Source organism: Diplotaxodon limnothrissa, linkage group LG17 (assembly GCF_057381915.1).
Source record: "Diplotaxodon limnothrissa isolate DT_005_m linkage group LG17, D_limnothrissa_male_GT1.1, whole genome shotgun sequence".
NCBI classification, from domain to species: domain Eukaryota; kingdom Metazoa; phylum Chordata; class Actinopteri; order Cichliformes; family Cichlidae; genus Diplotaxodon; species Diplotaxodon limnothrissa.
The window spans coordinates 27,694,640-27,765,140 of NC_140612.1; the positions used below are offsets into that span (position 1 = coordinate 27,694,640).

Here is a 70,501-nt window from a genome sequence, read left to right on the forward strand (position 1 = left end):
TATCCTATTTTGCCCGAGGTTAGGCCATGCCTCCACCTCCAGTTTAATCAAACCAAAGAGGAGCTCTGAGAGATTTAGACACCTGAATTCAGACAAACGCCAAACTTTTTATGCTCTATTTCTAGTCCATTTGAATTGAATCAAAGGTCTGAACCCAGCATACACGATTTTTTAACGCCATTGCATGAAATCAAAGGCTCATCAGGTACAAAAATAAATGTCTGCAATGTGTGCAAGTTATGCACATAAACACAACATGAAAAGTGGAAAAATAATCCGTAGTCACTGAGCTAAATAATAAAACATTTACTGCTACTACTAATATTAAGCTCAAGTGCTTCAGCCTTGCCACAGGCTACATATTGTGGCACCCCCAAACCTTTAAGATTTTTAACCTACTCAAACAAATGTGGCCTTGGGCTCTTTACCAAGGTGGGTGTGTCCTTTAGCAAGTCTCCTGAATCTGATAACAGGATTCCTCCTCTTTGGTTTTGGTTTTTGGCAGTGCGTTGAGGAATTCTGGAGCCCACCCTATCAGGAGAAATACCTTAGATACAGTTCTGTGAATACATGTAGTGTGAAATCATCACGTAAATGTTTTCACACTGTCGAGATCTATCCATGTCTGCTTTTTTCCCCACTATTTTAAATCGTTTTGTTGAATTATGAGAAGGGAGGAGGACCGTGTGGTGCTCCAGGTTTTGTTTCGGCTCTCCACCTCTTTAAGTCTGCACCACATCTGATACTTTGGGCCTTTGTCGTTTGCACCGCAGTGAGTGCTCTGCTCCACATTTTGCTTGGCTGTTCTCACCACACGGGCGCTCACCCGTGGCTGCGTAAAAAGCCGCTGCGCACCGCTTCGGAAATGTAGTTTTGCGCGTCCCCGGCGGTCTCCAAAAAATGGACCTAAAATCCGAACTCCTGAAGTCCATCTGGTACGCTTTCACGTCGCTGGACGTGGAGAAGTGCGGGAAAGTTTCCAAGTCGCAGTTAAAGGTAAGGAGAATTTTAGTGCGAGACGTTTTTAAGATCAGGAAACTGAGACCGAGGGGCGTCCGCTGGAGAGAGCACAGAGACAAACACAAACGCTTTATATTCTTGCAGTTTTACTTTGGTCATCACTTCGACTCTGTCTAAAGTCAGAACTCAAACGTAGTGGTGTGTACGTGTGGTGGCATACTGTGCGTGAATTCGTGTTGTAATCAGAGGAACATGAGACACGCAGACAGATTAAAAGCTCGCACTCAAATCCAGATCTTTTCAGACATTAACAGACGTTTAGCCTGTTCAGAGTGGAGGTGAAAGTCCAACCTTATCATGGCCTTGATACCACACAAAATTGTCAGGGTTTCTAAATAAAAGACGAATATTATGTTTTGCCTTCTTTTCCCCTCGGTAGGTTTTATTTTGCCTGTTAACTTGCTTTCCCTCCACTCCCTACATGCCTAACTGACCCCCCCTCTTGGTTAGAAGAATCCAGGGAAATAGCAGAAAGCTGCCCTGACATGCTTACTCACTGGTGACTAGCTGCCTGTGCTTGTGAGCGTTTGTTTGCTGATATGTGAAGAAACAAGGGAGTGTGCGGGAGTTGTGCTTAGTTTTATCCATCCACTTATGCTGTATGTCTGTTTGAATTCTCCAGGTGCTGTCCCACAACTTGTACACAGTGTTGAACATCCCACATGATCCCGTTGCTCTGGAGCAGCATTTCCAGGATGATGATGATGGACCAGTGTCTAATCATGGCTACATGCCCTACCTCAGCAAATACATACTGGATAAGGTAATGTAAAAAATACAATCTATGCAAAGGGTTTTCCTTCAGCTGCAGTTATACTTGTATTTATGTTGTTCAAAACTCTTACGAACACATCACTGAGCAGTACCTTTACCCTCGATCTCATGCTCCTTCATTACCACGATCATTAACTTAAGTTTATGTTTACATTGCGTGCCAGCTGGTCGTGCAGTACTGTGTGCCGATCTGCAGTTGAATGACATTCCCATTTCATGCAGTATTTACTCAGTTTCGAGTAACACTTGCAAAAACCTACAGTACCCGGCTAACTTAAAAAGAAATTCAGAACCGACTAGTTGTTGGTTTTGGACTTATTGAGATGAGGAAAATATAGCCCTTATATCTATTTTACATTTTCCCTTTAATTTAACCTAGCTGTGCCTGAATACTTCCAGCTAGTACTTTATTAACAGTTCAGTCAAACCCCCTGGGTTTTGTTTTGTCAGGTTTTTCTTTGTTTGTAACTATTGTTACATTGCTTACAACCAGAAATGAAGATTACAAAGCGAGATTAGTTAGCAGGCTATCGTGATCTTAAAGTCAGACATTCCAGCGACACAAAGGTCGACTCTCTTTTGACATTATGCTGAGACCGTAACGTGGTCGGGCAGTTTATGTTCAGAGTTTCAGTTTTGAAAGCCCAACATTCTCTGCTGAAGAAATACGTGTTAGCTAGCCTAATAGTCACACTGTGCTTCAGAGCTGCCTTAAACCTTCGGCACAGATTCAACAAGATGCTGGAAACATTCCCCAGAGATTATGGTGACATGATAGCATCACACAGTTGGTGCACATCTCCCATTCCACTACATCACAAAGGTACTTTATTGGATGGAAATCTGGTGGCTGTGGAGGCCATTTAATTCAAGTGAACTCTTTATCATGTTACAGAAACCAGTTTGAGATTATTTGAGCTTCGTGACATGGAGCATGGAAGCATCCATCAGAGGAAGTGTACACTGTGGTCATAAAGGGGTGGATATGGTCAGCAAAAACAAACAAACAAACAAAAAAAACTGTAATTTTTTTTTAAGCACACGTTGAATTTGACTATTTACACTTTATGAAAACCTCTCTCAAAAAACAGAAAATGTACTGGCAGAAAATCACTGGGACTTTTTCAATTTTTATAGCGCAGCTGGGTTCTTTTTACAGTGACTCTCAGGTAGGCTGCAATCTTTCAGTGATTCTTAGTTGGTACTCAGGGGTAAAAGTGTGTCAAAAAAGTATTCCCACCACTATTACATCAACAAAAAATACTTGTCACAGCAGAGATCAAAACTCCTCAGACCAGAAAACATTTTTCCCAATTATATTTTGTCCTGTGTGAATTACAGCCTCAGTTTCCTGTTTTAGCTGATAGAAGTGTGGCCTTCTGCTGCTGTAGCCCATCTATTTCAATGTTTGACTGTTTTGTACATCAGAGATGCTCTTCTCCATACCTTTGTTGTAATGAGTAGTTATTTCAATCACTGTTGAAGCAGTCAAGGGATTTTTTACCACTCAATGTTTTCTCTTTTTCTGACCATTCTCTGTAAACCCCAGAGAATGCTGTGTGGGGAAATCCCAGCAGATCAGCAGTTTTTTGACATAGACTATCTGGCACCAACAATCATGCCATTTAAAGTCACTAAAATCATCTTTCTTCCCCATTCTGATGCTCAGTTTGCACTTCAGTAGGTCGTCTTTACTTAATAATATCTACACGCCTAAATGCATTGATCTGCTGCCATGTGACTGGCTAATTAAATATTTGTGTTAATGAGAAGCCAAACAGGTGTATCTAACAAAATGAGTGCACCTCACTAGCAACATAGCAGTGGAAATGTGTGTCACATTGTCACAGGATTTTCCATGTACTCAGCTGGTGATATTTTTATGCTTGATGCCAATGCTGCTGAAGTCCTTTTTTTACACTGTTAAGAGTTGTAGCTGAGTTATTGTAACTTAATGATCTTCTGAAGCAGTCAGTCTTATTTGCAGCAGCAGTGTTGTGTTTTACTCTTATATTTATATAAACTTTAGAGATCTTTGTAACCCGTTTCTTCTGACTGCAGCACGCAGTGCTCAGTCGAGTCCCATTTTATATAAGTGTGCACAGAGATTGAAGCAGAAAGCGTGAGTTAATCGAGAAAGATGATAACCAGTGTCATGATAAGAAAGCCAGGCAGTGTTGAACTTCCTTCATAACACACCCCTCAGGAAACAAATAATCTTATGTAAAACTGTTTTAAAAAGTGCAATTTTAGTTTCAGTTCAGAGCATTTCCAGTTTTGCATTTCCAGGTCAAAAAGGGGATGTTTGATAAGGAGAAATTTGATGACCTGTGCTGGACAATGACCATGAAGAAGAACTTCAGAAGGGTGCCACAGGGGACACTGCTATCGGAAAGGGACTGCTTCAAGCTCTTCTGTTTATTCAACCTTCTGTCAGAGGACCGATACCCACTGGTGATGATACCAGAGGAGGTAATAGTTATGAAGAATAAGGAGAGTGAAATGTGTTCACTGAGAATTTGTAGAAACACTTAAAGTTGGAGAGGATTTTATTTTAGGCAACTGCTTGAGGCCTGATTCATTAGGGCTTTCTTGAAAAGGCTCAAATCCACAGTGATTATATTTTAAGTCATTTGTATGCTATAAATGGAAAAATGGACACACATTGTACAAAAAGTTAAACAATTCACTTTTGATTTAAAAGAAACAATTTAAGAGAGTTAGAGGAACAAACACCAGCAACGCTTGTAGTTTTTAGACACTGCTATACCCAAATACCCAAAAAGAAATATAATTTGTGTGTGATGACAGAGTTAGGACAGTTTAAAGATTTTCTCAGTAGGAAAATACAAGTGCAAGTAAGTTAGTTAATGAGGCTCTTCCTTCCTGCACTTCCTCCATAATGCTTTTGGTTTCCTGTCGACAGAGATAAAAATAAACGGCTTCTGTAGAAGTCACTCAGTGAGCTCCTCATGAAGAGTGATATCCCAAAACCACAGAATACAATCTGTGTTGAGTCAGTATTTGCATTGTCGGTGCCGTTAATATTTGGTTTTAGCGATGTGCAAAAAGTTTCGTATACAAATATTTGAATGCTTCTAGGTGGAGTATCTCCTCAAGAAAATCTCCACTGCGATGAGCGAGGAGTGGGATGGGAAGCCCATGGAGGACTTACTATCGCAGGATGCTACAGTGTGGGAAGAGGGAATGTCCGTGTGGACCTTCCTGGAGGATATGAGTGCAGGCCGGCTGCTGAGCGTCACCAGCGCTGAGGCCTTCAGCCTGGCTTTAGATGAGGTGTTCCTGGAGATCTATCACAGCGTTCTCAAGAGAGTGAGTTGTGCTGTGTCACTGGAGCCTATTTGACTGCTCCCTTGACATTTTTGTCTTTCTTTGTTCTTCAATTGATCCCTTGTTTTGTAGAGTTACATGTGGAAAAAGGGGCATGTGCGTAGGAATTGGACTGAGCGCTGGTTTGTGCTGAAGCCCTCCTCCATGGCCTACTATGTCAGCGAGGACTTAAAAGACAAGAGAGGGGAGATCCAGCTGGATCAGAACTGTGTCATAGAGGTTAGTGAGGGAAACTCAGCATGTTTAACTCTTCACCAACCAACGCTGTGACTTACATACATTTTTTTGTTTCAGTCTATTCCAGACAGGGAGGGGAAGCGCTGTCTGTTCTGTGTGAAAACCCATAGTAAAACCTACGAGATGAGCGCGCCTGACCAGAAACAGAAAGTGGAGTGGACTCAAGGTGTGTAACTTACAATGTGTGTGCTCATTGGTTTAGTGTGGTTGAAATGTACTGAAGCTTATCATAGTGTATATAAATAATTCCAGGATCTTTCAGATATATTGAGGCCACTTGTCAAACAATCTGTGTTTCATTGGTTGCTAATTATTTGTGTTTCTTTTGCCAATGATTAAGAAAACTTTCAGAAGTCAGCTGAAGCTTATAAAATGTTGACTAAGTCACAGTTACAGCCAGACTCGATAATGCTAAAATAGTTTTCCCTCGATGTTTTGGGTCAGTATCTCCACAATTCATCGTGCCACTTCTATAAGCAGTCACACCTTCAATAAACACTAGTGACTCAGTTCTTTGTCTCCACCATGTTTGACGGAGGACGTTGTCTACCTTTCCAAGTTAAACACAATTTCATCTTTACAATATTTTTCATAACTGTGCAGGCTCTTTTTTATTCTTAGTAATGTTTAACCTGACCTTCCAGTTCTTGAGCGTAACCAGTGCTTTGGACCTTGTTGTAAGCTCTCTGTATTTCCATTCATGAAGGCACCTCTTGATTACAGACTTTAACAGTGATATCTCTACCTATACTCTGATAGGTGTATTTTAGGTTTTCAGCCTAATGATGGCCTCCTTCATTTGCACTGATATCTCTTTGGGTCTCCTCTTTAAAATTACAGATATTATGTCTGCTTTATTTGTCATAAAATAACAAGGGGACTCACTGAAACTGCTTTTTAGCCAATTGGTGTTTTTGAGCATTTGAAAATGGAGGACTGTGTATAAAAATGGCTGTAATTCCTAAAGAGTTAATGCATTATTTTTTCAAAAACCTTTGAATTAAAGGTGAAAGTCTGCACTTCAGTCACGTCTTGATTGTTTAATTTAAAATTTACTGTGGTGTTGGACAGAGATAAAGCACAAAAATGGTCTCGTAACTATATAAAAACTGCTTTCAACCATGACTCAGTGCCATTAACTTCCACAAGAAGCATTATAGAATGCAGCTGTCTACGAATGGAGAAAATCAAGGACTTTCTCCTTTTATCAGAAGGAGTTTTAAGAGTTGAGAAAAAAGAAGCAATGACCAAAAACACTGCACAACACTATTAAGCATGGTGCAGGTAGCATCATGATTTTAGGTTATGCAAGTCTCTTAAACAGCTGCAAGAAAAGGTGTGATGGAGGTTGTTGATACTAAATGAGATTTAACTAGTTAGTTACTGCTTCCTGTAATAACAAATTGTGTTTGCCTGCGATTGTGACTGAGATAAGGAGCCACATTTCATGAATAATAGGTTCAGACAGCTTGGTAATTTGAAAAGAGGTCACTGACAGAGGGGCACAAAACACCTCTTCTACAAAAAAAGACAAAGAAGTACAAAGTTTGGGTTAAAGTGGACATAACTATTTTTTTTACAGCTCTGCCTTGTAACACTGAGACGCATCTTCTTTTTTTTTTCATGAAAGAATGCTGCCATGGCTTTCTCATGTAAAAACAAAGTGTACATGTAGTTCGTATCTTTGCTTTGTTCGTAGGCTGTTCATTCTATTTATAGCAGCAAATGTGGTGTCTGCAAAGATTGATCCAGCTGATCCAGGTGATAATGAAGGTGATGATGAGGGTTTGCTAAGATGCAACTCATAGCAAGAAGTCTTTTCTGAGGGAAGCTATAAAAGGAATATATTGTTTTTTTTAATTGTTTTAATATATTATTTTCTATAGCAAGGCAACAAAATTGCATTACTATTTTTATGTATTCTTTCACTATTCAGCCATTCAAACTGCCCTCCGTCTTCAGAGTGAGGGAAAGTCTTCCCTTCACCATGAACTCAAACTGAAGAGACGGATCCAGCGGGAAAACAGTCAGCGGGAACGCAGCCGGAGCGCCCGCAGCAGCTGCAGCAGCAGGGGCAGCCAATCTGATGACTCGACTATCCATGAGACAGAGAAGACAGAAAAAGAGAAAGACAAACAGGACTTAGAGATTGAAAACATTATCAAGGTAAGTGAGGGCTATAAGAATCTTTTTTTGTAATATTTATTTAATTACATCATGCACCAAACTATCCATGGTAGTGATTATTTAACTAAGTCATAGTGGCACTGGGCAGCTGCCAGTGCAGTTCATTTTGTCCATTTAAAAAGTACCATGTACACTCACTGGCCATATTTTTGTTAGATACACCTGTTGAGCTGCTCATTAGGTCAAATACCTAATCAGCCTATCACATGGCAGCAGCTCAGTGCATTTAGGCATGTATACATTAATAAGATGACCTGCTGAAGGTCAAATGGGATTTAAATGACTTTGAACATGCATTGTTGTTTGTGTCGGACAGGCTTGTCTGAGTATTTCAGAAACTGTACAACCATCTAACCGGTTTATAGAAAATGGTCTGAAATAGAGGAAATCTCCTGTGAGCAGCACTTCTCTGGGAAAAAAATCACTTGTTGGTGCCAAAGATCAAAAGCGGAATGAGCAGATTACTTACAGCTGTAAGGAAAGCAACATGAACTCAAATACCCACTTACTTCAACCAAGTTATCAAGAAGAGCACCGCTGAAAGCACAATACGTTGAACCTCGAAGCTGATGGCCTAGTGTCACCTGCTGGATAGAGGTGAAAACACAAACCAAACAATGGCTCTTTCATCTGTTTCACAGCATGCTCGGGAACTGGAAACTCGCCGAAGGGAGGCAGAGGAGAGAGAGCGGAGGAAGCAGAGGGAGGTGCAGATGGAACTGGAAAGACAGCTGAAAGAGGCTGAGATGGTAAAAAAAAAAGTTTTCCACTTGACACCAATTATGTACAGAGTCTTTTCTCCTTGACTTTGATCTTTGAGAACTGCAGCAAAATGTTGACTGTCATTATAAAATTCACACCTAGTCTTTAATGATTTGGAAAAATGGTTATGACAGTCCAGGAAAAGGTGATTCAGGAATAGGTCAGTTTATACCGCTCTGTTGGTGCATCTGTTTATGTAGCTGTGTGTGTGTGCATAGATAAAAGACAGCATGCAGGCTGAGATGCAGGTGAAGGAAAAGGAGGCTGAACAACAGAAGAAGAGGATCAGGGAGCTGGAGCTGACACAGCAGCAGCTGGAAGTTGCCCTTAATATGGAGATCCAGGCTCGGCTGGAGGAGGAGAGGGCCAGACTGGAGCTTGAGCGGTAACAATGGATTTCTAACTCTTATTATGGCCCTTTATTATTTTATTTGTGATGGAGATCTGAGATATCCATGAGAAGTATTAACATTTTCAGTTGCTTCTTCCCTTTTTCCCCTCCTTCAGGTTGCTGCAGGCTGAAGATGAAAAGAGGAAACATTTCCAGCTCCTCCAGGAGCAGCAACGTACAATGCAAAACCTCAGCCCCATACAGGAGCTGTCAGATGGCAGTCCCGATGAGGACACCCCCTCAGCCCTCAACTCTGCCTCTCAGGAGCTCCAGGATCTGCAGGCATCTCGCCAAAGAAGTCACCAGCGTCTGGAGGTGAGCAAGTTTGTTTTGACTGGCTTTGTGAGCAGCATCTTATTTAGTGCTCTTCTAAAACAACACTGATGAGGATGCCTGCATGATTTTTGTTTCCAGGAGGTCCAGGAGAGGCTGAGGAATGCCAGTCAACATGTACGGCACTGGAACATCCAGCTGAACCGACTGATGACCCCCATTACTCCTGCAGGTGCGGTATTCTCTTTGCGGTACAGACTTCAGGAACAGAGTGTTAGTATAGTTAATAACAGTGTAGACCATATAATCTGTCAGATAATTGCATTAAAATGCTACAAAAGGCACCTACCCCCAAACATGTCAAGAGATTAATTCAGTGACTTGAATGAAAGAATCTGACTCACCTCAAGTTAATTAAAACTAGTAAACAAGTAAAATTAAAACTAATTAAGGCTGCTTCACACCCTGGAGGACGGGGCTGTGGCCCCCCCACACTCCCTAGCAGATCGTTACATGGAGAAACCTTTGGAATACAAGCGCGCTGATCCACACAGGTATGCACACGGGTGTTCACTGCTCGTAGACCCAAATTACACCTTTCTTGGCTGCTACTTCGAAGCACATCTGTCCTGCGTGCTGCACAACAACATTGAATATTTAGTATTTACTGCTGTTTACACTTAGCTAGATTAATGCGATGGTGTTGTGTTTAGTATGTTGCTTTGTTTTTTTTTTTTGTCTTTTTTTGCTTGTTTTCTATTCTTCTCTCAACAGGTGATCCAGGAGATTTTTATTTTTTTTCTCCCCCCCTTTCTCACTGTCCCTCTCCCCTTCTGTTTTTCCTTTCCTTCCTCTTTCTTTCTCCCTTTCCTATCTCTCACTCATGTCTGTCCCGTCTGTAACATCTGAAAATAAAATATAATAAATAATAAAAACAAAGATCGACCAAATGGACCAATACGGCAATGCCACGATGATCCATTTGGCAAAGTAAATCCATTGGGTATCCTTGTTGGTCTTCAGACAACAATTCTGATGGCTAAAGAACCAAATGGGACAGGCGAGAAGAAAAAAATAAAAAAAAATGAAAACTAAATCTTATTATGATTTAAACACGGAAATCTTAAAACGAAAAATAACCGCATGCACAGTACAAACAGTGCAGGGGATAGTGCTATATACAAAGCGGTGACAGGGAAAAGGCTCCGGGGAAATCCAGGTAGGGAAAAGACACTTGCTCTTCTTCTGACTCTCTCTCCAAACACTCACACAAAAAGGGAATCCGCTCGGGGAATGCAGAGTCGGGTCCAGGGGATCTATGTACAGAAGGAAACACACGTTAGAGGTTTTGCACAGGGAAGCAAATGAGAACTTGCTCAGAGCCGGGCTGCACTGACGCGAGTCACACACAACGATCCAGCGATGAGTAGAAGCCACTCCCTGGCTTAAATGTTGGCTGCACTGATGAGGCCCAGGTGTTTCCTCTTAAGAGGGGCGTGGGCCGAGGGCGTGAACCCACCATGAGTTCCGCCCTGGCGAGAGAGCAAGAGAGAGAACACTACTAGTCAGCGGCCTGCTGATCCCCTGGCCGTGACAGTGGGGTTCAAATCCCTTATTCAGATTAAGATTTTATGTGACATTACATTGGCAAAAATTACATTTACTTGAATAATGTGAGTATTGGAGTAAGTACTTGAGTAATTTTTGAATAACTTTAATTTTGTAATGTGCATATTTTATGAATAATGATGTTTCAATACTTTAATCTACTGAATAAGTAAGAATTAGACTTAATAATCTTTTTACTTTAAAAAGGGAAATTGTGTACAATCTTTTATTCTCCAAAATGCACATAATAAAAATGTTTTGGGGAATGTATATGCTTTTTAAAAACCAATTGCTTCTTACCTGATGCATGCTATAACTTTCAGCAAAACTGAACTAAAATTTGTTAACAAGCTTACCAAATAAGAAATGTTTTGTGAATTTTCTTTGCAGAGCGACTGGAAAGCCGGCTGTTATCAAAGCCCACATGCCCTAAAAAGGAGGACGCGCTGGCCAGTAATGAGTTCATCACTAAGTTTAAGATAAGAGTTGATCAGAATAGAGGCGATGATGAAAGTCTGGAGCATCAGTTGGAGGCTGCCAACCTGTCTGATGAATCGTTCGAGGCCCAGACAGAAGTCAACGGACAAATATGATCACAGACATTTTAAAAACGCGAGTTGAGAGTTAAGGGGGAAAAATATTGTAATAAGTATATATTTGAATTGCACACTAAGATATAAAGTGATGGCAGCGTGGCAGCGAGCACAGTGTTGCAGGATTTAATTAAAAACACATCTGACTAAGACCAACTGAAATTTAGAGTTGTGTATAATAAAGTTTATTCATGATTAATAAAACAAATCTGTAATATTTTTCTTTCTCTTTTGTCCATTTGAATCTCGCTACAGCTTAAATAAAAGAAAAGAATGTGTTTTGAATAAATTAAACTCTATTCTCTCTTTTTTTCTTTCTTTATTTCTTGGTGGGTTTTCTTTTGCAATCAAACGCAACATTATACAATTATATAGTATAGTAAGAAATATCCTTTAACTTAATTTAGTATTTGTTTTTTAATTTTTGTTTTTATTGTTTCCCCTTCAGTTTTGTGCTTATAACATGTTCTAATCTGACATATTATGCAATAAATTATTTTTGCAATAACTTAACAGGCCATTGTGGGAGCCAACATTCACTTATCAAAGACATATTTGTATATTCTGTGGGCTGCTTTATGGTTGTGTCATTTAGAAACATAAGCCACAACAGACTTCCACTGGAGAGTACTTAAAAATGTATTTTTATGTAAAGATATTTTAATAACTACTATATTAAGAGAGAACCTATTGTTACATGGATTAATTGTACAAACTGTAGAGAAATAAGTTTAAGCGTGCAACTTTTTATTCATTTTTAACTGTATTAATGTTTTTATGTTGATACAGCCGCCTCATATCTGTTTCCTCAGTGTTTTTTAAACCATGTACTCCATCCATGAGTAAGAACATGAATAAATTCCTTTCCAAATTTGTAGTTCTTTTTTCCAACTGTTTTGGGTATATATGTAACATTTCTTTACACACAAATGCAGGTATTCTTTTGCACCAAGACGTTAAAGAAATGCTAAGAAAAAATGAAAATACTACGTTGCAACCTGTGTGTGTGTGTATATATATCTGTATCTATATAGATATATATGTGTATTCGTACCCTTTTTTCATCATCTAGTTTCCTGTACCAGATCTTCTACTGATCCACTGAGGCAGACATGTAAAAAAACAGGAACTAAAGCATATTTCTGTATATAAACACGACTTTAAATCTTTATCAACAGCTACTTTAGAGGAAATTCTTCAATAAACTGCAACCAAAGGCTCAACTCAGAGGACAAAACCCAACCTGTTATAAATAGTGTGACAGCAAACTTTCTCTTGTGTAAAGTTACAAATAGGAGTAATTATCCACAGGAGCTTTTATACATAATGAAGTTATAATTCGTCCTGTAGAAATTGTACATTTAAGCTATATAGTTCCCTCTGTGATAACTCTGCTATGAATGCCTCTTATTAACTTTTATGCTTTTACAACCCACTATGAGCAAACACTCAGCAACAGTGGGAAGGAAAAACTCCCTTCTTGAAGGAAAAAACCTCTGGTAGAACCAGGAAATCTGTCTAAACTAGTTGGGGGTTAGAGCAACAGATGCAAGTCTTCAGATCATTTGCAGTGTGACTGTCTTTGTGCACACTTTAACCTGATTCAGTTTTCTTATTTGTCAAAATGCACCATGGGTAAAAAAAACAAAACAAAATAGTAATGAAGGAGAATCTTCAGCAAAGATGAATTAAACAAGTTTTATTTTGATCAAATTTTACTTTAAGTAAAACACATCTTTATTTGATGACTTTAATGTCATCAAATAAAGACAGTTTTGATGGAGCTCCTGACCCAGCCCAAGCTCTCTATGAAGACGAGGAAAAACTCCCCAGGGGGCCAGATCGATGGGAAGAAACCTCGGGAAAGCCCATTCAAAGAGAGATCCCCTTTCCTGGGATGGCTGGGGGGGTTACAGGAACTCCGAAAAAGCTAAATTTTTATTTATTTATTTTTTAAGATTGACCCACTCTATCTATTCCTGTCCAACAGAAAAAAGAAAGGAAGTTACTACAATGTATCACACTTACATGATAAGGTGTGAATTGTGTGTTTGTGTGTGTTATCTTAGCCAGGGGTGAAGCTGGAGCTCCTCCAGTGTTGGGCGCTTCTCCGGGACTATAGCTAAACATGCGTCCAAGAAATTCCGGCATTCTTGAAAGAAAGAAAAGATCAAAAAGATGAAGATGATAGTTCTAGTGATCATCAGTGAATCTGGAAGTGTGAAGTTTTCTTACCTGTGGACAGACGCTTTTTGATGCTCAGTTGCTTTGTGAGGAACCTCGCGGTACTAAAGTATCGTGCATGAAGCGCTTCATACAACACCACTCCCATTTGCCACACCGTGGTGGGTCCACACCTGTAGCAGCTCCTAATGTACCACTCGGGAGGGATGTGAAGAGGAGTGCCTAACAAACAGACACAATTGCAATTTCTTCTAAAACAAAAGACACAAATTGTTACATCTGTGAAAAGCAGGAGCAGAATATGTTACCATAGAAGATGCGATACAGAGATCGCTGTTTAACAAAGCAGCTCAGTCCAAAGTCAATGATGCGAACTCGAGGCACATCTGAGCCGGTCTCAATCAGAATGTTTTGTCCCTTGATGTCCCGATGAAAGATGTGTTTCTCCTCAAGTTCCTTTACAGCATCAACTAGTTGCTTCAGAATGACCTGGAAAAGATGAAAAACACAATAATGAGTTAATGCTTTTCTGCCTTGATTGAATGCTGTACAGTCTAAGGCTCTCCCAGTCAACCTACCTTGGCCTTGTCCTCTGGTAAAGCTCTTCCATTTTCTGCTTTGTATTTTTGCAGGTCCACAGCAGGGACAGGTCTCTCCAGCACCAGGATCAGCTCTTTGCCAAAGTCGAACCACTCCAGCAAGGACACAGGTGCTGATATTCCCACTGACCCTTCTGCTTCACCTGCAAGTTTAAGCATAATGGCCACTTCCACCGAGAGCATCTTCCCATTTTCATCCTGAAATATTACAACAAAGTGGATGATGAGGAACGCCGCATTCAATCCAGTAATGTAAAACTAATTCAAGTGTTGGACGCTTACCGCCACTTTGCAGTAGACTTTATTTTTGGGAATGTGTTTGATGGCAACCTAGAAGACACAGAGCATTGGTGAGCATTTCCTCAGTATGACATAATGAAAGGTGGAAACACAGCAGACGTCTCAGTTTACGATATTATCCATTATCTGCGTTACTGCCTGTCTTACTACCATCATCTGAACACTTACTGGAAAACGATCTTCTATCCGGTAGCCAGAAAACACTGCTCCGCAGCCTCCTTCTCCGAGCTGGTGCTCCTCCACATATCTGGCTTGGAATTCACCTGAACAGACAAAACAGCAAATCTTGTTTTATTACAGCTGTGACACAAATTACTCTCCTCTGTAGCCTAAATGTTCCTTCTGCCCTTCCCCTGAATATAAAACCCAAGCTGCTTGCTACTTACGTTTTTGGTCTGCTACTGATTTTTTGCCCTGGTCCACATTCCTTTTTTTTTTCTTGGGTGACTCTCTGTTGTCTCCCGTGGCCTTTCTTTTGCCATTTTTTGTGCACTCCTGTTTGTTGTTCAAGTCTGGAGATGTGGAAAACACCAAAAGCACATCAGCTCACTGGATGATAGACACAAACACTAAACACCAATATCTTAAACCTAGCAACCACACTTAATCTACCCCCTTATTCAACTAATTAGCCTACCTTTACCAGAGTCCAACGAGGAGGATGCTTGCTCCTTGTCACCGCTCGTATGGTCGAGAAGTTTAGCCTTCTTTGCTTTCTTTGTTGTGCCCTCTTCATCTTGCACAACCTTGCGCTTCACTCCTTTGACCACATCTGAGCTGGTGGAAGGACCAGCCTGCTCAGCGACCCTCCTCCTTTTTATTGGGGTCTTCTTTTCAGGACTGGCCTTTCTTTTAGCAGTCCTGCTCTTACAATCTATAAACGACGACAACAACACAGTGGTGAAAAAGAGTCCCCGACATCAGGACTGGAAGCAGTTTGATGGCAAAGAATTTGAAATTGCTTTTGCTTAAATGATCACAAGTTTATTCTTGGGATTAAAAAAACTGACCAGTGCGAATTGATACTAGGTTTACTAAGTCTTAGATCTTGATGACACTTGTTGGTCTGTTTTTACTGTTGAGTCCAAGAATAAACTTATTACATTATTTTACCAAAAGACCGGTAACCTTCCTTTGATTAGACATCTTGTATTAAAGCTATTTTCAATCAAACATATGATTCAATTGCTTCAAAAATGATTCACACAGTGTCAACATTTCTAGGATTTGGATTTTACCAGGTTCTTATTTTATTATTTTACTTACCTTGATCTCCTGAATCTTTCTTATCGGCCGGAGTGGTAATTTTTCTTGTTTCCTTTTTCATTGTAATTTCGGAGACCCTTTAAAATCGAAAATGTAAACCGTAATGAGCTAAGATTGAGTTAATACTTCTTCAAATGTGCACCTTTCAAATGCTTGACTTTTCTAACTGAATTCTGTAAGTGAGCTTTATAAGTAAACTCTGGAAACTACGGCAACACAACATAGAATCTTGCCTTTCAGTGACTTCACTGACTGCCAGTAGTTCAAAGTAGTTTACAGAAAAACACTCTGGCAGACAAAGCCATAATATTTCATATAATTCAATCATTTCATATCAATTAAACAGTTTCTTTCATTATCTTTCATCATTTGTATAAAGACCTCATCTATGGATGACAGTATGAAGATTTGTGGTTGACCACACACTAATAAACACAGTGTCAGCTACATTGTCATCTGATTTAAAGTATTTATTATGTACATTTAACTGTCATGGTACTGAGTCTGTGACCCAGTGTTTTGTGTTTGTTCATTTATATTCATTGATTATTCTTATGTATGTTTTTGGTTCTCTTTATTGTTTTCTTCTTGTGTTATATTCTTAGGCTTTAGGTTTCTGTTACTTTGCCTTGCCCCTGTGTCCCACGTGGCCCATTGTTTTCCTCTGTTTGCTGTTGGGTTGTCTGTGTATCATCCATGACAATTAAATTAAATAGCAAATGCAACTACAATTTCAATGAGATTCATTCCTGGCATTCTACTGCGGTGGCTGAAAGTAGACACCAAGCATTATCACTGTAACTGATGTAAATATTGGACTTGGAGGGGATTCATCTGATAGACTGATGCAAACATTACTGTAGCGACTTCCACAGTCGCTAGAGGCCAGGGATGGAGCCTGCCTATTTGCCTGACACGCTGTCAACTTTACGCAATAATGCAAGAGGTGGAATTGTTTGCTTGTTTATTAAAGTGCTTTGAGAGTTTACAGAGTAATGTCATCAGCTCCTGATTCAGACTCTTAAAACATCACAGGCTCTAATGTAACAAAGCGAAACATGTTGTGCAGCGCAGCGGTCAACAAAAACTACGGCTACCCAGCCCTCCTCTCTGTCAAAATATACGGAGTGGAAACTACAGATATTTGTTTAAAAATGTAGGGAGTAAAAATTAAGTACAGCAAGGAAGTTTTTTTTTACTTTTTTACTTCCTACCTGTGGAGCCAATTAAGCTAAATTTAAGAAGCGCATGTCTGTGTATACTTAAAAGCTCTTATGGTTATTTTCACTTTGTAGACAAATTAAAGCACAGAAAAGAAAAACACGATACATTAGAGCATGACATAATTTGACCTGAGGTGGCGCTGCACCGTGAGAGAGCCTGAACGTCAACCGGAAGAAGACGAGAATAAACTCCGTATAAACAACATGGCGTCTCCCTGTGAGGTTTTTTGTTTTGTTTTGTTTTTTAAATGAACTTTATTTAGAACAATAACAATGACAATCTCAAAGAGACAAGCGACATATTAAATCAATCAGAACAGAATCACATCTCCTGTACACCACAATGAAATCGACAATAACTGAAAGTAAACATACATACACACACACACACACACACACACACACACACATATATACACATACACATACATATATATACATATATATACATATATATGCATATACACATGCATACATACACATCCATATTCACACATCTACATAATAATAATATAAAAAGATGAATAACCAATACAAAAATAAATAACAATAAAAAAAAGAATGAAAAACAAGGAACAGAAATAAAGAAGACAAGGGGGATCATAAAATCTCTAAAAGTGAGGTTCCATAAACAAGACACATAACTTAAATAAGGGGCTAAGAAAAATCAAACTCTTCTAAAAATCTATGCAATTTGATTGCTTGGGGCTTATTTATTAGCTTAAGAGATTTATGGAACAGGGAGAATTTTGTCCTACCTGGATATAAGGTGTTAACCAAATACCTCCTCAAAAATGGATTATTGCATTTTCCATTAACCAAGTCAAGACCATCTAGTTTAACTTTATGTAAATTTGTAGTCTGTATATTTGAAAAATTGTTCTTTATTGTATTTACAAGGACTGTTGGGATATTCTGTGAAACCTTTTTATAGAGCTCGAACGAGCAACTCATGTCATATTTCTCATTAAGCCTGTTTAATTCAAGTATATCTCCATTTTCATCCATTATATGTGTCACAGACCAAATTTGTTTTGTCATCCATTCGTCCACAAACATAGATTTCCCCCGATTCAATATCACCCTATTATTCCACAATGGAACATTGTGGGGACTAAAGTTATGTTTAAACATTAATTTACAATTTAACAAAACTTGTTGATGAAATTTGGAAAGTTTTATGGGTAGTTTAGAAATGTCAAAATCACATACTAAAAGGATCCCCCCAACTTTGTTGAAAATAAGAGATGGCATCAAGAACCACATCTCATTATCATTTTTCAAGAAAGATCGTAGCCAATTAATCTTTAAAATGCCATTCATTATTTCAAAATCGATTGCTTTTAAACCCCCCTCTTCATAATCTTTTATCAAGTCCCTGTTACTAATATAATGATGTTTATTTTTCCATATGAAATTAAAATTCGCCTTATTTATGTCTTTTATAATTCTTGGTGGGATGGCTAGGGAATAAGCTGGATAGATTAAACTGGACAAAGATTCAACCTTGGTCAACATTATCCTGCCGAACAACGTTAAATCTCTCTGTAGTCAATGGTTTAGAGGGTTTTTTTGCATTTGTCAATTGTATTCTGAATATTCTTTTCGTCTCCCTGTGAGGTGTCATGCCGAGCAGATGTCAGAGTTGAGTTCAAGCAAAGTTGACTCTTTCGGTGATTACAGTTTGTCCGGGCGGGCTGTGCGTCTTATTTCATCCGCAGACACGTCGTTGGATGAGGAACAGCTCATGTTGGCATCAGTGGCAGTCAGGATGGCAGCATCTTCCAGAGGGAAGGTCAGGTCGCTGGTCTCTCTGAGCAGGACGCTGTCCACCAACAAGCCCGGTTCCACGGCTGGAGATTACCCTTCTCCTGCTGAAGTTCCCGCTTCTCCCCCGAACAGCGAGCCAGCCGCGGCGCCTCAGCGGAGACCCAAAAAAGACCCCAGCGGCTGCTCCGTGCTCCTCTTCCCCGGTCAGGGCAGCCAGTTTGTGGGCATGGGCAGAGGACTTTTAAAATACCCCAACGTTAAAGAAATGTTCACCGTAGCCCAGAAGATCCTGGGTTACGACCTGCTGTCTCTGTGTCTGGAGGGCCCCGAGGACGAGCTGCAGAAAACGGTTCACTGTCAGCCGGCGGTGTTTGTCACCTCCCTGGCTGCTGTGGAGAGACTCAACCAAGAAAACCCCAAAGTAAGTGCCAGATAAATGTCTGGAAAAAGGACAATAACTGCAGGTCCTGCCTTCTTAAATGTGGCCATTTTATCTTTTTTTTTTAAATACTGCTACAGTAATATTAATTTATATTTAAAATGTGCGCACATTATGTATGAAGGTGTGGATGAATGATGCTTATTGTAAGAAAGCATTTTGAGTGCCCAGTAGAAGAGCATCTTTCAAATGCAAAGTTTCTCATTTCAACTTTAATTACTGCACCTGATTAAGGCGGTAGAGTAAATAAGGCTTCCAACAGTGGTTATTTCTTATTATCACATCTTCTTTTTATTGTTTTTATCAGTAGATTGTTGTTTCACTCCCACCAAAAACATCACCGTAAATAATCTTCTGATTCTGAATGACCATTTAAAAAAATAAACAAATTGTTCTGAGTTAATTTCAGTTACGGATGTATCAGTGACATAAATGATATATCGGTCATAATCGGGAGGCTGTTACATTTTTATTTTTTTATTTTTTTTTGACTTGTTTCCTGCTGTACACAGGCCATTGAGATGTGTGTCGCTGCTGCAGGTTTCAGTGTCGGAGAATTTGCTGCTCTTGTCTTTTCTGGGGCGATGAACTTTGCAGAAGGTAGAAAGATTTCTTTTTTGGGTTTTTTTGTGCACTTGTAAAAGGTGTTTTAATCACAACTTTGGTTAATATTCTGTATTTACTCCTTATGCATCTTCTAGCTTTGTATGCAGTGAAGGTGCGAGCGGAGACTATGCAGAAGGCCTCAGAACTGGTTCCCAGTGGGATGCTGTCAGTCACTGGTAGACCTCAGGCTCAGTATAATTATGCCTGTCTGCAGTAGGGCTGCCACGATTAGTCGACTAGTCACGATTACGTCGACTATCAAAATCGTCGACGACTGATTTAATAGTCGAGGCGGCGTTTGAAGCTTTGTAAGATCACAAAAGACGCAGGAATAAGTAGTAGGATTTAAGAGTGTAATAACGGACTGAAACAGAAGATGGCAGCACTGCATATACAAGGATGCCAGCCGTTAAACCCCGAAGAAGAAGAAGAAGAAGAAGAAGAAGCGGTGTCCCAGAATTCATAGCGCGGCCTAGCTCAGTTTCCAACAATGGCGGCAGCTAGTTAGTTTTAATATTACTCTTATTATTCTTTCTGGGTCACAAAATAAACGTTTAACATATTTTCAGGCGAGAATGTAGCTGTGTAAACCTCAAATATCTGCTCAGTTTATCAAGACACCACATATTTTCAAAAGCGCTCCGATGTTTTCGGAGACGTCTGTTACCCACTAGCTCGATAGCTAGCCGGGGCAAGGCTCACTAGAGCCGTGAGAACACCGGACTCCCGGCAGATCGTTTTCAAACACACCACTGTCTTTCGCTGCTCAGGTTAAACATGATATATAAGTCACTTAGATAACTTAAAAATGTTATTGTTTGGCTTATTTTAGTATTTTATTTGTTCCTGAGTAAATCTGTTTTGCTGAGATTAAAGTTATAGTTTTTACACAGCTGAATAAACGTCAAGCAGACAGCTGATTATCAGAAGTGTGAGATGCTCGAGAATATTCTCCGGTGTCCTGTTATATTTTAGATAGCAAGAAGTTTATTAAACTTCACCGAAACAATCTGCAAATTTCATTAAAATTTAATAAACTATCATCTTGTCTTTATTTTTAGTTAGCACATACCTTAAACACTTAAAGCTGTAAGCTAATGATAGTTATATAAGAGCAGATGCTGCTGGTGCAATAAGCTGAACGTTTTACATCCAATGGATGATGAATCAGAATCAGAATCAGAATCAGAATACTTTATTGATCCCTGGGGGAAATTATTTTTTGTTACAGTGCTCCATTTTAAACCAACATTAAGACAAGACAGACAATACGCTAACTAAGAATAGTACAATATATACATATATATACATACATACATACATAAGTCACTTATAAATAAATAGTTGGAAAAGAAACATGTGTAGCTGTAGCAGCAAACAGTGTGTTAAGTGGATGCGTTGTACAGGGAGATGGCCACAGGCAGGAATGATTTCCTGTGTCGTTCAGTGGTGCTTTTCGGTAATCTCAGTCTCTCACTGAACGAGCTCCTGTGACTGACCAACATGTCATGGAGTGGGTGGGAGGTGTTATCCAACATTGTCTTTATCTTGGACAGCATCCGCCTCTCCGACACCACCTTGAGGGAGTCCAGCTCCATCCCCACAACATTGCTGGCCTTACGGATCAGTTTATTAAGTCTGTTGGCATCTGCGACCCTCAGCCTGCTCCCCCAGCATGCAACAGCATAGAGGATCGCACTGGCCACAACAGACTCATAGAAAATCCTCAGCATTTTCTGGCAGATGTTGAAGGACCTCAGTCGCCTCAAAAAATAGAGACGACTCTGGCCCTTCCTGTAAAGTGCTGTGGTGTTTTTAGCCCAGTCCAGTTTATTGTCAATGTGTACTCCAAGGTATTTATAGTCCTCCACAATGTCAACACTGACCCCCTGGATTGAAACAGGGGTCAAGTGTTTCCTGGTCTTCCTGAAGTCCACGATCAGTTCCTTGGTCTTTGCCACGTTGAGCTGCAGATGATTCTGCTCACACCACGTGACAAAGGAGTCGACCACAGCCCGGTACTCTGTCTCATCATCCCTGCTGATGCATCCAACCACCGCAGAGTCATCAGAAAACTTCTGAAGATGGCAGGTCTCTGTGCAGTGGCTGAAGTCTGTGGTGTAGAGGGTGAAGAGGAAGGGGGAGAGGACAGTCCCCTGTGGTGCCCCTGTGTTGCTAATCACCTTGTCAGACACACACTGTGGGAGACGTACATATTGTGGTCTTCCTGTCAGGTAATCAACAATCCAGGACACCAGAGAAGCATCCACCTGCATCGCTGCTAACTTATCACCCAGGAGGGTCGGCCTGATGGTGTTGAAAGCACTGGAAAAGTCAAAAAACATGACCCTCACAGTGCTCGCCGGCTGGTCCAGATGGGTGTAGACACGATTGAGCAGGTAGATGATGGCGTCCTCTGTTCCGAGACGAGGCTGATAAGCGAACTGAAGGGGATCCAGATGTGGTCTTACTATGGGTCGCAGCTGGTCCAGGATGAGCCTTTCCAGGGTCTTCATGATGTGGGAGGTCAGTGCCACGGGCCTGTAATCCTGGGGGCCACTGGGACGAGGCGTCTTTGGTACAGGGACGAGGCATGATGTCTTCCACATCACCGGGACCCTCTGCAGACTCAGACTCAGCATAAACAGTTTATGAAAGACTCCACACAGCTGGGGGGCACAGGTCTTGAGGACAAGGGGACTCACTCCGTCTGGTCCAGCAGACTTGCCTGAGTGAAGTCTCCTCATTTGCATCTCAACCTGGTATTGAGTGAAGGTGATGGGTGGGGGAGGGGTGTCAGGAATCTCACAGGAGGCAACATGTGAAGAGAGAGGCTGGCACAGTGGTGTGGTTCTGGATTCCAGGCTGACTGCAGGTGAGGTTGTGGGGGTAGGAGCAGACACTGTGGTGTCGAATCTATTGAAAAACAGATTCAACTCGTCGGCTCTATTCTCACCTCCCTCAGCTCCCCTGCTGTTGGTTGGCCTGAATCCAGTGATGGTCTTCATGCCCCTCCACACCTCTCTCATGCTGTTCTGCTGGAGTTTCCACTCCAGCTTCCTCCTGTAATTGTCCTTAGCCTCTCTGATCTTGTCCTTTAGTAACACCTGGATCTTCCTCACCTCCTCTTTGTTGCCCCCTCTGAAAGCCCTCTTCTTGTTGTTGAGGAGGGCTTTGATGTCCTTAGTCACCCACGGCTTGTTATTTGGGTAACAATGAACAGTCTGAGCTGGAACAATGGAGTCGGTGCAGAAAGTTATGTAGCCTGTGATACACTCAGTAAGCCCATTGATGTCCTCGGCGTGAGGCTCACAGAGTGTTTCCCAGTCGGTCACCTCGAAACAGCCCTGTAGTTCCGCTATTGCCTCCTCTGACCACCTCCTAACAGTCCTGGTGGTCACAGGTTCCCTCCTCACAATTGGCACATAGCGGGGGGTGAGGTGAATCAGGTTATGATCTGACCTACCAAGTGGGGGGAGGGAGGAGGAGCTGTATGCATCCTTGACGTTAGCATACAATAAGTCTAAAGTTTTCTCTCCCCTGGTGGGACAGTCCACATATTGTTTGAATGTTGGTAGTGTATTATCCAGTGATACATGGTTGAAGTCACCCGAGATCACAATAAAGGCACTCGGGTGCTGAGTCTGTAGCCGAGCTATGGCAGAGTGGATAGTCTGATTAGTCGACTAATCGCAAAAATAATCGGTGACTAGTCGACTATCAAAATAATCGTTTGTGGCAGCCCTAGTCTGCAGGCAAAAGAGCACTGCAAGAGTCTGGGGATGGAGAATCCTGTGTGCTCTGTGGCCAACTAGCTTTTTCCAGATGGCAGGGTTATTGCAGGGCACCAGCAGGTAATGCATTCATATATTCTTGCTGCTTTAATATACCGTGAATCTATTGTGTTCTCTTTTCTGTCTTCTCTCAACCATCAAAAAAGTTGTTAGAGCTGCTCTTGTCATTTCTGCTGTCTTCTTTGACTTCTCAGGCTCTGGATTTCCTCCAGGAAAACTCTCGGCGCCTAAAGTTCATGCGGACCAAAACTCTCCCAGTCAGTGGTGCGTTCCATACTGAGCTGATGGCATCGGCTACTGAACCTGTCAGAGAGGTGCTCCGGCAGGTGGAGGTCAGTCAGCCACTTTATCCAAAAGGGATTAACATATTTTCCGAAACATGTATTCAATTACTCTGTAAAGCTACACCAGTCCTCATTTTTAAAAGATAACCCATCCTATTCAGTCTGACTCGGAAAGTTAAATGGAAAGTATACCCAAGATTTTACATCTGGTATTCAGCCATTCAAACTGCCCTCCGTCTTCAGAGTGAGGGAAAGTCTTCCCTTCACCATGAACTCAAACTGAAGAGACGGATCCAGCGGGAAAACAGTCAGCGGGAACGCAGCCGGAGCGCCCGCAGCAGCTGCAGCAGCAGGGGCAGCCAATCTGATGACTCGACTATCCATGAGACAGAGAAGACAGAAAAAGAGAAAGACAAACAGGACTTAGAGATTGAAAACATTATCAAGGTAAGTGAGGGCTATAAGAATCTTTTTTTGTAATATTTATTTAATTACATCATGCACCAAACTATCCATGGTAGTGATTATTTAACTAAGTCATAGTGGCACTGGGCAGCTGCCAGTGCAGTTCATTTTGTCCATTTAAAAAGTACCATGTACACTCACTGGCCACATTTTTGTTAGATACACCTGTTGAGCTGCTCATTAGGTCAAATACCTAATCAGCCTATCACATGGCAGCAGCTCAGTGCATTTAGGCATGTATACATTAATAAGATGACCTGCTGAAGGTCAAATGGGATTTAAATGACTTTGAACATGCATTGTTGTTTGTGTCGGACAGGCTTGTCTGAGTATTTCAGAAACTGTACAACCATCTAACCGGTTTATAGAAAATGGTCTGAAATAGAGGAAATCTCCTGTGAGCAGCACTTCTCTGGGAAAAAAATCACTTGTTGGTGCCAAAGATCAAAAGCGGAATGAGCAGATTACTTACAGCTGTAAGGAAAGCAACATGAACTCAAATACCCACTTACTTCAACCAAGTTATCAAGAAGAGCACCGCTGAAAGCACAATACGTTGAACCTCGAAGCTGATGGCCTAGTGTCACCTGCTGGATAGAGGTGAAAACACAAACCAAACAATGGCTCTTTCATCTGTTTCACAGCATGCTCGGGAACTGGAAACTCGCCGAAGGGAGGCAGAGGAGAGAGAGCGGAGGAAGCAGAGGGAGGTGCAGATGGAACTGGAAAGACAGCTGAAAGAGGCTGAGATGGTAAAAAAAAAAAGTTTTCCACTTGACACCAATTATGTACAGAGTCTTTTCTCCTTGACTTTGATCTTTGAGAACTGCAGCAAAATGTTGACTGTCATTATAAAATTCACAATGATTTGGAAAAATGGTTATGACAGTCCAGGAAAAGGTGATTCAGGAATAGGTCAGTTTATACCGCTCTGTTGGTGCATCTGTTTATGTAGCTGTGTGTGTGTGCATAGATAAAAGACAGCATGCAGGCTGAGATGCAGGTGAAGGAAAAGGAGGCTGAACAACAGAAGAGGAGGATCAGGGAGCTGGAGCTGACACAGCAGCAGCTGGAAGTTGCCCTTAATATGGAGATCCAGGCTCGGCTGGAGGAGGAGAGGGCCAGACTGGAGCTTGAGCGGTAACAATGGATTTCTAACTCTTATTATGGCCCTTTATTATTTTATTTGTGATGGAGATCTGAGATATCCATGAGAAGTATTAACTGTCATGCGGCGGCTGTGTGAAGGCAAGAGAGGACCCAATTGCACGGCTCTAGACACACGGGAATGAACTCAAAGGCAGGTCTTTATTAACAGGAACATAAGAAGTCATACAAAACTATACTGGGAGAAACTAAAGCTGAGGCGCTGGGAAGACACGGGAAATGCACACAACCTAGAAGGATGACGCAACACAGAACAAAGGGACACTCTGACATAAATACACAGAAGGTAATGAGGGAAGTGGGAACACACGGGGAACACAGCTGAAGACAATTACTCATGACCGAGCAGGGAGGACACGAAACTGAAAATACTGACACCAAGATGTGGACCTTAAACACAACACAGTACACAGAGATGAGCACAGAGAGAGAGGCAGAGAACAAGGATGAATACGAGGGGATGAGGAGAACACAGAACACAACGGACGGGAACACGGTACCAGAACAAACACCACAATAAAAGCATGGACACAGGGGGAATCCAACTACCAAACCAAACAATCCAATGGACATAAGGAACAAAATACAAAACCACAGGAAAACTGAGAACACTGGGTCAAAATGACCCAGGACCATGACAATACCCCCCCTCAAGGGCTGACTCCAGACAGCCCTTGCGGACGGCAACGGCGGCAGAACAGATCCGGAGGCCGGCCGTGTGGAAGGCGGCGGCTACAGAGCGGGACCGGAGGCCGGGCCCCTCGAACCCTCCAGCGGAGACGAGGAAGGGCTGGCTGGGCTCTCCAGAACCCCCAGCGGACAAGGCAGGTGGCAGCGTGGAAGCCGCGGAGTGCTGGATGGGCTCATCCGAGCTTCCAGCCGGAGCTGATGTAGCGCCAGAGGGTATCGGGACCCCTGGCTGAATGTTAAGCTGACCAGAAGACCAAACTGCTACAGGGGACCAAACTGATGGCTGTAGTAATGGTTGTGGTGACAGTGGAGTGGGCGGTGGAGTGGATGACTGAGTTAACGGTGACTGTGCTAATGGTTCAGCTAAGGAGTGCATTAATGACAGGACTACAGGTTGAATGACTGACTGAGCAGCAGCCTGAATGGCTGAGTGTCGTGATGGTTGTGGTGGAAGAGAAGCGGGTGATGGTGTGGATGATGGAGCTACGGGCGACTGAGTGGCAGACTGAACTGATGACTGAAGTGATGGTAGAGGTGAAAATTGAGCTTGTGGTGGGGTAGCTGACTGAGGTGCGGGGGACACAGGAGACAGAGCCAGCGGGGACACAGGAGGCAGAGCTACAGATTGAACTGAGGGAGACTGGGTAGCAAACTGAACTAGTGGTAGTAATGGCGGTTGGGGAGAAGGCTGGACTGTACACTGAGGAGAAGGCTGACTGACTGACTGAGGAGCATCCTGTGCAGCTGAGTGTAATGATGGTTGTGGGAGCGAATGTAGGACAGGTGGTGGTGTCGGGTCCCCTGAGCCTACAATGCGGATGAAAGGTGCAGGCACCTGCTGGACACCAGTCGCTCCCACCTGAGGAGCAGGTACAGGTGCAGAGATCGGCTGGGTCCTGGCGGGCCTCACCTCAGTGGTTGGCACAGATTTCGGCAGGGACTGGGCGGCTGCTGTCCCCACCCGAGGAGCTGATACGGGTGCAGGGACCAGCAGAGCCTCAGTCGACCCGGAAACCGGAACAGGGACCAGCTGGGCGCCAGCCCCCCTCACCTGGGGAACTGAGATAGGTGCAGGGGAGTGCTGGGCCGCAGCTATCCCTAGAACGCAAGGGGCCTGGGAGGCGGGCCTAGAAAGAACAGTCTGCAAGAGATCAATTCCCTGCCCTGAGTGAGCGGATGAGGAACAGCGCTCTGACTTCATAGCGTTAAGTGTGCTAAAGCTGTAGCTTACAGGCACTAATGCACCACCTTCAGTGTTTACAGACTCTAGAGAAATGTGATCAGCTGATGCACCAACAGTCTTAGAGCTTCTTTCTTCGGAGCTAACCATGCTTATACTGACAGAGGAGGGGTTAATAGCCGATGTAAACATAGGTCTGTGCACCGGAGAGGCAGATGAAACAAAGTCTTTTACCTCCGGCTCGCTGGAAGCAGTAAACCTAGGGAAAACAGTGGTGGGTGTAGAGCCCCCTGACTCAAGAACATTCGAATCAGTAAATACGTCAGAATGGACTTTCCCCTGGGGTGATGGCTCAGAAGTAACGAGCTGGGGTCGAGCTATCACAGGAACATTTACAGTCTTGGATTTTACTGCTTTAACATCTAAGGAGGCAGGTTTTAAAGCCCCAGTGGTGAGCTTAACTGCAAAACAATCATTCTCAGCAGACACACAGGTAAAGGGCACAGAAGCAGGTGTCTCTAACTCAGGAAATGCTGACTTCAAGTTTTCAGACCTAGGAAACACTAGCGAAGGATAATCTTTCTCAAATATGAGTCCAAACGTAGGAGAAACGGTCTCTGAGTTGACCCTCCGGGCAGTACAACGGTTCATAAGAAGTTCGGGTTCGGATTCAACATTTACAGATCGTGAGCCTTTAGAGCCTACGGCAAGAGTCACAGAGTTTGCATTCCTGCATTCAGAGTAGTGAGAACTAGCCTCAGAGTGAACAGAAAGAGTGTCTTTGTCACTCACCCCAGCCGGCTGCTCAGTAGTCCCGGAATCCGGCTGAGGAGAGGACCGGCGACGGCGTCTCCTCCTTGATGAGGGAACGGAGGTGACGGGGGAAACCGGTGATGATGCGGGGGTGACGGTCTCCTCTTCATCATCCGACCTCATCGCTGCTAGGAAAGCAGCGGGAGAGCGACGGTCAGAGCTGAGAGGGGATGGAGAAGGGCTCCGCGGCAGCAGCGCCAAAAAACCCTCTCGTTTTAGCAGCCGCTGTTGCGATACCGAGAGCCCCGTCTGCTGCTGCGATGCCGTCGCGGCGAGCTTAGTTCGCTGCTGCTGCGGCGGCTGACTGGCGGAGATCTCCGTCTGCAGTCGCTGTGGTGTGGAATCCCGGGAACAGACACTGTCTGCCAGCTCACGAGCTTGTAATGCCTCCTTGGCTCGGCTCAGTTCGTCAATAAAGCCCTCATAGCAGGTGAGCTGGTGAAGGAAAGGGTTTCCCTCGATTATTGCCTTTATGGCGTTAAGTCCGATGGAAATTGTCCGTGAGTCCGAGGCGCGGGTTATTCGTTGCACCAGACTCTGTACACGGAGAATATCTCCCTCACGGGCGGAGCCTGCTGGGTCCATTTCGTGGTTGCGTCGTTCTGTCGTGCGGCGGCTGTGTGAAGGCAAGAGAGGACCCAAATGCACGGCTCTAGACACACGGGAATGAACTCAAAGGCAGGTCTTTATTAACAGGAACATAAGAAGTCATACAAAACTATAAATACACAGAAGGTAATGAGGGAAGTGGGAGTTGTTACAGGATGCAAACATGTTTTATACTGCTTTGAAGTCTGGGACAGCATCATAAGAGGCATAACTGATCTCACCGTAGTCCCATGAAGACTCAAGATGAGTGTTTTCACGACTGCCATCTTGGTGTTTTGAAATCAGGCATGATGAATGAAGGGAAGAACTGTCTGTTAAGGTTCTCAGTCGTTCAGGTCATCGTAGTCTAAGGAGCTTGGAAAGAAAAGCATCTGGACTTCTTTAAGCTTCTTGAAGAGCGTTTCACCTCTCATTCAAGAAGCTTCTTCAGTTCTCTGAAGAAATTCTGAACTGAAGAAGCTTCTCAGATGAGAGGTGAAACATCTTCAAGAAACTTAAAGAAGTCCAGATGCTTTTCTTTCCACGCTCCTTAGACTGTAGTTAAACTTCACACACTGGACTTGTCAGTCACACATCCTTCGCCAGTAGGCATTCCCAGAATGATCTTTCCCCTTCTGACGCTTAGAATGACCAAATATGTGCAAAATGGACAATTCAACATGCCACCATGTCAGTCTTTTATTAAATATGACATGAAACAAATGACTGAGCCATTAAATTTGTCACAAAGGTGTTCACCTAATTCCAGGCAAATGGAATAGACTTCTATGGGACCATAAGTCTTTTTGCACTTTGACATTTGTTTTACTTTTCAGATCTGTAACCTATAACTTTTATACTGTATGTGTTTTGATCATAGGAGTCTACAGGGACTTACTTACTTTTAGCACGTTTAGCAGTTGATGTTGGCTTCTTTTTTCAGTACTGGAGCTTCCTGCTCATTGAAGACTTTTCTAAAAGGAAATGCTTAATCCAAAATGGCGTTTTAAGGGCTTGGATTAATGTCAATTTCAGCAAATATTCTTTCTTATGTTAAAAGAACATGGATCTCTGTCAGTGATAACTTCTGACTTTATAACTCAACTTTTAAGAGAGAGCTTCACTGCTAAGCTCTCATCTGTGTGGGTGTCACGGTTCGCTTGAGGACTCACATGCAGGACTCAGAGGCACAGTCAGTATTTATTACAGTTCCACCAGGTGTATATACAAACAGTGCAGGGGATAGTGCTATATACAAAGCGGTGACAGGGAAAAGGCTCCGGGGAAATCCAGGTAGGGAAAAGACACTTGCTCCTCTTCTGACTCTCTCTCCAAACACTCACACAAAAAGGGAATCCGCTCGGGGAATGCAGAGTCGGGTCCAGGGGATCTATGTACAGAAGGAAACACACGTTAGAGGTTTTGCACAGGGAAGCAAATGAGAACTTGCTGAGAGCCGGGCTGCACTGACGCGAGTCACACACAACGATCCAGCGATGAGTAGAAGCCACTCCCTGGCTTAAATGCTGGCTGCACTGATGAGGCCCAGGTGTTTCCTCCTCAGAGGGGCGTGGGCCGAGGGCGTGAACCCACCATGAGTATATCTGTATCTATATAGATATATATGTGTATTCGTAACCTTTTTTCATCATCTAGTTTCCTGTGCCAGATCTTCTACTGATCCACTGAGGCAGACATGTAAAAAAACATGAACTAAAGCATATTTCTGTATATAAACAGGACCTTAAATCTTTATCAACAGCTACTTTAGAGGAAATTCTTCAATAAACTGCAACCAAAGGCTCAACTCAGAGGACAAAACCCAACCTGTTATAAATAGTGTGACAGCAAACTTTCTCTTGTGTAAAGTTACAAATAGGAGTAATTATCCACAGGAGCTTTTATACATAATGAAGTTATAATTCGTCCTGTAGAAATTGTACATTTAAGCTATATAGTTCCCTCTGTGATAACTCTGCTATGAATGCCTCTTATTAACTTTTATGCTTTTACAACCCACTATGAGCAAACACTCAGCAACAGTGGGAAGGAAAAACTCCCTTCTTGAAGGAAAAAACCTCTGGTAGAACCAGGAAATCTGTCTAAACTAGTTGGGGGTTAGAGCAACACATGCAAGTCTTCAGATCATTTGCAGTGTGACTGTCTTTGTGCACACTTTAACCTGATTCAGTTTTCTTATTTGTCAAAATGCACCATGGGTAAAAAAAACAAAACAAAATAGTAATGAAGGAGAATCTTCAGCAAAGATGAATTAAACAAGTTTTATTTTGATCAAATTTTACTTTAAGTAAAACACATCTTTATTTGATGACTTTAATGTCATCAAATAAAGACAGTTTTGATGGAGCTCCTGACCCAGCCCAAGCTCTCTATGAAGACGAGGAAAAACTCCCCAGGGGGCCAGATCGATGGGAAGAAACCTCGGGAAAGCCCATTCAAAGAGAGATCCCCTTTCCTGGGATGGCTGGGGGGGTTACAGGAACTCCAAAAAAGCTCAATTTTTATTTATTTATTTTTTAAGATTGACCCACTCTATCTATTCCTGTCCAACAGAAAAAAGAAAGGAAGTTACTACAATGTATCACACTTACATGATAAGGTGTGAATTGTGTGTTTGTGTGTGTTATCTTAGCCAGGGGTGAAGCTGGAGCTCCTCCAGTGTTGGGCGCTTCTCCGGGACTATAGCTAAACATGCGTCCAAGAAATTCCGGCATTCTTGAAAGAAAGAAAAGATCAAAAAGATGAAGATGATAGTTCTAGTGATCCAAGGCATCAGTGAATGTGGAAGTGTGAAGTTTTCTTACCTGTGGACAGACGCTTTTTGATGCTCAGTTGCTTTGTGAGGAACCTCGCGGTACTAAAGTATCGTGCATGAAGCGCTTCATACAACACCACTCCCATTTGCCACACCGTGGTGGGTCCACACCTGTAGCAGCTCCTAATGTACCACTCGGGAGGGATGTGAAGAGGAGTGCCTAACAAACAGACACAATTGCAATTTCTTCTAAAACAAAAGACACAAATTGTTACATCTGTGAAAAGCAGGAGCAGAATATGTTACCATAGAAGATGCGATACAGAGATCGCTGTTTAACAAAGCAGCTCAGTCCAAAGTCAATGATGCGAACTCGAGGCACATCTGAGCCGGTCTCAATCAGAATGTTTTGTCCCTTGATGTCCCGATGAAAGATGTGTTTCTCCTCAAGTTCCTTTACAGCATCAACTAGTTGCTTCAGAATGACCTGGAAAAGATGAAAAACACAATAATGAGTTAATGCTTTTCTGCCTTGATTGAATGCTGTACAGTCTAAGGCTCTCCCAGTCAACCTACCTTGGCCTTGTCCTCTGGTAAAGCTCTTCCATTTTCTGCTTTGTATTTTTGCAGGTCCACAGCAGGGACAGGTCTCTCCAGCACCAGGATCAGCTCTTTGCCAAAGTCGAACCACTCCAGCAAGGACACAGGTGCTGATATTCCCACTGACCCTTCTGCTTCACCTGCAAGTTTAAGCATAATGGCCACTTCCACCGAGAGCATCTTCCCATTTTCATCCTGAAATATTACAACAAAGTGGATGATGAGGAACGCCGCATTCAATCCAGTAATGTGAAACTAATTCAAGTGTTGGACGCTTACCGCCACTTTGCAGTAGACTTTATTTTTGGGAATGTGTTTGATGGCAACCTAGAAGACACAGAGCATTGGTGAGCATTTCCTCAGTATGACATAATGAAAGGTGGAAACACAGCAGACGTCTCAGTTTACGATATTATCCATTATCTGCGTTACTGCCTGTCTTACTACCATCATCTGAACACTTACTGGAAAACGATCTTCTATCCGGTAGCCAGAAAACACTGCTCCGCAGCCTCCTTCTCCGAGCTGGTGCTCCTCCACATATCTGGCTTGGAATTCACCTGAACAGACAAAACAGCAAATCTTGTTTTATTACAGCTGTGACACAAATTACTCTCCTCTGTAGCCTAAATGTTCCTTCTGCCCTTCCCCTGAATATAAAACCCAAGCTGCTTGCTACTTACGTTTTTGGTCTGCTACTGATTTTTTGCCCTGGTCCACATTCCTTTTTTTTTTCTTGGGTGACTCTCTGTTGTCTCCCGTGGCCTTTCTTTTGCCATTTTTTGTGCACTCCTGTTTGTTGTTCAAGTCTGGAGATGTGGAAAACACCAAAAGCACATCAGCTCACTGGATGATAGACACAAACACTAAACACCAATATCTTAAACCTAGCAACCACACTTAATCTACCCCCTTATTCAACTAATTAGCCTACCTTTACCAGAGTCCAACGAGGAGGATGCTTGCTCCTTGTCACCGCTCGTATGGTCGAGAAGTTTAGCCTTCTTTGCTTTCTTTGTTGTGCCCTCTTCATCTTGCACAACCTTGCGCTTCACTCCTTTGACCACATCTGAGCTGGTGGAAGGACCAGCCTGCTCAGCGACCCTCCTCCTTTTTATTGGGGTCTTCTTTTCAGGACTGGCCTTTCTTTTAGCAGTCCTGCTCTTACAATCTATAAACGACGACAACAACACAGTGGTGAAAAAGAGTCCCCGACATCAAGACTGGAAGCAGTTTGATGGCAAAGAATTTGAAATTGCTTTTGCTTAAATGATCACAAGTTTATTCTTGGGATTAAAAAAACTGACCAGTGCGAATTGATACTAGGTTTACTAAGTCTTAGATCTTGATGACACTTGTTGGTCTGTTTTTACTGTTGAGTCCAAGAATAAACTTATTACATTATTTTACCAAAAGACCGGTAACCTTCCTTTGATTAGACATCTTGTATTAAAGCTATTTTCAATCAAACATATGATTCAATTGCTTCAAAAATGATTCACACAGTGTCAACATTTCTAGGATTTGGATTTTACCAGGTTCTTATTTTATTATTTTACTTACCTTGATCTCCTGAATCTTTCTTATCGGCCGGAGTGGTAATTTTTCTTGTTTCCTTTTTCATTGTAATTTCGGAGACCCTTTAAAATCGAAAATGTAAACCGTAATGAGTTAATATTGAGTTAATACTTCTTCAAATGTGCACCTTTCAAATGCTTGACTTTTCTAACTGAATTCTGTAAGTGAGCTTTATAAGTAAACTCTGGAAACTACGGCAACACAACATAGAATCTTGCCTTTCAGTGACTTCACTGACTGCCAGTAGTTCAAAGTAGTTTACAGAAAAACACTGGCAGACAAAGCCATAATATTTCATATAATTCAATCATTTCATATCAATTAAACAGTTTCTTTCATTATCTTTCATCATTTGTATAAAGACCTCATCTATGGATGACAGTATGAAGATTTGTGGTTGACCACACACTAATAAACACAGTGTCAGCTACATTGTCATCTGATTTAAAGTATTTATTATGTACATTTAACTGTCATGGTACTGAGTCTGTGACCCAGTGTTTTGTGTTTGTTCATTTATATTCATTGATTATTCTTATGTATGTTTTTGGTTCTCTTTATTGTTTTCTTCTTGTGTTATATTCTTAGGCTTTAGGTTTCTGTTACTTTGCCTTGCCCCTGTGTCCCACGTGGCCCATTGTTTTCCTCTGTTTGCTGTTGGGTTGTCTGTGTATCATCCATGACAATTAAATTAAATAGCAAATGCAACTACAATTTCAATGAGATTCATTCCTGGCATTCTACTGCGGTGGCTGAAAGTAGACACCAAGCATTATCACTGTAACTGATGTAAATATTGGACTTGGAGGGGATTCATCTGATAGACTGATGCAAACATTACTGTAGCGACTTCCACAGTCGCTAGAGGCCAGGGATGGAGCCTGCCTATTTGCCTGACACGCTGTCAACTTTACGCAATAATGCAAGAGGTGGAATTGTTTGCTTGTTTATTAAAGTGCTTTGAGAGTTTACAGAGTAATGTCATCAGCTCCTGATTCAGACTCTTAAAACATCACAGGCTCTAATGTAACAAAGCGAAACATGTTGTGCAGCGCAGCGGTCAACAAAAACTACGGCTACCCAGCCCTCCTCTCTGTCAAAAATACGGAGTGGAAACTACAGATATTTGTTTAAAAATGTAGGGAGTAAAAATTAAGTACAGCAAGGAAGTTTTTTTTTACTTTTTTACTTCCTACCTGTGGAGCCAATTAAGCTAAATTTAAGAAGCGCATGTCTGTGTATACTTAAAAGCTCTTATGGTTATTTTCACTTTGTAGACAAATTAAAGCACAGAAAAGAAAAACACGATACATTAGAGCATGACATAATTTGACCTGAGGTGGCGCTGCACCGTGAGAGAGCCTGAACGTCAACCGGAAGAAGACGAGAATAAACTCCGTATAAACAACATGGCGTCTCCCTGTGAGGTTTTTTGTTTTGTTTTGTTTTTAAATGAACTTTATTTAGAACAATAACAATGACAATCTCAAAGAGACAAGCGACATATTAAATCAATCAGAACAGAATCACATCTCCTGTACACCACAATGAAATCGACAATAACTGAAAGTAAACATACATACACACACACACACACACACATACACATACACATACATATATATACATATATATGCATATACACATGCATACATACACATCCATATTCACACATCTACATAATAATAATATAAAAAGATGAATAACCAATACAAAAATAAATAACAATAAAAAAAAGAATGAAAAACAAGGAACAGAAATAAAGAAGACAAGGGGGATCATAAAATCTCTAAAAGTGAGGTTCCATAAACAAGACACATAACTTAAATAAGGGGCTAAGAAAAATCAAACTCTTCTAAAAATCTATGCAATTTGATTGCTTGGGGCTTATTTATTAGCTTAAGAGATTTATGGAACAGGGAGAATTTTGTCCTACCTGGATATAAGGTGTTAACCAAATACCTCCTCAAAAATGGATTATTGCATTTTCCATTAACCAAGTCAAGACCATCTAGTTTAACTTTATGTAAATTTGTAGTCTGTATATTTGAAAAATTGTTCTTTATTGTATTTACAAGGACTGTTGGGATATTCTGTGAAACCTTTTTATAGAGCTCGAACGAGCAACTCATGTCATATTTCTCATTAAGCCTGTTTAATTCAAGTATATCTCCATTTTCATCCATTATATGTGTCACAGACCAAATTTGTTTTGTCATCCATTCGTCCACAAACATAGATTTCCCCCGATTCAATATCACCCTATTATTCCACAATGGAACATTGTGGGGACTAAAGTTATGTTTAAACATTAATTTACAATTTAACAAAACTTGTTGATGAAATTTGGAAAGTTTTATGGGTAGTTTAGAAATGTCAAAATCACATACTAAAAGGATCCCCCCAACTTTGTTGAAAATAAGAGATGGCATCAAGAACCACATCTCATTATCATTTTTCAAGAAAGATCGTAGCCAATTAATCTTTAAAATGCCATTCATTATTTCAAAATCGATTGCTTTTAAACCCCCCTCTTCATAATCTTTTATCAAGTCCCTGTTACTAATATAATGATGTTTATTTTTCCATATGAAATTAAAATTCGCCTTATTTATGTCTTTTATAATTCTTGGTGGGATGGCTAGGGAATAAGCTGGATAGATTAAACTGGACAAAGATTCAACCTTGGTCAACATTATCCTGCCGAACAACGTTAAATCTCTCTGTAGTCAATGGTTTAGAGGGTTTTTTTGCATTTGTCAATTGTATTCTGAATATTCTTTTCGTCTCCCTGTGAGGTGTCATGCCGAGCAGATGTCAGAGTTGAGTTCAAGCAAAGTTGACTCTTTCGGTGATTACAGTTTGTCCGGGCGGGCTGTGCGTCTTATTTCATCCGCAGACACGTCGTTGGATGAGGAACAGCTCATGTTGGCATCAGTGGCAGTCAGGATGGCAGCATCTTCCAGAGGGAAGGTCAGGTCGCTGGTCTCTCTGAGCAGGACGCTGTCCACCAACAAGCCCGGTTCCACGGCTGGAGATTACCCTTCTCCGGCTGAAGTTCCCGCTTCTCCCCCGAACAGCGAGCCAGCCGCGGCGCCTCAGCGGAGACCCAAAAAAGACCCCAGCGGCTGCTCCGTGCTCCTCTTCCCCGGTCAGGGCAGCCAGTTTGTGGGCATGGGCAGAGGACTTTTAAAATACCCCAACGTTAAAGAAATGTTCACCGTAGCCCAGAAGATCCTGGGTTACGACCTGCTGTCTCTGTGTCTGGAGGGCCCCGAGGACGAGCTGCAGAAAACGGTTCACTGTCAGCCGGCGGTGTTTGTCACCTCCCTGGCTGCTGTGGAGAGACTCAACCAAGAAAACCCCAAAGTAAGTGCCAGATAAATGTCTGGAAAAAGGACAATAACTGCAGGTCCTGCCTTCTTAAATGTGGCCATTTTATCTTTTTTTTTTTTTTTTTTTTTAAATACTGCTACAGTAATATTAATTTATATTTAAAATGTGCGCACATTATGTATGAAGGTGTGGATGAATGATGCTTGTTGTAAGAAAGCATTTTGAGTGCCCAGTAGAAGAGCATCTTTCAAATGCAAAGTTTCTCATTTCAACTTTAATTACTGCACCTGATTAAGGCGGTAGAGTAAATAAGGCTTCCAACAGTGGTTATTTCTTATTATCACATCTTCTTTTTATTGTTTTTATCAGTAGATTGTTGTTTCACTCCCACCAAAAACATCACCGTAAATAATCTTCTGATTCTGAATGACCATTTAAAAAAATAAACAAATTGTTCTGAGTTAATTTCAGTTACGGATGTATCAGTGACATAAATGATATATCGGTCATAATCGGGAGGCTGTTACATTTTTATTTTTTTATTTTTTTTTTGACTTGTTTCCTGCTGTACACAGGCCATTGAGATGTGTGTCGCTGCTGCAGGTTTCAGTGTCGGAGAATTTGCTGCTCTTGTCTTTTCTGGGGCGATGAACTTTGCAGAAGGTAGAAAGATTTCTTTTTTGGGTTTTTTTGTGCACTTGTAAAAGGTGTTTTAATCACAACTTTGGTTAATATTCTGTATTTACTCCTTATGCATCTTCTAGCTTTGTATGCAGTGAAGGTGCGAGCGGAGACTATGCAGAAGGCCTCAGAACTGGTTCCCAGTGGGATGCTGTCAGTCACTGGTAGACCTCAGGCTCAGTATAATTATGCCTGTCTGCAGTAGGGCTGCCATGATTAGTCGACTAGTCACGATTACGTCGACTATCAAAATCGTCGACGACTGATTTAATAGTCGACGCGTCATTTGAAGCTTTGTAAGATCACAAAAGACGCAGGAATAAGTAGTAGGATTTAAGAGTGTAATAACGGACTGAAACAGAAGATGGCAGCACTGCATATACAAGGATGCCAGCCGTTAAACCCCGAAGAAGAAGAAGAAGAAGAAGCGGTGTCCCAGAATTCATAGCGCGGCCTAGCTCAGTTTCCAACAATGGCGGCAGCTAGTTAGTTTTAATATTACTCTTATTATTCTTTCTGGGTCACAAAATAAACGTTTAACATATTTTCAGGCGAGAATGTAGCTGTGTAAACCTCAAATATCTGCTCAGTTTATCAAGACACCACATATTTTCAAAAGCGCTCCGATGTTTTCGGAGACGTCTGTTACCCACTAGCTCGATAGCTAGCCGGGGCAAGGCTCACTAGAGCCGTGAGAACACCGGACTCCCGGCAGATCGTTTTCAAACACACCGCTGTCTTTCGCTGCTCAGGTTAAACATGATATATAAGTCACTTAGATAACTTAAAAATGTTATTGTTTGGCTTATTTTAGTATTTTATTTGTTCCTGAGTAAATCTGTTTTGCTGAGATTAAAGTTATAGTTTTTACACAGCTGAATAAACGTCAAGCAGACAGCTGATTATCAGAAGTGTGAGATGCTCGAGAATATTCTCCGGTGTCCTGTTATATTTTAGATAGCAAGGAGTTTATTAAACTTCACCGAAACAATCTGCAAATTTCATTAAAATTTAATAAACTATCATCTTGTCTTTATTTTTAGTTAGCACATACCTTAAACACTTAAAGCTGTAAGCTAATGATAGTTATATAAGAGCAGATGCTGCTGGTGCAATAAGCTGAACGTTTTACATCCAATGGATGATGAATCAGAATCAGAATCAGAATACTTTATTGATCCCTGGGGGAAATTATTTTTTGTTACAGTGCTCCATTTTAAACCAACATTAAGACAAGACAGACAATACACTAACTAAGAATAGTACAATATATACATATATATACATACATACATACATAAGTCACTTATAAATAAATAGTTGGAAAAGAAACATGTGTAGCTGTAGCAGCAAACAGTGTGTTAAGTGGATGCGTTGTACAGGGAGATGGCCACAGGCAGGAATGATTTCCTGTGTCGTTCAGTGGTGCTTTTCGGTAATCTCAGTCTCTCACTGAACGAGCTCCTGTGACTGACCAACATGTCATGGAGTGGGTGGGAGGTGTTATCCAACATTGTCTTTATCTTGGACAGCATCCGCCTCTCCGACACCACCTTGAGGGAGTCCAGCTCCATCCCCACAACATTGCTGGCCTTACGGATCAGTTTATTAAGTCTGTTGGCATCTGCGACCCTCAGCCTGCTCCCCCAGCATGCAACAGCATAGAGGATCGCACTGGCCACAACAGACTCATAGAAAATCCTCAGCATTTTCTGGCAGATGTTGAAGGACCTCAGTCGCCTCAAAAAATAGAGACGACTCTGGCCCTTCCTGTAAAGTGCTGTGGTGTTTTTAGCCCAGTCCAGTTTATTGTCAATGTGTACTCCAAGGTATTTATAGTCCTTCACAATGTCAACACTGACCCCCTGGATTGAAACAGGGGTCAAGTGTTTCCTGGTCTTCCTGAAGTCCACGATCAGTTCCTTGGTCTTTGCCACGTTGAGCTGCAGATGATTCTGCTCACACCACGTGACAAAGGAGTCGACCACAGCCCGGTACTCTGTCTCATCATCCCTGCTGATGCATCCAACCACCGCAGAGTCATCAGAAAACTTCTGAAGATGGCAGGTCTCTGTGCAGTGGCTGAAGTCTGTGGTGTAGAGGGTGAAGAGGAAGGGGGAGAGGACAGTCCCCTGTGGTGCCCCTGTGTTGCTAATCACCTTGTCAGACACACACTGTGGGAGACGTACATATTGTGGTCTTCCTGTCAGGTAATCAACAATCCAGGACACCAGAGAAGCATCCACCTGCATCGCTGCTAACTTATCACCCAGGAGGGTCGGCCTGATGGTGTTGAAAGCACTGGAAAAGTCAAAAAACATGACCCTCGCAGTGCTCGCCGGCTGGTCCAGATGGGTGTAGACACGATTGAGCAGGTAGATGATGGCGTCCTCTGTTCCGAGACGAGGCTGATAAGCGAACTGAAGGGGATCCAGATGTGGTCTTACTATGGGTCGCAGCTGGTCCAGGATGAGCCTTTCCAGGGTCTTCATGATGTGGGAGGTCAGTGCCACGGGCCTGTAATCCTGGGGGCCACTGGGACGAGGCGTCTTTGGTACAGGGACGAGGCATGATGTCTTCCACATCACCGGGACCCTCTGCAGACTCAGACTCAGCATAAACAGTTTATGAAAGACTCCACACAGCTGGGGGGCACAGGTCTTGAGGACAAGGGGACTCACTCCGTCTGGTCCAGCAGACTTGCCTGAGTGAAGTCTCCTCATTTGCATCTCAACCTGGTATTGAGTGAAGGTGATGGGTGGGGGAGGGGTGTCAGGAATCTCACAGGAGGCAACATGTGAAGAGAGAGGCTGGCACAGTGGTGTGGCTCTGGATTCCAGGCTGACTGCAGGTGAGGTTGTGGGGGTAGGAGCAGACACTGTGGTGTCGAATCTATTGAAAAACAGATTCAACTCGTCGGCTCTATTCTCACCTCCCTCAGCTCCCCTGCTGTTGGTTGGCCTGAATCCAGTGATGGTCTTCATGCCCCTCCACACCTCTCTCATGCTGTTCTGCTGGAGTTTCCACTCCAGCTTCCTCCTGTAATTGTCCTTAGCCTCTCTGATCTTGTCCTTTAGTAACACCTGGATCTTCCTCACCTCCTCTTTGTTGCCCCCTCTGAAAGCCCTCTTCTTGTTGTTGAGGAGGGCTTTGATGTCCTTAGTCACCCACGGCTTGTTATTTGGGTAACAATGAACAGTCTGAGCTGGAACAATGGAGTCGGTGCAGAAAGTTATGTAGCCTGTGATACACTCAGTAAGCCCATTGATGTCCTCGGCGTGAGGCTCACAGAGTGTTTCCCAGTCGGTCACCTCGAAACAGCCCTGTAGTTCCGCTATTGCCTCCTCTGACCACCTCCTAACAGTCCTGGTGGTCACAGGTTCCCTCCTCACAATTGGCACATAGCGGGGGGTGAGGTGAATCAGGTTATGATCTGACCTACCAAGTGGGGGGAGGGAGGAGGAGCTGTATGCATCCTTGACGTTAGCATACAGTAAGTCTAAAGTTTTCTCTCCCCTGGTGGGACAGTCCACATATTGTTTGAATGTTGGTAGTGTATTGTCCAGTGATACATGGTTGAAGTCACCCGAGATCACAATAAAGGCACTCGGGTGCTGAGTCTGTAGCCGAGCTATGGCAGAGTGGATAGTCTGATTAGTCGACTAATCGCAAAAATAATCGGTGACTAGTCGACTATCAAAATAATCGTTTGTGGCAGCCCTAGTCTGCAGGCAAAAGAGCACTGCAAGAGTCTGGGGATGGAGAATCCTGTGTGCTCTGTGGCCAACTAGCTTTTTCCAGATGGCAGGGTTATTGCAGGGCACCAGCAGGTAATGCATTCATATATTCTTGCTGCTTTAATATACCGTGAATCTATTGTGTTCTCTTTTCTGTCTTCTCTCAACCATCAAAAAAGTTGTTAGAGCTGCTCTTGTCATTTCTGCTGTCTTCTTTGACTTCTCAGGCTCTGGATTTCCTCCAGGAAAACTCTCGGCGCCTAAAGTTCATGCGGACCAAAACTCTCCCAGTCAGTGGTGCGTTCCATACTGAGCTGATGGCATCGGCTACTGAACCTGTCAGAGAGGTGCTCCGGCAGGTGGAGGTCAGTCAGCCACTTTATCCAAAAGGGATTAACATATTTTCCGAAACATGTATTCAATTACTCTGTAAAGCTACACCAGTCCTCATTTTTAAAAGATAACCCATCCTATTCAGTCTGACTCGGAAAGTTAAATGGAAAGTATACCCAAGATTTTACATCTGGTATTCAGCCATTCAAACTGCCCTCCGTCTTCAGAGTGAGGGAAAGTCTTCCCTTCACCATGAACTCAAACTGAAGAGACGGATCCAGCGGGAAAACAGTCAGCGGGAACGCAGCCGGAGCGCCCGCAGCAGCTGCAGCAGCAGGGGCAGCCAATCTGATGACTCGACTATCCATGAGACAGAGAAGACAGAAAAAGAGAAAGACAAACAGGACTTAGAGATTGAAAACATTATCAAGGTAAGTGAGGGCTATAAGAATCTTTTTTTGTAATATTTATTTAATTACATCATGCACCAAACTATCCATGGTAGTGATTATTTAACTAAGTCATAGTGGCACTGGGCAGCTGCCAGTGCAGTTCATTTTGTCCATTTAAAAAGTACCATGTACACTCACTGGCCACATTTTTGTTAGATACACCTGTTGAGCTGCTCATTAGGTCAAATACCTAATCAGCCTATCACATGGCAGCAGCTCAGTGCATTTAGGCATGTATACATTAATAAGATGACCTGCTGAAGGTCAAATGGGATTTAAATGACTTTGAACATGCATTGTTGTTTGTGTCGGACAGGCTTGTCTGAGTATTTCAGAAACTGTACAACCATCTAACCGGTTTATAGAAAATGGTCTGAAATAGAGGAAATCTCCTGTGAGCAGCACTTCTCTGGGAAAAAAATCACTTGTTGGTGCCAAAGATCAAAAGCGGAATGAGCAGATTACTTACAGCTGTAAGGAAAGCAACATGAACTCAAATACCCACTTACTTCAACCAAGTTATCAAGAAGAGCACCGCTGAAAGCACAATACGTTGAACCTCGAAGCTGATGGCCTAGTGTCACCTGCTGGATAGAGGTGAAAACACAAACCAAACAATGGCTCTTTCATCTGTTTCACAGCATGCTCGGGAACTGGAAACTCGCCGAAGGGAGGCAGAGGAGAGAGAGCGGAGGAAGCAGAGGGAGGTGCAGATGGAACTGGAAAGACAGCTGAAAGAGGCTGAGATGGTAAAAAAAAAAAGTTTTCCACTTGACACCAATTATGTACAGAGTCTTTTCTCCTTGACTTTGATCTTTGAGAACTGCAGCAAAATGTTGACTGTCATTATAAGATTCACACCTAGTCTTTAATGATTTGGAAAAATGGTTATGACAGTCCAGGAAAAGGTGATTCAGGAATAGGTCAGTTTATACCACTCTGTTGGTGCATCTGTTTATGTAGCTGTGTGTGTGTGCATAGATAAAAGACAGCATGCAGGCTGAGATGCAGGTGAAGGAAAAGGAGGCTGAACAACAGAAGAAGAGGATCAGGGAGCTGGAGCTGACACGGCAGCAGCTGGAAGTTGCCCTTAATATGGAGATCCAGGCTCGGCTGGAGGAGGAGAGGGTCAGACTGGAGCTTGAGCGGTAACAATGGATTTCTAACTCTTATTATGGCCCTTTATTATTTTATTTGTGATGGAGATCTGAGATATCCATGAGAAGTATTAACTGTCATGCGGCGGCTGTGTGAAGGCAAGAGAGGACCCAATTGCACGGCTCTAGACACACGGGAATGAACTCAAAGGCAGGTCTTTATTAACAGGAACATAAGAAGTCATACAAAACTATACTGGGAGAAACTAAAGCTGAGGCGCTGGGAAGACACGGGAAATGCACACAACCTAGAAGGATGACGCAACACAGAACAAAGGGACACTCTGACATAAATACACAGAAGGTAATGAGGGAAGTGGGAACACACGGGGAACACAGCTGAAGACAATTACTCATGACCGAGCAGGGAGGACACGAAACTGAAAATACTGACACCAAGATGTGGACCTTAAACACAACACAGTACACAGAGATGAGCACAGAGAGAGAGGCAGAGAACAAGGATGAATACGAGGGGATGAGGAGAACACAGAACACAACGGACGGGAACACGGTACCAGAACAAACACCACAATAAAAGCATGGACACAGGGGGAATCCAACTACCAAACCAAACAATCCAATGGACATAAGGAACAAAATACAAAACCACAGGAAAACTGAGAACACTGGGTCAAAATGACCCAGGACCATGACAATACCCCCCCTCAAGGGCTGACTCCAGACAGCCCTTGCGGACGGCAACGGCAGCAGAACAGATCCGGAGGCCGGCCGTGTGGAAGGCGGCGGCTACAGAGCGGGACCGGAGGCCGGGCCCCTCGAACCCTCCAGCGGAGACGAGGAAGGGCTGGCTGGGCTCTCCAGAACCCCCAGCGGACAAGGCAGGTGGCAGCGTGGAAGCCGCGGAGTGCTGGATGGGCTCATCCGAGCTTCCAGCCGGAGCTGATGTAGCGCCAGAGGGTATCGGGACCCCTGGCTGAATGTTAAGCTGACCAGAAGACCAAACTGCTACAGTGGACCAAACTGATGGCTGTAGTAATGGTTGTGGTGACAGTGGAGTGGGCGGTGGAGTGGATGACTGAGTTAACGGTGACTGTGCTAATGGTTCAGCTAAGGAGTGCATTAATGACAGGACTACAGGTTGAATGACTGACTGAGCAGCAGCCTGAATGGCTGAGTGTCGTGATGGTTGTGGTGGAAGAGAAGCGGGTGATGGTGTGGATGATGGAGCTACGGGCGACTGAGTGGCAGACTGAACTGATGACTGAAGTGATGGTAGAGGTGAAAATTGAGCTTGTGGTGGGGTAGCTGACTGAGGTGCGGGGGACACAGGAGACAGAGCCAGCGGGGACACAGGAGGCAGAGCTACAGATTGAACTGAGGGAGACTGGGTAGCAAACTGAACTAGTGGTAGTAATGGCGGTTGGGGAGAAGGCTGGACTGTACACTGAGGAGAAGGCTGACTGACTGACTGAGGAGCATCCTGTGCAGCTGAGTGTAATGATGGTTGTGGGAGCGAATGTAGGACAGGTGGTGGTGTCGGGTCCCCTGAGCCTACAATGCGGATGAAAGGTGCAGGCACCTGCTGGACACCAGTCGCTCCCACCTGAGGAGCAGGTACAGGTGCAGAGATCGGCTGGGTCCTGGCGGGCCTCACCTCAGTGGTTGGCACAGATTTCGGCAGGGACTGGGCGGCTGCTGTCCCCACCCGAGGAGCTGATACGGGTGCAGGGACCAGCAGAGCCTCAGTCGACCCGGAAACCGGAACAGGGACCAGCTGGGCGCCAGCCCCCCTCACCTGGGGAACTGAGATAGGTGCAGGGGAGTGCTGGGCCGCAGCTATCCCTAGAACGCAAGGGGCCTGGGAGGCGGGCCTAGAAAGAACAGTCTGCAAGAGATCAATTCCCTGCCCTGAGTGAGCGGATGAGGAACAGCGCTCTGACTTCATAGCGTTAAGTGTGCTAAAGCTGTAGCTTACAGGCACTAATGCACCACCTTCAGTGTTTACAGACTCTAGAGAAATGTGATCAGCTGATGCACCAACAGTCTTAGAGCTTCTTTCTTCGGAGCTAACCATGCTTATACTGACAGAGGAGGGGTTAATAGCCGATGTAAACATAGGTCTGTGCACCGGAGAGGCAGATGAAACAAAGTCTTTTACCTCCGGATCGCTGGAAGCAGTAAACCTAGGGAAAACAGTGGTGGGTGTAGAGCCCCCTGACTCAAGAACATTCGAATCAGTAAATACGTCAGAATGGACTTTCCCCTGGGGTGATGGCTCAGAAGTAACGAGCTGGGGTCGAGCTATCACAGGAACATTTACAGTCTTGGATTTTACTGCTTTAACATCTAAGGAGGCAGGTTTTAAAGCCCCAGTGGTGAGCTTAACTGCATTCTCAGCAGACACACAGGTAAAGGGCACAGAAGCAGGTGTCTCTAACTCAGGAAATGCTGACTTCAAGTTTTCAGACCTAGGAAACACTAGCGAAGGATAATCTTTCTCAAATATGAGTCCAAACGTAGGAGAAACGGTCTCTGAGTTGACCCTCCGGGCAGTACAACGGTTCATAAGAAGTTCGGGTTCGGATTCAACATTTACAGATCGTGAGCCTTTAGAGCCTACGGCAAGAGTCACAGAGTTTGCATTCCTGCATTCAGAGTAGTGAGAACTAGCCTCAGAGTGAACAGAAAGAGTGTCTTTGTCACTCACCCCAGCCGGCTGCTCAGTAGTCCCGGAATCCGGCTGAGGAGAGGACCGGCGACGGCGTCTCCTCCTTGATGAGGGAACGGAGGTGACGGGGGACCTCATCGCTGCTAGGAAAGCAGCGGGAGAGCGACGGTCAGAGCTGAGAGGGGATGGAGAAGGGCTCCGCGGCAGCAGCGCCAAAAAACCCTCTCGTTTTAGCAGCCGCTGTTGCGATACCGAGAGCCCCGTCTGCTGCTGCGATGCCGTCGCGGCGAGCTTAGTTCGCTGCTGCTGCGGCGGCTGACTGGCGGAGATCTCCGTCTGCAGTCGCTGTGGTGTGGAATCCCGGGAACAGACACTGTCTGCCAGCTCACGAGCTTGTAATGCCTCCTTGGCTCGGCTCAGTTCGTCAATAAAGCCCTCATAGCAGGTGAGCTGGTGAAGGAAAGGGTTTCCCTCGATTATTGCCTTTATGGCGTTAAGTCCGATGGAAATTGTCTGTGAGTCCGAGGCGCGGGTTATTCGTTGCACCAGACTCTGTACACGGAGAATATCTCCCTCACGGGCGGAGCCTGCTGGGTCCATTTCGTGGTTGCGTCGTTCTGTCGTGCGGCGGCTGTGTGAAGGCAAGAGAGGACCCAAATGCACGGCTCTAGACACACGGGAATGAACTCAAAGGCAGGTCTTTATTAACAGGAACATAAGAAGTCATACAAAACTATAAATACACAGAAGGTAATGAGGGAAGTGGGAGTTGTTACAGGATGCAAACATGTTTTATACTGCTTTGAAGTCTGGGACAGCATCATAAGAGGCATAACTGATCTCACCGTAGTCCCATGAAGACTCAAGATGAGTGTTTTCACGACTGCCATCTTGGTGTTTTGAAATCAGGCATGATGAATGAAGGGAAGAACTGTCTGTTAAGGTTCTCAGTCGTTCAGGTCATCGTAGTCTAAGGAGCTTGGAAAGAAAAGCATCTGGACTTCTTTAAGCTTCTTGAAGAGCGTTTCACCTCTCATTCAAGAAGCTTCTTCAGTTCTCTGAAGAAATTCTGAACTGAAGAAGCTTCTCAGATGAGAGGTGAAACATCTTCAAGAAACTTAAAGAAGTCCAGATGCTTTTCTTTCCACGCTCCTTAGACTGTAGTTAAACTTCACACACTGGACTTGTCAGTCACACATCCTTTGCCAGTAGGCATTCCCAGAATGATCTTTCCCCTTCTGACGCTTAGAATGACCAAATATGTGCAAAATGGACAATTCAACATGCCACCATGTCAGTCTTTTATTAAATATGACATGAAACAAATGACTGAGCCATTAAATTTGTCACAAAGGTGTTCACCTAATTCCAGGCAAATGGAATAGACTTCTATGGGACCATAAGTCTTTTTGCACTTTGACATTTGTTTTACTTTTCAGATCTGTAACCTATAACTTTTATACTGTATGTGTTTTGATCATAGGAGTCTACAGGGACTTACTTACTTTTAGCACGTTTAGCAGTTGATGTTGGCTTCTTTTTTCAGTACTGGAGCTTCCTGCTCATTGAAGACTTTTCTAAAAGGAAATGCTTAATCCAAAATGGCGTTTTAAGGGCTTGGATTAATGTCAATTTCAGCAAATATTCTTTCTTATGTTAAAAGAACATGGATCTCTGTCAGTGATAACTTCTGACTTTATAACTCAAATTTTAAGAGAGAGCTTCACTGCTAAGCTCTCATCTGTGTGGGTGTCACGGTTCGCTTGAGGACTCACATGCAGGACTCAGAGGCACAGTCAGTATTTATTACAGTTCCACCAGGTGTATATACAAACAGTGCAGGGGATAGTGCTATATACAAAGCGGTGACAGGGAAAAGGCTCCGGGGAAATCCAGGTAGGGAAAAGACACTTGCTCCTCTTCTGACTCTCTCTCCAAACACTCACACAAAAAGGGAATCCGCTCGGGGAATGCAGAGTCGGGTCCAGGGGATCTATGTACAGAAGGAAACACACGTTAGAGGTTTTGCCCAGGGAAGCAAATGAGAACTTGCTGAGAGCCGGGCTGCACTGACGCGAGTCACACACAACGATCCAGCGATGAGTAGAAGCCACTCCCTGGCTTAAATGCTGGCTGCACTGATGAGGCCCAGGTGTTTCCTCCTCAGAGGGGCGTGGGCCGAGGGCGTGAACCCACCATGAGTATATCTGTATCTATATAGATATATATGTGTATTCGTAACCTTTTTTCATCATCTAGTTTCCTGTGCCAGATCTTCTACTGATCCACTGAGGCAGACATGTAAAAAAACATGAACTAAAGCATATTTCTGTATATAAACAGGACCTTAAATCTTTATCAACAGCTACTTTAGAGGAAATTCTTCAATAAACTGCAACCAAAGGCTCAACTCAGAGGACAAAACCCAACCTGTTATAAATAGTGTGACAGCAAACTTTCTCTTGTGTAAAGTTACAAATAGGAGTAATTATCCACAGGAGCTTTTATACATAATGAAGTTATAATTCGTCCTGTAGAAATTGTACATTTAAGCTATATAGTTCCCTCTGTGATAACTCTGCTATGAATGCCTCTTATTAACTTTTATGCTTTTACAACCCACTATGAGCAAACACTCAGCAACAGTGGGAAGGAAAAACTCCCTTCTTGAAGGAAAAAACCTCTGGTAGAACCAGGAAATCTGTCTAAACTAGTTGGGGGTTAGAGCAACAGATGCAAGTCTTCAGATCATTTGCAGTGTGACTGTCTTTGTGCACACTTTAACCTGATTCAGTTTTCTTATTTGTCAAAATGCACCATGGGTAAAAAAAAACAAAACAAAATAGTAATGAAGGAGAATCTTCAGCAAAGATGAATTAAACAAGTTTTATTTTGATCAAATTTTACTTTAAGTAAAACACATCTTTATTTGATGACTTTAATGTCATCAAATAAAGACAGTTTTGATGGAGCTCCTGACCCAGCCCAAGCTCTCTATGAAGACGAGGAAAAACTCCCCAGGGGGCCAGATCGATGGGAAGAAACCTCGGGAAAGCCCATTCAAAGAGAGATCCCCTTTCCTGGGATGGCTGGGGGGGTTACAGGAACTCCAAAAAAGCTAAATTTTTATTTATTTATTTTTTTAAGATTGACCCACTCTATCTATTCCTGTCCAACAGAAAAAAGAAAGGAAGTTACTACAATGTATCACACTTACATGATAAGGTGTGAATTGTGTGTTTGTGTGTGTTATCTTAGCCAGGGGTGAAGCTGGAGCTCCTCCAGTGTTGGGCGCTTCTCCGGGACTATAGCTAAACATGCGTCCAAGAAATTCCGGCATTCTTGAAAGAAAGAAAAGATCAAAAAGATGAAGATGATAGTTCTAGTGATCCAAGGCATCAGTGAATGTGGAAGTGTGAAGTTTTCTTACCTGTGGACAGACGCTTTTTGATGCTCAGTTGCTTTGTGAGGAACCTCGCGGTACTAAAGTATCGTGCATGAAGCGCTTCATACAACACCACTCCCATTTGCCACACCGTGGTGGGTCCACACCTGTAGCAGCTCCTAATGTACCACTCGGGAGGGATGTGAAGAGGAGTGCCTAACAAACAGACACAATTGCAATTTCTTCTAAAACAAAAGACACAAATTGTTACATCTGTGAAAAGCAGGAGCAGAATATGTTACCATAGAAGATGCGATACAGAGATCGCTGTTTAACAAAGCAGCTCAGTCCAAAGTCAATGATGCGAACTCGAGGCACATCTGAGCCGGTCTCAATCAGAATGTTTTGTCCCTTGATGTCCCGATGAAAGATGTGTTTCTCCTCAAGTTCCTTTACAGCATCAACTAGTTGCTTCAGAATGACCTGGAAAAGATGAAAAACACAATAATGAGTTAATGCTTTTCTGCCTTGATTGAATGCTGTACAGTCTAAGGCTCTCCCAGTCAACCTACCTTGGCCTTGTCCTCTGGTAAAGCTCTTCCATTTTCTGCTTTGTATTTTTGCAGGTCCACAGCAGGGACAGGTCTCTCCAGCACCAGGATCAGCTCTTTGCCAAAGTCGAACCACTCCAGCAAGGACACAGGTGCTGATATTCCCACTGACCCTTCTGCTTCACCTGCAAGTTTAAGCATAATGGCCACTTCCACCGAGAGCATCTTCCCATTTTCATCCTGAAATATTACAACAAAGTGGATGATGAGGAACGCCGCATTCAATCCAGTAATGTAAAACTAATTCAAGTGTTGGACGCTTACCGCCACTTTGCAGTAGACTTTATTTTTGGGAATGTGTTTGATGGCAACCTAGAAGACACAGAGCATTGGTGAGCATTTCCTCAGTATGACATAATGAAAGGTGGAAACACAGCAGACGTCTCAGTTTACGATATTATCCATTATCTGCGTTACTGCCTGTCTTACTACCATCATCTGAACACTTACTGGAAAACGATCTTCTATCCGGTAGCCAGAAAACACTGCTCCGCAGCCTCCTTCTCCGAGCTGGTGCTCCTCCACATATCTGGCTTGGAATTCACCTGAACAGACAAAACAGCAAATCTTGTTTTATTACAGCTGTGACACAAATTACTCTCCTCTGTAGCCTAAATGTTCCTTCTGCCCTTCCCCTGAATATAAAACCCAAGCTGCTTGCTACTTACGTTTTTGGTCTGCTACTGATTTTTTGCCCTGGTCCACATTCCTTTTTTTTTTCTTGGGTGACTCTCTGTTGTCTCCCGTGGCCTTTCTTTTGCCATTTTTTGTGCACTCCTGTTTGTTGTTCAAGTCTGGAGATGTGGAAAACACCAAAAGCACATCAGCTCACTGGATGATAGACACAAACACTAAACACCAATATCTTAAACCTAGCAACCACACTTAATCTACCCCCTTATTCAACTAATTAGCCTACCTTTACCAGAGTCCAACGAGGAGGATGCTTGCTCCTTGTCACCGCTCGTATGGTCGAGAAGTTTAGCCTTCTTTGCTTTCTTTGTTGTGCCCTCTTCATCTTGCACAACCTTGCGCTTCACTCCTTTGACCACATCTGAGCTGGTGGAAGGACCAGCCTGCTCAGCGACCCTCCTCCTTTTTATTGGGGTCTTCTTTTCAGGACTGGCCTTTCTTTTAGCAGTCCTGCTCTTACAATCTATAAACGACGACAACAACACAGTGGTGAAAAAGAGTCCCCGACATCAAGACTGGAAGCAGTTTGATGGCAAAGAATTTGAAATTGCTTTTGCTTAAATGATCACAAGTTTATTCTTGGGATTAAAAAAACTGACCAGTGCGAATTGATACTAGGTTTACTAAGTCTTAGATCTTGATGACACTTGTTGGTCTGTTTTTACTGTTGAGTCCAAGAATAAACTTATTACATTATTTTACCAAAAGACCGGTAACCTTCCTTTGATTAGACATCTTGTATTAAAGCTATTTTCAATCAAACATATGATTCAATTGCTTCAAAAATGATTCACACAGTGTCAACATTTCTAGGATTTGGATTTTACCAGGTTCTTATTTTATTATTTTACTTACCTTGATCTCCTGAATCTTTCTTATCGGCCGGAGTGGTAATTTTTCTTGTTTCCTTTTTCATTGTAATTTCGGAGACCCTTTAAAATCGAAAATGTAAACCGTAATGAGTTAATATTGAGTTAATACTTCTTCAAATGTGCACCTTTCAAATGCTTGACTTTTCTAACTGAATTCTGTAAGTGAGCTTTATAAGTAAACTCTGGAAACTACGGCAACACAACATAGAATCTTGCCTTTCAGTGACTTCACTGACTGCCAGTAGTTCAAAGTAGTTTACAGAAAAACACTCTGGCAGACAAAGCCATAATATTTCATATAATTCAATCATTTCATATCAATTAAACAGTTTCTTTCATTATCTTTCATCATTTGTATAAAGACCTCATCTATGGATGACAGTATGAAGATTTGTGGTTGACCACACACTAATAAACACAGTGTCAGCTACATTGTCATCTGATTTAAAGTATTTATTATGTACATTTAACTGTCATGGTACTGAGTCTGTGACCCAGTGTTTTGTGTTTGTTCATTTATATTCATTGATTATTCTTATGTATGTTTTTGGTTCTCTTTATTGTTTTCTTCTTGTGTTATATTCTTAGGCTTTAGGTTTCTGTTACTTTGCCTTGCCCCTGTGTCCCACGTGGCCCATTGTTTTCCTCTGTTTGCTGTTGGGTTGTCTGTGTATCATCCATGACAATTAAATTAAATAGCAAATGCAACTACAATTTCAATGAGATTCATTCCTGGCATTCTACTGCGGTGGCTGAAAGTAGACACCAAGCATTATCACTGTAACTGATGTAAATATTGGACTTGGAGGGGATTCATCTGATAGACTGATGCAAACATTACTGTAGCGACTTCCACAGTCGCTAGAGGCCAGGGATGGAGCCTGCCTATTTGCCTGACACGCTGTCAACTTTACGCAATAATGCAAGAGGTGGAATTGTTTGCTTGTTTATTAAAGTGCTTTGAGAGTTTACAGAGTAATGTCATCAGCTCCTGATTCAGACTCTTAAAACATCACAGGCTCTAATGTAACAAAGCGAAACATGTTGTGCAGCGCAGCGGTCAACAAAAACTACGGCTACCCAGCCCTCCTCTCTGTCAAAAATACGGAGTGGAAACTACAGATATTTGTTTAAAAATGTAGGGAGTAAAAATTAAGTACAGCAAGGAAGTTTTTTTTTACTTTTTTACTTCCTACCTGTGGAGCCAATTAAGCTAAATTTAAGAAGCGCATGTCTGTGTATACTTAAAAGCTCTTATGGTTATTTTCACTTTGTAGACAAATTAAAGCACAGAAAAGAAAAACACGATACATTAGAGCATGACATAATTTGACCTGAGGTGGCGCTGCACCGTGAGAGAGCCTGAACGTCAACCGGAAGAAGACGAGAATAAACTCCGTATAAACAACATGGCGTCTCCCTGTGAGGTTTTTTGTTTTGTTTTGTTTTTTAAATGAACTTTATTTAGAACAATAACAATGACAATCTCAAAGAGACAAGCGACATATTAAATCAATCAGAACAGAATCACATCTCCTGTACACCACAATGAAATCGACAATAACTGAAAGTAAACATACATACACACACACACACACACACACACACACACACACACACACACACATATACACATACACATACATATATATACATATATATACATATATATGCATATACACATACATACATACACATCCATATTCACACATCTACATAATAATAATATAAAAAGATGAATAACCAATACAAAAATAAATAACAATAAAAAAAAAGAATGAAAAACAAGGAACAGAAATAAAGAAGACAAGGGGGATCATAAAATCTCTAAAAGTGAGGTTCCATAAACAAGACACATAACTTAAATAAGGGGCTAAGAAAAATCAAACTCTTCTAAAAATCTATGCAATTTGATTGCTTGGGGCTTATTTATTAGCTTAAGAGATTTATGGAACAGGGAGAATTTTGTCCTACCTGGATATAAGGTGTTAACCAAATACCTCCTCAAAAATGGATTATTGCATTTTCCATTAACCAAGTCAAGACCATCTAGTTTAACTTTATGTAAATTTGTAGTCTGTATATTTGAAAAATTGTTCTTTATTGTATTTACAAGGACTGTTGGGATATTCTGTGAAACCTTTTTATAGAGCTCGAACGAGCAACTCATGTCATATTTCTCATTAAGCCTGTTTAATTCAAGTATATCTCCATTTTCATCCATAATATGTGTCACAGACCAAATTTGTTTTGTCATCCATTCGTCCACAAACATAGATTTCCCCCGATTCAATATCACCCTATTATTCCACAATGGAACATTGTGGGGACTAAAGTTATGTTTAAACATTAATTTACAATTTAACAAAACTTGTTGATGAAATTTGGAAAGTTTTATGGGTAGTTTAGAAATGTCAAAATCACATACTAAAAGGATCCCCCCAACTTTGTTGAAAATAAGAGATGGCATCAAGAACCACATCTCATTATCATTTTTCAAGAAAGATCGTAGCCAATTAATCTTTAAAATGCCATTCATTATTTCAAAATCGATTGCTTTTAAACCCCCCTCTTCATAATCTTTTATCAAGTCCCTGTTACTAATATAATGATGTTTATTTTTCCATATGAAATTAAAATTCGCCTTATTTATGTCTTTTATAATTCTTGGTGGGATGGCTAGGGAATAAGCTTGATAGATTAAACTGGACAAAGATTCAACCTTGGTCAACATTATCCTGCCGAACAACGTTAAATCTCTCTGTAGTCAATGGTTTAGAGGTTTTTTTTGCATTTGTCAATTGTATTCTGAATATTCTTTTCGTCTCCCTGTGAGGTGTCATGCCGAGCAGATGTCAGAGTTGAGTTCAAGCAAAGTTGACTCTTTCGGTGATTACAGTTTGTCCGGGCGGGCTGTGCGTCTTATTTCATCCGCAGACACGTCGTTGGATGAGGAACAGCTCATGTTGGCATCAGTGGCAGTCAGGATGGCAGCATCTTCCAGAGGGAAGGTCAGGTCGCTGGTCTCTCTGAGCAGGACGCTGTCCACCAACAAGCCCGGTTCCACGGCTGGAGATTACCCTCCTCCGGCTGAAGCCCCCGCTTCTCCCCCGAACAGCGAGCCAGCCGCGGCGCCTCAGCGGAGACCCAAAAAAGACCCCAGCGGCTGCTCCGTGCTCCTCTTCCCCGGTCAGGGCAGCCAGTTTGTGGGCATGGGCAGAGGACTTTTAAAATACCCCAACGTTAAAGAAATGTTCACCGTAGCCCAGAAGATCCTGGGTTACGACCTGCTGTCTCTGTGTCTGGAGGGCCCCGAGGACGAGCTGCAGAAAACGGTTCACTGTCAGCCGGCGGTGTTTGTCACCTCCCTGGCTGCTGTGGAGAGACTCAACCAAGAAAACCCCAAAGTAAGTGCCAGATAAATGTCTGGAAAAAGGACAATAACTGCAGGTCCTGCCTTCTTAAATGTGGCCATTTTATCTTTTTCTTTTTTTTTAAATACTGCTACAGTAATATTAATTTATATTTAAAATGTGCGCACATTATGTATGAGGGTGTGGATGAATGATGCTTGAGTGCCCAGTAGAAGAGCATCTTTCAAATGCAAAGTTTCTCATTTCAACTTTAATTACTGCACCTGATTAAGGCGGTAGAGTAAATAAGGCTTCCAACAGTGGTTATTTCTTATTATCACATCTTGTTTTTATTGTTTTTATCAGTAGATTGTTGTTTCACTCCCACCAAAAACATCACCGTAAATAATCTTCTGATTCTGAATGACCATTTAAAAAAATAAACAAATTGTTCTGAGTTAATTTCAGTTACGGATGTATCAGTGACATAAATGATATATCGGTCATAATCGGGAGGCTGTTACATTTTTATTTTTTTATTTTTTTTTGACTTGTTTCCTGCTGTACACAGGCCATTGAGATGTGTGTCGCTGCTGCAGGTTTCAGTGTCGGAGAATTTGCTGCTCTTGTCTTTTCTGGGGCGATGAACTTTGCAGAAGGTAGAAAGATTTCTTTTTTGGGTTTTTTTGTGCACTTGTAAAAGGTGTTTTAATCACAACTTTGGTTAATATTCTGTATTTACTCCTTATGCATCTTCTAGCTTTGTATGCAGTGAAGGTGCGAGCGGAGACTATGCAGAAGGCCTCAGAACTGGTTCCCAGTGGGATGCTGTCAGTCACTGGTAGACCTCAGGCTCAGTATAATTATGCCTGTCTGCAGTAGGGCTGCCACGATTAGTCGACTAGTCACGATTACGTCGACTATCAAAATCGTCGACGACTGATTTAATAGTCGAGGCGGCGTTTGAAGCTTTGTAAGATCACAAAAGACGCAGGAATAAGTAGTAGGATTTAAGAGTGTAATAACGGACTGAAACAGAAGATGGCAGCACTGCATATACAAGGATGCCAGCCGTTAAACCCCGAAGAAGAAGAAGAAGAAGAAGAAGCGGTGTCCCAGAATTCATAGCGCGGCCTAGCTCAGTTTCCAACAATGGCGGCAGCTAGTTAGTTTTAATATTACTCTTATTATTCTTTCTGGGTCACAAAATAAACGTTTAACATATTTTCAGGCGAGAATGTAGCTGTGTAAACCTCAAATATCTGCTCAGTTTATCAAGACACCACATATTTTCAAAAGCACTCCGATGTTTTCGGAGACGTCTGTTACCCACTAGCTCGATAGCTAGCCGGGGCAAGGCTCACTAGCGCCGTGAGAACACCGGACTCCCGGCAGATCGTTTTCAAACACACCGCTGTCTTTCGCTGCTCAGGTTAAACATGATATATAAGTCACTTAGATAACTTAAAAATGTTATTGTTTGGCTTATTTTAGTATTTTATTTGTTCCTGAGTAAATCTGTTTTGCTGAGATTAAAGTTATAGTTTTTACACAGCTGAATAAACGTCAAGCAGACAGCTGATTATCAGAAGTGTGAGATGCTCGAGAATATTCTCCAGTGTCCTGTTATATTTTAGATAGCAAGGAGTTTATTAAACTTCACCGAAACAATCTGCAAATTTCATTAAAATTTAATAAACTATCATCTTGTCTTTATTTTTAGTTAGCACATACCTTAAACACTTAAAGCTGTAAGCTAATGATAGTTATATAAGAGCAGATGCTGCTGGTGCAATAAGCTGAACGTTTTACATCCAATGGATGATGAATCAGAATCAGAATCAGAATACTTTATTGATCCCTGGGGGAAATTATTTTTTGTTACAGTGCTCCATTTTAAACCAACATTAAGACAAGACAGACAATACACTAACTAAGAATAGTACAATATATACATATATATACATACATACATAAGTCACTTATAAATAAATAGTTGGAAAAGAAACATGTGTAGCTGTAGCAGCAAACAGTGTGTTAAGTGGATGCGTTGTACAGGGAGATGGCCACAGGCAGGAATGATTTCCTGTGTCGTTCAGTGGTGCTTTTCGGTAATCTCAGTCTCTCACTGAACGAGCTCCTGTGACTGACCAACATGTCATGGAGTGGGTGGGAGGTGTTATCCAACATTGTCTTTATCTTGGACAGCATCCGCCTCTCCGACACCACCTTGAGGGAGTCCAGCTCCATCCCCACAACATTGCTGGCCTTACGGATCAGTTTATTAAGTCTGTTGGCATCTGCGACCCTCAGCCTGCTCCCCCAGCATGCAACAGCATAGAGGATCGCACTGGCCACAACAGACTCATAGAAAATCCTCAGCATTTTCTGGCAGATGTTGAAGGACCTCAGTCGCCTCAAAAAATAGAGACGACTCTGGCCCTTCCTGTAAAGTGCTGTGGTGTTTTTAGCCCAGTCCAGTTTATTGTCAATGTGTACTCCAAGGTATTTATAGTCCTCCACAATGTCAACACTGACCCCCTGGATTGAAACAGGGGTCAAGTGTTTCCTGGTCTTCCTGAAGTCCACGATCAGTTCCTTGGTCTTTGCCACGTTGAGCTGCAGATGATTCTGCTCACACCACGTGACAAAGGAGTCGACCACAGCCCGGTACTCTGTCTCATCATCCCTGCTGATGCATCCAACCACCGCAGAGTCATCAGAAAACTTCTGAAGATGGCAGGTCTCTGTGCAGTGGCTGAAGTCTGTGGTGTAGAGGGTGAAGAGGAAGGGGGAGAGGACAGTCCCCTGTGGTGCCCCTGTGTTGCTAATCACCTTGTCAGACACACACTGTGGGAGACGTACATATTGTGGTCTTCCTGTCAGGTAATCAACAATCCAGGACACCAGAGAAGCATCCACCTGCATCGCTGCTAACTTATCACCCAGGAGGGTCGGCCTGATGGTGTTGAAAGCACTGGAAAAGTCAAAAAACATGACCCTCACAGTGCTCGCCGGCTGGTCCAGATGGGTGTAGACACGATTGAGCAGGTAGATGATGGCGTCCTCTGTTCCGAGACGAGGCTGATAAGCGAACTGAAGGGGATCCAGATGTGGTCTTACTATGGGTCGCAGCTGGTCCAGGATGAGCCTTTCCAGGGTCTTCATGATGTGGGAGGTCAGTGCCACGGGCCTGTAATCCTGGGGGCCACTGGGACGAGGCGTCTTTGGTACAGGGACGAGGCATGATGTCTTCCACATCACCGGGACCCTCTGCAGACTCAGACTCAGCATAAACAGTTTATGAAAGACTCCACACAGCTGGGGGGCACAGGTCTTGAGGACAAGGGGACTCACTCCGTCTGGTCCAGCAGACTTGCCTGAGTGAAGTCTCCTCATTTGCATCTCAACCTGGTATTGAGTGAAGGTGATGGGTGGGGGAGGGGTGTCAGGAATCTCACAGGAGGCAACATGTGAAGAGAGAGGCTGGCACAGTGGTGTGGTTCTGGATTCCAGGCTGACTGCAGGTGAGGTTGTGGGGGTAGGAGCAGACACTGTGGTGTCGAATCTATTGAAAAACAGATTCAACTCGTCGGCTCTATTCTCACCTCCCTCAGCTCCCCTGCTGTTGGTTGGCCTGAATCCAGTGATGGTCTTCATGCCCCTCCACACCTCTCTCATGCTGTTCTGCTGGAGTTTCCACTCCAGCTTCCTCCTGTAATTGTCCTTAGCCTCTCTGATCTTGTCCTTTAGTAACACCTGGATCTTCCTCACCTCCTCTTTGTTGCCCCCTCTGAAAGCCCTCTTCTTGTTGTTGAGGAGGGCTTTGATGTCCTTAGTCACCCACGGCTTGTTATTTGGGTAACAATGAACAGTCTGAGCTGGAACAATGGAGTCGGTGCAGAAAGTTATGTAGCCTGTGATACACTCAGTAAGCCCATTGATGTCCTCGGCGTGAGGCTCACAGAGTGTTTCCCAGTCGGTCACCTCGAAACAGCCCTGTAGTTCCGCTATTGCCTCCTCTGACCACCTCCTAACAGTCCTGGTGGTCACAGGTTCCCTCCTCACAATTGGCACATAGCGGGGGGTGAGGTGAATCAGGTTATGATCTGACCTACCAAGTGGGGGGAGGGAGGAGGAGCTGTATGCATCCTTGACGTTAGCATACAGTAAGTCTAAAGTTTTCTCTCCCCTGGTGGGACAGTCCACATATTGTTTGAATGTTGGTAGTGTATTGTCCAGTGATACATGGTTGAAGTCACCCGAGATCACAATAAAGGCACTCGGGTGCTGAGTCTGTAGCCGAGCTATGGCAGAGTGGATAGTCTGATTAGTCGACTAATCGCAAAAATAATCGGTGACTAGTCGACTATCAAAATAATCGTTTGTGGCAGCCCTAGTCTGCAGGCAAAAGAGCACTGCAAGAGTCTGGGGATGGAGAATCCTGTGTGCTCTGTGGCCAACTAGCTTTTTCCAGATGGCAGGGTTATTGCAGGGCACCAGCAGGTAATGCATTCATATATTCTTGCTGCTTTAATATACCGTGAATCTATTGTGTTCTCTTTTCTGTCTTCTCTCAACCATCAAAAAAGTTGTTAGAGCTGCTCTTGTCATTTCTGCTGTCTTCTTTGACTTCTCAGGCTCTGGATTTCCTCCAGGAAAACTCTCGGCGCCTAAAGTTCATGCGGACCAAAACTCTCCCAGTCAGTGGTGCGTTCCATACTGAGCTGATGGCATCGGCTACTGAACCTGTCAGAGAGGTGCTCCGGCAGGTGGAGGTCAGTCAGCCACTTTATCCAAAAGGGATTAACATATTTTCCGAAACATGTATTCAATTACTCTGTAAAGCTACACCAGTCCTCATTTTTAAAAGATAACCCATCCTATTCAGTCTGACTCGGAAAGTTAAATGGAAAGTATACCCAAGATTTTACATCTGGTATTCAGCCATTCAAACTGCCCTCCGTCTTCAGAGTGAGGGAAAGTCTTCCCTTCACCATGAACTCAAACTGAAGAGACGGATCCAGCGGGAAAACAGTCAGCGGGAACGCAGCCGGAGCGCCCGCAGCAGCTGCAGCAGCAGGGGCAGCCAATCTGATGACTCGACTATCCATGAGACAGAGAAGACAGAAAAAGAGAAAGACAAACAGGACTTAGAGATTGAAAACATTATCAAGGTAAGTGAGGGCTATAAGAATCTTTTTTTGTAATATTTATTTAATTACATCATGCACCAAACTATCCATGGTAGTGATTATTTAACTAAGTCATAGTGGCACTGGGCAGCTGCCAGTGCAGTTCATTTTGTCCATTTAAAAAGTACCATGTACACTCACTGGCCACATTTTTGTTAGATACACCTGTTGAGCTGCTCATTAGGTCAAATACCTAATCAGCCTATCACATGGCAGCAGCTCAGTGCATTTAGGCATGTATACATTAATAAGATGACCTGCTGAAGGTCAAATGGGATTTAAATGACTTTGAACATGCATTGTTGTTTGTGTCGGACAGGCTTGTCTGAGTATTTCAGAAACTGTACAACCATCTAACCGGTTTATAGAAAATGGTCTGAAATAGAGGAAATCTCCTGTGAGCAGCACTTCTCTGGGAAAAAAATCACTTGTTGGTGCCAAAGATCAAAAGCGGAATGAGCAGATTACTTACAGCTGTAAGGAAAGCAACATGAACTCAAATACCCACTTACTTCAACCAAGTTATCAAGAAGAGCACCGCTGAAAGCACAATACGTTGAACCTCGAAGCTGATGGCCTAGTGTCACCTGCTGGATAGAGGTGAAAACACAAACCAAACAATGGCTCTTTCATCTGTTTCACAGCATGCTCGGGAACTGGAAACTCGCCGAAGGGAGGCAGAGGAGAGAGAGCGGAGGAAGCAGAGGGAGGTGCAGATGGAACTGGAAAGACAGCTGAAAGAGGCTGAGATGGTAAAAAAAAAAGTTTTCCACTTGACACCAATTATGTACAGAGTCTTTTCTCCTTGACTTTGATCTTTGAGAACTGCAGCAAAATGTTGACTGTCATTATAAAATTCACATCTTTAATGATTTGGAAAAATGGTTATGACAGTCCAGGAAAAGGTGATTCAGGAATAGGTCAGTTTATACCGTTCTGTTGGTGCATCTGTTTATGTAGCTGTGTGTGTGTGCATAGATAAAAGACAGCATGCAGGCTGAGATGCAGGTGAAGGAAAAGGAGGCTGAACAACAGAAGAAGAGGATCAGGGAGCTGGAGCTGACACGGCAGCAGCTGGAAGTTGCCCTTAATATGGAGATCCAGGCTCGGCTGGAGGAGGAGAGGGCCAGACTGGAGCTTGAGCGGTAACAATGGATTTCTAACTCTTATTATGGCCCTTTATTATTTTATTTGTGATGGAGATCTGAGATATCCATGAGAAGTATTAACTGTCATGCGGCGGCTGTGTGAAGGCAAGAGAGGACCCAATTGCACGGCTCTAGACACACGGGAATGAACTCAAAGGCAGGTCTTTATTAACAGGAACATAAGAAGTCATACAAAACTATACTGGGAGAAACTAAAGCTGAGGCGCTGGGAAGACACGGGAAATGCACACAACCTAGAAGGATGACGCAACACAGAACAAAGGGACACTCTGACATAAATACACAGAAGGTAATGAGGGAAGTGGGAACACACGGGGAACACAGCTGAAGACAATTACTCATGACCGAGCAGGGAGGACACGAAACTGAAAATACTGACACCAAGATGTGGACCTTAAACACAACACAGTACACAGAGATGAGCACAGAGAGAGAGGCAGAGAACAAGGATGAATACGAGGGGATGAGGAGAACACAGAACACAACGGACGGGAACACGGTACCAGAACAAACACCACAATAAAAGCATGGACACAGGGGGAATCCAACTACCAAACCAAACAATCCAATGGACATAAGGAACAAAATACAAAACCACAGGAAAACTGAGAACACTGGGTCAAAATGACCCAGGACCATGACAATACCCCCCCTCAAGGGCTGACTCCAGACAGCCCTTGCGGACGGCAACGGCGGCAGAACAGATCCGGAGGCCGGCCGTGTGGAAGGCGGCGGCTACAGAGCGGGACCGGAGGCCGGGCCCCTCGAACCCTCCAGCGGAGACGAGGAAGGGCTGGCTGGGCTCTCCAGAACCCCCAGCGGACAAGGCAGGTGGCAGCGTGGAAGCCGCGGAGTGCTGGATGGGCTCATCCGAGCTTCCAGCCGGAGCTGATGTAGCGCCAGAGGGTATCGGGACCCCTGGCTGAATGTTAAGCTGACCAGAAGACCAAACTGCTACAGGGGACCAAACTGATGGCTGTAGTAATGGTTGTGGTGACAGTGGAGTGGGCGGTGGAGTGGATGACTGAGTTAACGGTGACTGTGCTAATGGTTCAGCTAAGGAGTGCATTAATGACAGGACTACAGGTTGAATGACTGACTGAGCAGCAGCCTGAATGGCTGAGTGTCGTGATGGTTGTGGTGGAAGAGAAGCGGGTGATGGTGTGGATGATGGAGCTACGGGCGACTGAGTGGCAGACTGAACTGATGACTGAAGTGATGGTAGAGGTGAAAATTGAGCTTGTGGTGGGGTAGCTGACTGAGGTGCGGGGGACACAGGAGACAGAGCCAGCGGGGACACAGGAGGCAGAGCTACAGATTGAACTGAGGGAGACTGGGTAGCAAACTGAACTAGTGGTAGTAATGGCGGTTGGGGAGAAGGCTGGACTGTACACTGAGGAGAAGGCTGACTGACTGACTGAGGAGCATCCTGTGCAGCTGAGTGTAATGATGGTTGTGGGAGCGAATGTAGGACAGGTGGTGGTGTCGGGTCCCCTGAGCCTACAATGCGGATGAAAGGTGCAGGCACCTGCTGGACACCAGTCGCTCCCACCTGAGGAGCAGGTACAGGTGCAGAGATCGGCTGGGTCCTGGCGGGCCTCACCTCAGTGGTTGGCACAGATTTCGGCAGGGACTGGGCGGCTGCTGTCCCCACCCGAGGAGCTGATACGGGTGCAGGGACCAGCAGAGCCTCAGTCGACCCGGAAACCGGAACAGGGACCAGCTGGGCGCCAGCCCCCCTCACCTGGGGAACTGAGATAGGTGCAGGGGAGTGCTGGGCCGCAGCTATCCCTAGAACGCAAGGGGCCTGGGAGGCGGGCCTAGAAAGAACAGTCTGCAAGAGATCAATTCCCTGCCCTGAGTGAGCGGATGAGGAACAGCGCTCTGACTTCATAGCGTTAAGTGTGCTAAAGCTGTAGCTTACAGGCACTAATGCACCACCTTCAGTGTTTACAGACTCTAGAGAAATGTGATCAGCTGATGCACCAACAGTCTTAGAGCTTCTTTCTTCGGAGCTAACCATGCTTATACTGACAGAGGAGGGGTTAATAGCCGATGTAAACATAGGTCTGTGCACCGGAGAGGCAGATGAAACAAAGTCTTTTACCTCCGGATCGCTGGAAGCAGTAAACCTAGGGAAAACAGTGGTGGGTGTAGAGCCCCCTGACTCAAGAACATTCGAATCAGTAAATACGTCAGAATGGACTTTCCCCTGGGGTGATGGCTCAGAAGTAACGAGCTGGGGTCGAGCTATCACAGGGACATTTACAGTCTTGGATTTTACTGCTTTAACATCTAAGGAGGCAGGTTTTAAAGCCCCAGTGGTGAGCTTAACTGCAAAACAATCATTCGATTATTGCCTTTATGGCGTTAAGTCCGATGGAAATTGTCCGTGAGTCCGAGGCGCGGGTTATTCGTTGCACCAGACTCTGTACACGGAGAATATCTCCCTCACGGGCGGAGCCTGCTGGGTCCATTTCGTGGTTGCGTCGTTCTGTCGTGCGGCGGCTGTGTGAAGGCAAGAGAGGACCCAAATGCACGGCTCTAGACACACGGGAATGAACTCAAAGGCAGGTCTTTATTAACAGGAACATAAGAAGTCATACAAAACTATAAATACACAGAAGGTAATGAGGGAAGTGGGAGTTGTTACAGGATGCAAACATGTTTTATACTGCTTTGAAGTCTGGGACAGCATCATAAGAGGCATAACTGATCTCACCGTAGTCCCATGAAGACTCAAGATGAGTGTTTTCACGACTGCCATCTTGGTGTTTTGAAATCAGGCATGATGAATGAAGGGAAGAACTGTCTGTTAAGGTTCTCAGTCGTTCAGGTCATCATAGTCTAAGGAGCTTGGAAAGAAAAGCATCTGGACTTCTTTAAGCTTCTTGAAGAGCGTTTCACCTCTCATTCAAGAAGCTTCTTCAGTTCTCTGAAGAAATTCTGAACTGAAGAAGCTTCTCAGATGAGAGGTGAAACATCTTCAAGAAACTTAAAGAAGTCCAGATGCTTTTCTTTCCACGCTCCTTAGACTGTAGTTAAACTTCACACACTGGACTTGTCAGTCACACATCCTTCGCCAGTAGGCATTCCCAGAATGATCTTTCCCCCTCTGACGCTTAGAATGACCAAATATGTGCAAAATGGACAATTCAACATGCCACCATGTCAGTCTTTTATTAAATATGACATGAAACAAATGACTGAGCCATTAAATTTGTCACAAAGGTGTTCACCTAATTCCAGGCAAATGGAATAGACTTCTATGGGACCATAAGTCTTTTTGCACTTTGACATTTGTTTTACTTTTCAGATCTGTAACCTATAACTTTTATACTGTATGTGTTTTGATCATAGGAGTCTACAGGGACTTACTTACTTTTAGCACGTTTAGCAGTTGATGTTGGCTTCTTTTTTCAGTACTGGAGCTTCCTGCTCATTGAAGACTTTTCTAAAAGCAAATGCTTAATCCAAAATGGCGTTTTAAGGGCTTGGATTAATGTCAATTTCAGCAAATATTCTTTCTTATGTTAAAAGAACATGGATCTCTGTCAGTGATAACTTCTGACTTTATAACTCAAATTTTAAGAGAGAGCTTCACTGCTAAGCTCTCATCTGTGTGGGTGTCACGGTTCGCTTGAGGACTCACATGCAGGACTCAGAGGCACAGTCAGTATTTATTACAGTTCCACCAGGTGTATATACAAACAGTGCAGGGGATAGTGCTATATACAAAGCGGTGACAGGGAAAAGGCTCCGGGGAAATCCAGGTAGGGAAAAGACACTTGCTCCTCTTCTGACTCTCTCTCCAAACACTCACACAAAAAGGGAATCCGCTCGGGGAATGCAGAGTCGGGTCCAGGGGATCTATGTACAGAAGGAAACACACGTTAGAGGTTTTGCACAGGGAAGCAAATGAGAACTTGCTGAGAGCCGGGCTGCACTGACGCGAGTCACACACAACGATCCAGCGATGAGTAGAAGCCACTCCCTGGCTTAAATGCTGGCTGCACTGATGAGGCCCAGGTGTTTCCTCCTCAGAGGGGCGTGGGCCGAGGGCGTGAACCCACCATGAGTATATCTGTATCTATATAGATATATATGTGTATTCGTAACCTTTTTTCATCATCTAGTTTCCTGTGCCAGATCTTCTACTGATCCACTGAGGCAGACATGTAAAAAAACATGAACTAAAGCATATTTCTGTATATAAACAGGACCTTAAATCTTTATCAACAGCTACTTTAGAGGAAATTCTTCAATAAACTGCAACCAAAGGCTCAACTCAGAGGACAAAACCCAACCTGTTATAAATAGTGTGACAGCAAACTTTCTCTTGTGTAAAGTTACAAATAGGAGTAATTATCCACAGGAGCTTTTATACATAATGAAGTTATAATTCGTCCTGTAGAAATTGTACATTTAAGCTATATAGTTCCCTCTGTGATAACTCTGCCTCTTATTAACTTTTATGCTTTTACAACCCACTATGAGCAAACACTCAGCAACAGTGGGAAGGAAAAACTCCCTTCTTGAAGGAAAAAACCTCTGGTAGAACCAGGAAATCTGTCTAAACTAGTTGGGGGTTAGAGCAACAGATGCAAGTCTTCAGATCATTTGCAGTGTGACTGTCTTTGTGCACACTTTAACCTGATTCAGTTTTCTTATTTGTCAAAATGCACCATGGGTAAAAAAAACAAAACAAAATAGTAATGAAGGAGAATCTTCAGCAAAGATGAATTAAACAAGTTTTATTTTGATCAAATTTTACTTTAAGTAAAACACATCTTTATTTGATGACTTTAATGTCATCAAATAAAGACAGTTTTGATGGAGCTCCTGACCCAGCCCAAGCTCTCTATGAAGACGAGGAAAAACTCCCCAGGGGGCCAGATCGATGGGAAGAAACCTCGGGAAAGCCCATTCAAAGAGAGATCCCCTTTCCTGGGATGGCTGGGGGGGTTACAGGAACTCCGAAAAAGCTAAATTTTTATTTATTTATTTTTTAAGATTGACCCACTCTATCTATTCCTGTCCAACAGAAAAAAGAAAGGAAGTTACTACAATGTATCACACTTACATGATAAGGTGTGAATTGTGTGTTTGTGTGTGTTATCTTAGCCAGGGGTGAAGCTGGAGCTCCTCCAGTGTTGGGCGCTTCTCCGGGACTATAGCTAAACATGCGTCCAAGAAATTCCGGCATTCTTGAAAGAAAGAAAAGATCAAAAAGATGAAGATGATAGTTCTAGTGATCCAAGGCATCAGTGAATGTGGAAGTGTGAAGTTTTCTTACCTGTGGACAGACGCTTTTTGATGCTCAGTTGCTTTGTGAGGAACCTCGCGGTACTAAAGTATCGTGCATGAAGCGCTTCATACAACACCACTCCCATTTGCCACACCGTGGTGGGTCCACACCTGTAGCAGCTCCTAATGTACCACTCGGGAGGGATGTGAAGAGGAGTGCCTAACAAACAGACACAATTGCAATTTCTTCTAAAACAAAAGACACAAATTGTTACATCTGTGAAAAGCAGGAGCAGAATATGTTACCATAGAAGATGCGATACAGAGATCGCTGTTTAACAAAGCAGCTCAGTCCAAAGTCAATGATGCGAACTCGAGGCACATCTGAGCCGGTCTCAATCAGAATGTTTTGTCCCTTGATGTCCCGATGAAAGATGTGTTTCTCCTCAAGTTCCTTTACAGCATCAACTAGTTGCTTCAGAATGACCTGGAAAAGATGAAAAACACAATAATGAGTTAATGCTTTTCTGCCTTGATTGAATGCTGTACAGTCTAAGGCTCTCCCAGTCAACCTACCTTGGCCTTGTCCTCTGGTAAAGCTCTTCCATTTTCTGCTTTGTATTTTTGCAGGTCCACAGCAGGGACAGGTCTCTCCAGCACCAGGATCAGCTCTTTGCCAAAGTCGAACCACTCCAGCAAGGACACAGGTGCTGATATTCCCACTGACCCTTCTGCTTCACCTGCAAGTTTAAGCATAATGGCCACTTCCACCGAGAGCATCTTCCCATTTTCATCCTGAAATATTACAACAAAGTGGATGATGAGGAACGCCGCATTCAATCCAGTAATGTAAAACTAATTCAAGTGTTGGACGCTTACCGCCACTTTGCAGTAGACTTTGTTTTTGGGAATGTGTTTGATGGCAACCTAGAAGACACAGAGCATTGGTGAGCATTTCCTCAGTATGACATAATGAAAGGTGGAAACACAGCAGACGTCTCAGTTTACGATATTATCCATTATCTGCGTTACTGCCTGTCTTACTACCATCATCTGAACACTTACTGGAAAACGATCTTCTATCCGGTAGCCAGAAAACACTGCTCCGCAGCCTCCTTCTCCGAGCTGGTGCTCCTCCACATATCTGGCTTGGAATTCACCTGAACAGACAAAACAGCAAATCTTGTTTTATTACAGCTGTGACACAAATTACTCTCCTCTGTAGCCTAAATGTTCCTTCTGCCCTTCCCCTGAATATAAAACCCAAGCTGCTTGCTACTTACGTTTTTGGTCTGCTACTGATTTTTTGTCCTGGTCCACATTCCTTTTTTTTTTCTTGGGTGACTCTCTGTTGTCTCCCGTGGCCTTTCTTTTGCCATTTTTTGTGCACTCCTGTTTGTTGTTCAAGTCTGGAGATGTGGAAAACACCAAAAGCACATCAGCTCACTGGATGATAGACACAAACACTAAACACCAATATCTTAAACCTAGCAACCACACTTAATCTACCCCCTTATTCAACTAATTAGCCTACCTTTACCAGAGTCCAACGAGGAGGATGCTTGCTCCTTGTCACCGCTCGTATGGTCGAGAAGTTTAGCCTTCTTTGCTTTCTTTGTTGTGCCCTCTTCATCTTGCACAACCTTGCGCTTCACTCCTTTGACCACATCTGAGCTGGTGGAAGGACCAGCCTGCTCAGCGACCCTCCTCCTTTTTATTGGGGTCTTCTTTTCAGGACTGGCCTTTCTTTTAGCAGTCCTGCTCTTACAATCTATAAACGACGACAACAACACAGTGGTGAAAAAGAGTCCCCGACATCAGGACTGGAAGCAGTTTGATGGCAAAGAATTTGAAATTGCTTTTGCTTAAATGATCACAAGTTTATTCTTGGGATTAAAAAAACTGACCAGTGCGAATTGATACTAGGTTTACTAAGTCTTAGATCTTGATGACACTTGTTGGTCTGTTTTTACTGTTGAGTCCAAGAATAAACTTATTACATTATTTTACCAAAAGACCGGTAACCTTCCTTTGATTAGACATCTTGTATTAAAGCTATTTTCAATCAAACATATGATTCAATTGCTTCAAAAATGATTCACACAGTGTCAACATTTCTAGGATTTGGATTTTACCAGGTTCTTATTTTATTATTTTACTTACCTTGATCTCCTGAATCTTTCTTATCGGCCGGAGTGGTAATTTTTCTTGTTTCCTTTTTCATTGTAATTTCGGAGACCCTTTAAAATCGAAAATGTAAACCGTAATGAGTTAATATTGAGTTAATACTTCTTCAAATGTGCACCTTTCAAATGCTTGACTTTTCTAACTGAATTCTGTAAGTGAGCTTTATAAGTAAACTCTGGAAACTACGGCAACACAACATAGAATCTTGCCTTTCAGTGACTTCACTGACTGCCAGTAGTTCAAAGTAGTTTACAGAAAAACACTGGCAGACAAAGCCATAATATTTCATATAATTCAATCATTTCATATCAATTAAACAGTTTCTTTCATTATCTTTCATCATTTGTATAAAGACCTCATCTATGGATGACAGTATGAAGATTTGTGGTTGACCACACACTAATAAACACAGTGTCAGCTACATTTAAAGTATTTATTATGTACATTTAACTGTCATGGTACTGAGTCTGTGACCCAGTGTTTTGTGTTTGTTCATTTATATTCATTGATTATTCTTATGTATGTTTTTGGTTCTCTTTATTGTTTTCTTCTTGTGTTATATTCTTAGGCTTTAGGTTTCTGTTACTTTGCCTTGCCCCTGTGTCCCACGTGGCCCATTGTTTTCCTCTGTTTGCTGTTGGGTTGTCTGTGTATCATCCATGACAATTAAATTAAATAGCAAATGCAACTACAATTTCAATGAGATTCATTCCTGGCATTCTACTGCGGTGGCTGAAAGTAGACACCAAGCATTATCACTGTAACTGATGTAAATATTGGACTTGGAGGGGATTCATCTGATAGACTGATGCAAACATTACTGTAGCGACTTCCACAGTCGCTAGAGGCCAGGGATGGAGCCTGCCTATTTGCCTGACACGCTGTCAACTTTACGCAATAATGCAAGAGGTGGAATTGTTTGCTTGTTTATTAAAGTGCTTTGAGCGTTTACAGAGTAATGTCATCAGCTCCTGATTCAGACTCTTAAAACATCACAGGCTCTAATGTAACAAAGCGAAACATGTTGTGCAGCGCAGCGGTCAACAAAACCTACGGCTACCCAGCCCTCCTCTCTGTCAAAAATACGGAGTGGAAACTACAGATATTTGTTTAAAAATGTAGGGAGTAAAAATTAAGTACAGCAAGGAAGTTTTTTTTTACTTTTTTACTTCCTACCTGTGGAGCCAATTAAGCTAAATTTAAGAAGCACATGTCTGTGTATACTTAAAAGCTCTTATGGTTATTTTCACTTTGTAGACAAATTAAAGCACAGAAAAGAAAAACACGATACATTAGAGCATGACATAATTTGACCTGAGGTGGCGCTGCACCGTGAGAGAGCCTGAACGTCAACCGGAAGAAGACGAGAATAAACTCCGTATAAACAACATGGCGTCTCCCTGTGAGGTTTTTTGTTTTGTTTTGTTTTTTAAATGAACTTTATTTAGAACAATAACAATGACAATCTCAAAGAGACAAGCGACATATTAAATCAATCAGAACAGAATCACATCTCCTGTACACCACAATGAAATCGACAATAACTGAAAGTAAACATACATACATACACACACACACACACACACACACACACATACACATACATATATATACATATATATACATATATATGCATATACACATGCATACATACACATCCATATTCACACATCTACATAATAATAATATAAAAAGATGAATAACCAATACAAAAATAAATAACAATAAAAAAAAGAATGAAAAACAAGGAACAGAAATAAAGAAGACAAGGGGGATCATAAAATCTCTAAAAGTGAGGTTCCATAAACAAGACACATAACTTAAATAAGGGGCTAAGAAAAATCAAACTCTTCTAAAAATCTATGCAATTTGATTGCTTGGGGCTTATTTATTAGCTTAAGAGATTTATGGAACAGGGAGAATTTTGTCCTACCTGGATATAA

General features: G+C 42.9%; 4 protein-coding genes, 2 long non-coding RNA genes and 1 pseudogene across 7 annotated transcripts; 6 read left to right on the top strand and 1 right to left on the bottom strand.

Moving 5' to 3' along the window:
* The first annotated feature begins 500 nt into the window (after nucleotides 1-500).
* Nucleotides 501-12,010, top strand: LOC146615131 (differentially expressed in FDCP 6 homolog). The gene is made up of 12 exons (XM_085376403.1): nucleotides 501-996; nucleotides 1,643-1,783; nucleotides 4,084-4,266; nucleotides 4,897-5,127; nucleotides 5,218-5,364; nucleotides 5,440-5,548; nucleotides 7,319-7,548; nucleotides 8,211-8,318; nucleotides 8,550-8,716; nucleotides 8,839-9,037; nucleotides 9,137-9,227; nucleotides 10,994-12,010. Exons 1-12 carry the CDS (start codon nucleotides 901-903, stop codon nucleotides 11,194-11,196), a joined length of 1,905 nt encoding a protein of 634 aa, XP_085232529.1. The 5' UTR covers nucleotides 501-900; the 3' UTR covers nucleotides 11,197-12,010.
* A 1,221-nt stretch (nucleotides 12,011-13,231) lies between these two features.
* Nucleotides 13,232-15,606, bottom strand: LOC146615132 (serine/threonine-protein kinase pim-2-like). Its single transcript, XM_085376408.1, has 9 exons — nucleotides 15,546-15,606; nucleotides 14,917-15,153; nucleotides 14,666-14,791; nucleotides 14,448-14,542; nucleotides 14,262-14,309; nucleotides 13,959-14,177; nucleotides 13,689-13,869; nucleotides 13,432-13,602; nucleotides 13,232-13,348 (listed from the first exon to the last, which is right to left on the bottom strand). Exons 1-9 carry the CDS (start codon nucleotides 15,604-15,606, stop codon nucleotides 13,257-13,259), a joined length of 1,230 nt encoding a protein of 409 aa, XP_085232534.1. The 3' UTR covers nucleotides 13,232-13,256.
* A 2,793-nt stretch (nucleotides 15,607-18,399) lies between these two features.
* Nucleotides 18,400-32,170, top strand: LOC146615133 (uncharacterized; annotated as a pseudogene).
* A 4,147-nt stretch (nucleotides 32,171-36,317) lies between these two features.
* On the top strand, nucleotides 36,318-37,740 carry LOC146615134 (malonyl-CoA-acyl carrier protein transacylase, mitochondrial-like). Its single transcript, XM_085375534.1, has 3 exons — nucleotides 36,318-36,887; nucleotides 37,430-37,517; nucleotides 37,619-37,740. The coding sequence occupies exons 1-3, from the start codon at nucleotides 36,333-36,335 to the stop codon at nucleotides 37,738-37,740; spliced, it is 765 nt and encodes a 254-aa protein (XP_085231660.1). The 5' UTR covers nucleotides 36,318-36,332.
* Nucleotides 37,741-41,616: 3,876 nt separating this feature from the next.
* On the top strand, nucleotides 41,617-43,118 carry LOC146615135 (uncharacterized). Of its 2 annotated transcripts, XR_014907009.1 has the most exons (4): nucleotides 41,617-41,637; nucleotides 41,833-42,036; nucleotides 42,699-42,806; nucleotides 43,039-43,118. It is a non-coding gene; the product is annotated as an uncharacterized LOC146615135 (long non-coding RNA). The 2 variants fall into 2 exon arrangements; XR_014907008.1 differs by lacking the exon at nucleotides 41,617-41,637 and having other exon boundaries at nucleotides 41,749-42,036.
* Nucleotides 43,119-54,249: 11,131 nt separating this feature from the next.
* On the top strand, nucleotides 54,250-55,642 carry LOC146615136 (malonyl-CoA-acyl carrier protein transacylase, mitochondrial-like). Its single transcript, XM_085375535.1, has 3 exons — nucleotides 54,250-54,814; nucleotides 55,332-55,419; nucleotides 55,521-55,642. The coding sequence occupies exons 1-3, from the start codon at nucleotides 54,260-54,262 to the stop codon at nucleotides 55,640-55,642; spliced, it is 765 nt and encodes a 254-aa protein (XP_085231661.1). The 5' UTR covers nucleotides 54,250-54,259.
* Nucleotides 55,643-59,649: 4,007 nt separating this feature from the next.
* Nucleotides 59,650-61,009, top strand: LOC146615137 (uncharacterized). The gene is made up of 3 exons (XR_014907010.1): nucleotides 59,650-59,937; nucleotides 60,600-60,707; nucleotides 60,934-61,009. It is a non-coding gene; the product is annotated as an uncharacterized LOC146615137 (long non-coding RNA).
* Nucleotides 61,010-70,501: the final 9,492 nt, after the last annotated feature.

Coding starts and splice junctions, on each gene's coding strand:
- LOC146615134 (XM_085375534.1), top strand. CDS start 36,333: ATGTCAGAGTTGAGTTCAAGCAAAGTTGACTCTTTCGGTGATTACAGT. Junction 36,888..37,429: donor TCAACCAAGAAAACCCCAAA/GTAAGTGCCAGA, acceptor TGCTGTACACAG/GCCATTGAGATGTGTGTCGC. Junction 37,518..37,618: donor GGCGATGAACTTTGCAGAAG/GTAGAAAGATTT, acceptor TGCATCTTCTAG/CTTTGTATGCAGTGAAGGTG.
- LOC146615136 (XM_085375535.1), top strand. CDS start 54,260: ATGTCAGAGTTGAGTTCAAGCAAAGTTGACTCTTTCGGTGATTACAGT. Junction 54,815..55,331: donor TCAACCAAGAAAACCCCAAA/GTAAGTGCCAGA, acceptor TGCTGTACACAG/GCCATTGAGATGTGTGTCGC. Junction 55,420..55,520: donor GGCGATGAACTTTGCAGAAG/GTAGAAAGATTT, acceptor TGCATCTTCTAG/CTTTGTATGCAGTGAAGGTG.
- LOC146615132 (XM_085376408.1), bottom strand. CDS start 15,606: ATGAAAAAGGAAACAAGAAAAATTACCACTCCGGCCGATAAGAAAGAT. Junction 15,154..15,545: donor GAAAGATTCAGGAGATCAAG/GTAAGTAAAATA, acceptor CGTCGTTTATAG/ATTGTAAGAGCAGGACTGCT. Junction 14,792..14,916: donor CTCGTTGGACTCTGGTAAAG/GTAGGCTAATTA, acceptor CCACATCTCCAG/ACTTGAACAACAAACAGGAG.
- LOC146615131 (XM_085376403.1), top strand. CDS start 901: ATGGACCTAAAATCCGAACTCCTGAAGTCCATCTGGTACGCTTTCACG. Junction 997..1,642: donor TTTCCAAGTCGCAGTTAAAG/GTAAGGAGAATT, acceptor TGAATTCTCCAG/GTGCTGTCCCACAACTTGTA. Junction 4,267..4,896: donor TGGTGATGATACCAGAGGAG/GTAATAGTTATG, acceptor GAATGCTTCTAG/GTGGAGTATCTCCTCAAGAA.